Raw genomic sequence first — 72,089 nt, 5'->3', positions numbered from 1 at the left:
GGCTTACACACTTTTTTTGGGAGATTTTTACCAACTACCACATGTAAGAGATAAATGGATCTTCACAAATACAACACCAACTACCAGAAGTCTTTGGCAAGATTATTTTTAAAAATACAGAGAGACATTGAGTTCATTAATATTCTCAACAGAATATTAAACAAACAATGGAGGATATTGCATGTTTAAATGAAATTGTCTTCATAAAACAACATTCTTTTACACCATGAAAAAAAATACAAAATACAACACGATCTTTGAATTCAATCTTTACCTTTATAGTCATTAATACACCTTCTCAAATTTCCTTAAAAATTTCAAATGATGCAACTAAAACAGCTGAACTACATAAAATTATAAAATTAAAACAAACAATGCCCGTTGAATTATGTGTAGAAAATTATGACATAAAAGATGGACTTGTTAATGGAGTTGATGGACACTTTCAAAATGTATCTCAATACAATAACAAAACAATAATATGGATAGAATTTTAAAACAATAGAGTTTGTCAAGAAACATGTATTAAATACAAACATTTGTACACTACCAATATCAAATCGACATGGACGTGTATATTTCTAGTCACAAGAGAATTTCAAATAACAAAAAATACTATTTCAAAAATCTCTAGAACACAATTGCCAACAGAGCAAGCATCATCAAGAGCTGTACATCACTCTCAAGGCCTCACCCTACAAACTATGGCTTTCTCACTAGAAAAAGCTACTACACACATATTAATTTACACAACATGATCTTGAGTCAAAACCAAAGAAGAGCTCTTTTGACTTGAACATCTATCACAACAAAATTTCATACTTGATCATTGTGTACAATTTAAAGATCTCAGAATATCTACACATGCACAATGGATTTTACATAACCCTTTGACAAATTCTTTTACACTTAATGATATTATAATAACAACATTGAATACTAGGTCATTGCTTACTTACATTAAAGATATTAAATAGCGTACGCTCTTTACTTTAAGAAACATACTTTGCTTACAAGAAGTTAATATTTCAACGAACGTAATAAATGAAATAGACATAAAATATATATCTATATTAACTCAAACACATAGAAATACAATGTTTTATATAACTCAAAATACACAAATTTAAATACAAAAATCTACACAATTGTTGATTACAAATTCATCCAGATTACTAACATACGGACAAATATCTCATAACAAACAAACCACAAAAAATAATTTTTCAATATACTCATCAGACCACGATGCAGTTTTCCTATCCATACAATTTAAAAATGACAAAACAATCCATGATTAAAAAAACCACAAACTCACACAATAGGTACAATTCTCTACTTCTTTTTACTTTATACAAATAAATAACATACCAATATTACAAACAATTTTTTGTATGCTACCAGGACCTTGTACGACATTCAACAAAAGGAGGCTACTCTTCTAAACAAAAAAAAACTCTACAAGTTTCACCAATGCAAAGCCAACTTAAGACAAAGAGATATCTGCACCACTAATAGAATTCGAAACCCATCTTCCTTTTATATAACACTCTCCCAATCATACAAAAGACACAATTCTCATGAGATTGACATCATTAGAAGGGCTTCATTAAATTTTACCCTTCTATAAACAACAAAATAATTTCATCTCATACATTGCTAACTATATATAAATGGACATGTGAAAAGCACTTTTAGTGTTATAAAGACTTGTAAATAGTGATTCTATGTAAATCCACTTCTTACATTGTTTACCACACATACCATTGACACTCAAGGTGTACTTTTGTACTATTTCCCCATAGAGCAAAGTGACTTCTTGTCTTTTGAAAAAATAAAACACTCACACATGTAGACATACTTCCCTTTAGGCTTGGTGCTTACCCTCACAATAATTTCAAATTCTTTGAGCAAGCTTGCACAAGAGTTCAATTGGGAATCTTTGACATCACTAGTTGGATAGCTGCAAAGGGTGAACGAGATGGCACTCTATTGAGGTAAAGTTCAAGATGGCAATCACGGCCAGAGAGTTTTTTTGATGCAAATCAATGGTGACGATCTAGTGTCCAACATGGTATGAAGATTACATGAAATGGTGAAAAATAACGGGAATCCTTACCATCTGACATGCTCACTTCTTGTGGTTTGCATGAAAATTTTCACACAATAGGTTCTACAATCTTCCATTCACACAAGTAGTTTGGCTTTTGTTCCAAATCTGTTCATCTCTAATGCCTCTACGTAAGATAACTTGTGCCTTCTTGTCATGCAATGGTGAGAAAGCACAAAAAACTTTAAGCGGCAAGCACATACGATGTTACACCTTTTGATTATGGGCCCTTGTACAATGCAGTGCATGCCACCAAGAGGCTTTGTCTGTTGATGACTTGCTCTCTTCACCTTTTCTTGAGGTACTATAATATTTGTGGAAACTTTTGCATTGTGCCCTCCCCCCCGGATGGAGTTAAATCTCGAGCACTTCCTCCATGTTGGCATTAGAGGAAGCACTTAGTTCCCATGCCAAGTTGGAATTTACCTTAAGCCTTTCCACGTTGGTGGCAAGCAAAGATAGTCTAGACTCCATGTTAGGGTGTTGGCCTAGGTTGCAATGCTCGAAAAACAGTTGCCTATTTTTAGCTTCAGTTATTTCCTTTCCACACTGGCAAGCGAAACCGGTCCATAGCACAACGCTGGCCTAGGCTATAGTGCTTGGGAAAAAATTGCCTATTTTCAAATTTAGAGTAAAAAGGAAACGACCAAACATTTAAATATTCTCCTTTTTAGATGAAAACTTACACTACAAACTGGATATTTGATCCATGTAACCAAAAAAAATGTTTTTGCAATTGTAACTTGTATGCAAAACTCCTATTTGTGATTTCTCCAAAACAAATTTCAAAAAATTGATCTTTTTTTCCTTATTTAGGCACTATACTTCTCAAAATCTAAGTGAGGGTTTCCTTTTCCACTTGCTCTTAATCCAAGATCATCTAAAGTTCACAAGTTCGAACTCCTATTGTCAATAGATGATATATTGCAAAAAAAACACCTAGTATACTCATATGCACTAAGAGAGGCACCGAATGCACTAAGATCACCACTACCTTGTTGTGTTGTTCCCGCAATAGTTGTTGAATATTCATCAATAAGAAATCAAAAAGCAGGTAAAAGAAACAATGGATCGTTAGAGTCATTGGGACACCATGCAATTGCCCATTGTATGCTCATCAAACATGCATCTCCACAATAGTTGTTGAATCATCAATAAGAAATAAAAAAGTAGGTCAAAGAGACAATGTATCATTAGAATAATTGGAACACCATGCATCACCCATTGTATGCTCATCAAACATGTATATCCACCCTACCATTACTAAGCTACCCATTGTGTAACAACGGGATTGGTGGCATTAATCTAGCAAAAGGTAGACCTAAAAGGGAAGGACAAATAACTCCACTACAATAAATTAGTTGATGATGTCCATTACTACTATATTAGTCTCACAAGACCAAGACAAAGATGCAAGCAAGTAAATGCTACAAAGCCATAGGAGCAAGATGCATTTCCAATCTTGAAGCCAACATCAAATTTGACTCAAATCTCATGCATTCAAAAGGCACTCAAGGCTATATGATCACAATGGATCCTACTTCTCTCTTGGCATAGAATTCTCTATGATTAGATTAGCAACTTTGGGCCCCCACCTTCAAATACCTTGTTGATATATGCAATTTGTACCACTGATCTTGGTAGTATTTCTAGCCCAAGGTAGACCAAGGAGAGGAAAACCTATCTGCAATATATAAAGTGATATTTAACAATGCTTCCATGTGTTGCTCCCAAGAAATAAGTAGAGTTGTAAGCAAGCAAAATAATGCTACAGATGTAACATTTAATGCACTAGTAACTTGTATGTAGCGGAAATTGATAACATAGTGAAGTTCCTAATGAGCATAGAGAGAGTATTTAATTTGAGAAAGCAACATAGCAATTTACACTTAGCTAGTTTGTCATAGACAATACTTGAAAAGAGAGATAAATATTAAAATTGATAACAGTTGAGCACCGGATTTACATGGAGCCGGTCCCCCTCCATAAAGGCGTTGTATTATAACTTCTCCCATCAAAGGAGACTTTTGTACAATACAATTCTTGTGTTCCTTGACAAAACTCGTTGGTGCAATGAAGATGGAAGATTCATGCACAAAATTATGCTTGAAAAACGCACCTAGTGTCCCTAGCCTTAGTCCCAAGACCTCACACACCTTCAAAAATGGTGAGAGCTAGCAGGGAATGAGGAAAGATTGGGAGGAAGAAGATGTATCTTACGAGAAAGAAGTATTCTCCTCACATAGTCACTCTTAGAGCATAGCTTAGCTTAGTAATTAGCATGGTAGAGGAGATGAGCATGTCATTGAAGCTTGGATCTTGGTTGGATTTGCATTCCATAGCCAAGAGTTGTTGGTGTAGGCCTCAACTTTTTAATGCTTGGAGAAGGAGATGAAGTTATTCTTGCACACATGAGTTGTGTGTGTGTGTAGGTTGTGCTAGACAAAAATGCAGCACTCTCTCTCTTCTTGGTCGACCAACCCCTCTTGCCAATTACTCTTCCTAGCTTCCCATTGGTCCCTGTAGTGCTTAGCCAATCACTAATTAGATGCATAATTGATAGCCTTGTGACATGTGTCCCCCTTTCCCCTTTTGTGAGAGCTTTAGGTAAGTAAATAATTTATTAAAACTCTCATTTGACCTTTTAGTCTTCTAGCCAATAGAAATCAAGAAAGCCATTGGGCTGTTGGATGCTCATTGGACCCCTTGGTAGACTATCCACTAGTCTTCTAGGGAGCTTAATTTCTATTGGTTCTTTTATCAAGCATTTTTAAATTTATTAGACTAATTTTACTCTAGCCTAATTCTCGTTGCTCCACCTCTATGGCCATCCGATAGGATTTGAGGGGAGATTGGGGGAAACTAGGCTAGGAGCCTGCCATGTGTCCAATATTCCCTTTGTGTAAATAGGGAGCTTTGGAGTGTGTGTGTGTGTGTATCTCTCCTCTCCTACAGGCTTGCCCCCTCCTTCATAGGGATGTGGGAAGACTTTTTGTTCTTCCCATGACCATCCAATATTTCTCAACTTTTGGCCATTGAATTATTTAATTAAATTTTGGAACAACCTATGGAAGTCTTAATGAAGCTAAACCTTAGGTATTTAAATCTCCATTAATGCATGTTTCTCTTTTGCAGACTGTCCCCCTTTGGATACCTATTTTCCCTCCTTTGGATCCCTGCTAAGACCAGTCTGGCAACCTTACCATATTCTAGCTTTTACTCCCCTTGTACCTCCCCATATTAAATGATCAACTTAACATGAGAAAATCATTTGGGAGAAATAGATATTAGTTTTTATGACATTACCTCTCTCTTGAAATCATAGTCGTCCTCGACTATGAGGTAGAGAAGATAAAGCCTAGTCATTAGTCCATTTGCTAGCAGGTAGAGGATCCCTGTTTTACCCTACGACACCGTTCTAGAATGGATGACTAGTCCATTTGGTGCTTGAGAGCCTTAGCTGCCACAAGCATGTCTGCACATTAGTCCGTATCAATCTTCCATAGTAGAGTGACAAACTCTACTTGGTGTTCGGGAGACGTCGTCTCCACACACATGATCCTAAGCATGCATATTTATCAACATTTGCCCACAATAAAGAAAAAGAGAGTCTTACAAGACAAAAAAAAAATTCATTTAAACATTATTACATTTGCTTACTCAAGAGAATCATTGTAAGCATTGACAAGGTTTAGGTTATTCTTTACTTGTATGCCTTGCATCCATCTAAAGGATAATTTTTAAACTTGATAAGATATTGTCGGATAGTATTATCGCCTCTCAATACCTTGTCTTCATGTCAGAGAATGGACTCGGGCTGCAACACCTCTTCTTGGTCCTCGATCTCCGGTGGGTCTTCAATGGTTGCTTCTTGAGGTGGCTCTCTTTGTAAGGCTTTAGTAGGCTCACGTGGAAAGCATTGTGTATGAGCGAATGGTTGGGAAACTTGAGTTGATAGGTCATCTCATTGATTGTCCTAAGAATGTGAAAGAGACCAGTATCTTTCTACTAACTTAGCATAGTACTTTTGATGTCCCATAGGATTCTTGCTCGTCGTGTGCCTTAATCGAGCCTTGGGAAACTTAAGCAAGACCCAATCATGTTGTTTAAAGGCTAGGGGTCTTTTATGCTTATTAGTAGTAGCCTTTTGTCTTTGTTGAGAGATGGATATAGCATCTTTAATATTTTGGAAAGATTCTTGTAGATCTCATCTATATTCATCTGCACAACGAAGATCTTCCCATGTACCTTGAGTAGCAAGGTTTCCCTCTATCACCTCTAAAGGTGCTTTTCTCGTGGACGTATGTACAATGCTATTGTAAGCATACTCCACTAAAGGTAAGTACTTCTCCCATTGGGACTTTCGATCTATTTCTGTGACATAAGCGTTTAGTAGATCAAGAATTGTTAGGTTAGCTATTTCACTTTGGCCATCCATTTGCGGGTGATAGGCCAAAGAGAAGTTTAGCCTTGTACCTAAATTCTCAAAGAGACCCTTCCAAAAATTACTGGTCATTCTAGGGTCTCTATCCGACACTATGGACATTGGCAAGCTGTGGTACTTGAAGATTTGTGATATAAAAGAGGTTTGCCATTTGATGGGCCTTAATAGTCTTTATGACAGGTATGAAATGTGCTTGTTTGCTAAACTTGTCTACTATCATCTATATTCATGTATTCCCATGGAAAGACTTGGGTAATCCATGGATATGCTCTCCCATGGTGAATTAGGAATTGGAAAAGATTGAAGCAACCCAAGTTGCTTCCCTCTATCAAACTTTGTCTTTTGGCATACCACACATTTTGAAACATACTCTTGTATCTTTGCTTTCATGGCAGGCCAATAGAAGTATGTTTCTATCCCTTTTAGGGTAGATTGAATCCCTCTATGCCCCGCATAAAGAGGAGCATGAGATTCATACATTAATTTCTCACGTAGTGAGTTAGTAACAAATAGTCTATTGCCATAGAGAAGATAACCATCTTGTAGGGTAAATGGTTCTTCCTTCTTCCCTCGTGCAAGGGCTGAAATCACATATCTAAAATTGGGATTGATAGCGTACTCATCTATCATATAGAAGATAGATCATTGTGAGTTGCTATGGATATCGCATTCACTCTCAATCGTCTTAAGAGTGCATCGGTCACTTGATTATGCTTGCTAGCAATGTGAGCAATATGAAAATGAAATTGATAAAGGAAATTTTTCCACTTATTTGTTTGTCGGAGCGCTTGGCAGATCTGCGTCATGAAGTACTTAAGGCTTTGGTGATCCATTCGCAGAATGAAAGGAGTCCCCAATAAATAGTGCTTCCATGAGTCTAGAGCATGTAGAACTGCTAAGATTTCCTTCTCATATATCCCTAGAGATTGCTCAATAGGGTCAAGCCTTCGACTTTCGTAGGCTATGGCGTGCCCTTCTTGCTGCAAAACAGCTCCAAGACAATCACCACAGGCGTTGCATTGGACTTCAAATGGCTTTGAGAGATCCGGTAATGTAGGCACATGTTGAGAGATAAGCTTCTCTTTAAGCTTTTGGAATGCATCGTTCTCCTTGGTGGACCATATATACCTAGCGTTTTTCTTTGTTAGGTCATGTAATGGTCCCGCGATTTGTGAGAATTTTTCTATGAAGCGTCTATAGTATGCACACATACCTATAAAGCTTCTTAGCTCATGCAGATTCCTTGGATTATGCCATTCTTTTATTACCTCTAACTTTGATGGATCCATCATCTTGAGAGATAATGTGAACTAAATACTGAATCTCTTGTAAGAAAAATTCACTTTTCTTTCGATTAATATAAAGTCTATTCTCTCGTAAAACTTGAAATATTACCTGGAGGTGTTGCTTGTGTTCGTCTAGGAATTAGAGTAGATGATTATATCATCAAAGAACACTCCAGTAAAGGTTTGGTGAGGCATGAATATCTTCTCCATCAGGTGGTTAAATGTGGCTGGTTCATTGGTCAAGCAAAAAGGCATGACAATGTACTTGTAAAGACCAAACGTAGTGCGAAATGCAGTCTTTACAATGTCTTGATCAACTATCCTTATTTGATGGTAGCCACTTTTTAGGTCAATCCTATTGAAGTAGGTCGACCCCTGTAGCTTATCAAATAGGTCTTCTACCCGTGGAACAGGAGACCTATTCTTGATAGTGATCCTATTTAGTGCTCTATGGTCGACACACATACAATATGTGCCATCTTTCTTTTGCACTAATAACATTGGTGAACAAAATGGAGATGAGCTAGGCCTAACCATGCCTTTCTCAACCAACTCATGCACTTGCCACATAATCTCCTCTTGTTGAGCTTGGGAAACTTGATAAGGAGGTTTATTAGGCGGTGAGCTTCCTGGAAGAAGTTCAATTGCATGGTCATCATCCCCTCGTTTGGGAGGTAGTTCACAAGGGATGTATTCAATAAAAACATCTTGGAACCCCTTGAGGAAATTGGATAACTCTAATTCCTTTTGATTGTTTATATCTTTTTTTGCTAAAACATTAGGTACATTTTGAAAATCTTTAACAAAAATCATGTACACAGAAATAGAGCTCTTTGTTGACTTATTGCAAGCTTTCTTATGTACAATGAGTATGGCACTACCCAACTCCTTAGCATCTATGTACATTTCTTTTTCCCTGAACCTAAAGTAGATTTGTCTTTCAAGGAATTTAACATTGGCAGCCATGCGATCAAACCATGGTGCCCCTAGGATTACATCCTCATGCTTGAGAGGAGAGATGAAGAAATCCTCCTTGTCTACATATCTTTGGACATGGAGCCTCAATTTACCAATTAAGGGAGTGATTGAGGCTTCTTTCCCCTTGAAAGCACCATCGACAGGTAGGACATCTCCCATCTCATAGGCTTGGATGCCTAGCTTGGTGGCCAACTATGTGGATATGACATTGTGAGTAGAACCAGGGTCAAAGGGAATGAAAGCATCATGTTCTCTTACCTTTCCCCAAGAATGACATAGAGGAGATCCTTTATGATGAGCATCCTCTTCTTGAATTTTGACCAAAATAGCTCTAGGAGGCTCATTACGTGTATTCTTGTGGAGGCAAGCATGATAGGCATGCCCTTGCTCCCCGCACTTGAAACAACGGTTATCTTTTCGATAATGCTCTAGCTCTTCAGGAGAGAGTTTATTTTTGCCTTTATAAACTCCCTTCTCCTTAGCTTTGTTGTTGTTGGCGTTACCTTTGGGAGACTTTTGGACGTTTTCCTTCCCCTTAGACTCATTGCGGTCCTTGTTTTCCATGGGCTTAGAATTTCTCTTATCCCCTTGTTGGAAGCTGATTCCTGAAGTCACCATGGTATGGTGTATGACTGCAGATATGGTGCGTGGCCTTTGGGAGTTAACATACTCCGCGATATCCTCAGATAAACCCGCACAAAATTATTGTTTTTGCTCTCCAAAATCCATAATTTTGTAAACAGTGGCTTTGAGATGTAAATCTCAAAACTTGTCTACATATTTTTGAATAGATTCATAGGGAGAGATCTTCAAGCTTTTCCATTCGGTGAGTACTTTGTCTTTGGCATCGGTAGCCAAAAACTGCTTCATGATGGAAGCTCTTAAAGCTTTCCATGTTCGTGGAGCTTCACCATTTTCTCGTAGGCTAGAACACCATTTCCTAGTAGACTTTTGAAAATGCATAGCTACATGACGTAACTTAGAAGACTCCATGAATCCCTCATCTCCAAACGCCGCATCAAATTGTTGGATAAAGGCCAAGACTTTGTCCATAGCACCAAAGGTGACATCGTAGGTAAGGAAAAAGATGTTCTTTCCTCCCTCTTTGAACTTTTTGAGCTTGGAAAACCTTTTCCAGGTGGCATAGGATTTCCTATGGCCTCTTCATTTGGGTGGTTTGAGAGTTGCACCATCACTTTCTTCAGAAGAGGAAGAGGATGGAGAAGAGGGTGATCTCTTTCTCACTTTTTTCTTCTCTTGTTTTATCTCTTCCCTCTTTGAATTATGGTAAAGAGGAGTATGCGATGATCTTCTCCATTTAGGGGGTGTTGGAGAGCATTTTGCCTGCTGTCTTCGTGGAGCCATCTCCGCCAAGGTGACGGGAGATTCGCTTCTTTCTTGTTCTTTCGATGGGGGCTCTATCGTTGAAACTTGGGTTCTCCTTTGGGAGGGATATGCCTCATCGAGTAGTAAGTTTTTGAGCCCTTCGTATGGATCCTCCTCTTCTTCCCTTATCGAAGAGAGTCCTCTTTTGGAAGTCTCACCACAAGATTTCCTAGGTACTCTCTCTTCTTCGTGGGGAGTTTGGAGAATACCATGGGTCCGCAATTGTTGTAGCACTTCACCTTGGAGGGATGGATTGCCCAGGGCTTGCTGAAGCTTAGAAACAAGATAGTTGACAAGAAGCAAGCCATTGGGTTGTTGGATGTGCATTGGACCCCTTGGTAGACTGTCCAATAGTCTTCTAGGGAGCTTAATTTCTATTGGTTCTTTTATCAAGATTTTTTAAATTTATTAGACTAATTTTACTCTAGCCCAATTCTCATTGGTCCACCTCTATGACCATCCAATAGGATTTGAGGGGAGATTGGGGGAAAAGGGGCTAGGAGCATGCCATGTGTCCAGTATTCCCTTAGGGCTCGTCCCCCTCTTGCATAGGGATGTGGGAATACTTTTTGGTCTTCCCATGACCATCCAATATTTCTCAACTTTTGGCCATTGAATTATTTAATTAAATTTTGGAATAGCCTATGGAAGTCTTAATGAAGCTAAACCTTAGATATTTAAAGCTCTGTTAATGCACATTGCTCTTTTGTAGACTATCCCCCTTTGGATCCCTGCTGAGACTGGTGTGGCAGCCTTACCAATATTCTAGCTTTTACTCTCCTTGTACCTCCCCAAATTAAATGATCAATTTAACATGAGAGAATCATTTGGAAGAATTAGATATTAGTTTTTATGACAACAGAGATGTTGTGGCCAATTGCACTTCTAATGTCGAGGTCGATCGCATAGCATCTTTGCTCTCAAGCAAGTTTCTGATGGTAACATTGACAATGACAAGACATTATCTCTTCATACCATGCTAGCTTACCTAGTATAACTCTGATAATGTTTATTGATACAATATTTTTCTTGCAAGATAGAGGTAGAGATGTAAGCAAGTAAGCTAGAGCAACAAAGGTGTTAAGGAAAATTGTATTTCTAATGTTGAAGCCAATGATCGAAGCCAAAAATAGAGTTTGGAATATATGTTTGAAGAGGGATAAATAGATGTGTGTGTGTGTGTGTGTGTGTGAGAGAGAGAGAGAGAGAGAGAGAGAGAGAGAGAGAGAGAGGAAGGGATTTATACAATCTTTGTCAGTGGTGCTTATATAGCGAACTTGATGTATACAATCTTTTTCAGGGTGCACATGAGTGCGTCTAATGGTTTGTAGGTCCTTCTTCCTCGCCATGTTGATCTTTTTGTCATTGGCTAGATGGAGACACTTATTGATGTATATGACATATATTGTCTTTGATAATGGAATATACATTGCATAATTGGCATAACAACAAGGGAACACAAAGAAAGCAATTTTTGTTTTCAAGTTAGAGCCATATAGATTAGAAGAATGAAAGCCATGTCTTTTCCTCCGCAACAACATGCGGGTCATGTACTAGTAGCCAATTAAGGGAACATGACAATGGGATAGGAATAATTTGATTTCATAATACAGAGATTAAGGGCAAGGTAGATAATGTTAGACACTCTAGCAATATAAAGCTAACAACACAACAAGGTAGTGGTGATCTTAGTGCATTCGGTGCCTCTCTTAGTGCAACTGAGTATACAAGGTGCTGTTTTTTCAACATATCATCTATTGACAAGTAGCAGTACAAACTTGTAAACTATAGATGATCTTGTGGAAAAGGAAACACCCACGTAGATTTTGAGAAGTATAGTGGATATATGGGAAAAAAAATAGCTCAATTTTTTCAAATTTTTTTTTGGAGAAATCATAAATAGGAGTTGCATACAAGTTAAATTGCGAAAACATTTTTTGCGGTTACACGGATCAAATATCCAATTTTTGGTGTAAGTTTTTCATCTAAAGATGAGAATATTTAAAAGTTTGGTTATTTCTTTTTTACTCTAAATTTGAAAATAGGCAACAACTGAAGCTAAAAATAGGCAGCTGTTTCTCAAGCACTATACCCTAGGCCAGTGTCGTGCCATGGACCGACTTCGTTTGCCAGCGTGGAAAGGCAAAAATCGAAGCTAAAAATAGGTAGTTGTTTTTTGAGCATTGCAGCCTAGGCCAACACCCTAACATGGAGTCTAGACTGGCTTCGCTTGTCAGTGTGGAAAGGTTTAAGGTAAATGCCAACTTGGCATGGGCACTAAGTGCTTCCTCCAATGCCAACGTGGAGGAAGCGTTGGAGATATAACTCCAACTTGGGGGGGGGGGGGCACAATGCAGAAGTTTCCATAAATATTAAAGGTACCTCAAGAAAAGGTTGAAGAGAGCAAGTCATCAACAGACAATGCCTCTTGATGACATGCACTACATTGTACAAGGGCCCATCTTTGCAAGCCCAATTCAAATAATCAAAAGGTGTAACATCGTATGTGCTTGTCGATTGATTTTTTTCCCAATAGCCCTAGATCTCATCATTGAAAGGGATTCCCTCTGCATTCAGTTAATACAACCCAGAGTTTCCTTGACAAAACCATGTTGGGCATTTCCTACAATCAATGCGTTTGAAAGATGATACACAGAGTAGAAAGCTCATCAAGGACTTTATGTGCTTTCCTAAGGTACTACATTTGACATGCATATTGACCAAAGCATTGCCAAGCACATCATGATTCTCCAAGAGCCCCTGATCTCATTGCAAATTATCTCACCGATGTGAAGGTCTTGCATAAGGCCACATGCCTTCAAGGTGCAAGCACAAGTGATTGCATTTGGCAATAGGCCTTTCCTTGCAATCCATTAAAACATCACATAGCTTCCTTGCCACAACCGTTCCATGCATTCTAAGAGATGGAATTTTTGACAAAAAAAACTAAAAATTTTATGTGCTTTTGTAAGGGTACCACATTGATGTGTTGATGCCAAAATATCTCCCATGGTGTGTCCATTGGCTAGTGCCAACACAAAGATGCCCCTGCAAGCATAGGACCACATTCCATGCTTGCGATGTAGAACTGATGATACGTGGGGTGAGGGAAATAAGGCATGACATGTCTGACAAGTCTCACTGCCACTATGCATCAATAGAGTTTTTCTATAGTAATGAGGACAATACACCTGTGTCTAGCTTGATAATTGCACCCTAATTCACCCTCTCTAATGCTTCCACCTTATCATCCCTATTTATGGCAATGGTTGATTGGATGCAATGGCCTCATGGTCTGCCCATTTCCACATTGAGTAGCTATGACACGGACCCAAACTTGAGAAATCCCCCTCAATGGTAGGAATATCTATGCCTTTGCAAAGGCTAATGTGGGCTCCTCAATAGATTGTTTCAAAGCATCAAACAAATATTGGTGGTGCTCATAGACATCATTGGTCCTAGGTTGGTCAACCACATCTATGTGCCTTTAGGAGTCTGATGGGGGGCCCTCATTGCAGGGATAGCTCACACTCCATCGCCATCTCCCTTGTTATTTGACGATAGGGAGGAGAGGGAGATGGATAACGGGTTTTCCTCCTCCCTGTTGACTTGCTTTTTAGCTGGGGAAGTTGCTTGGCCACCAGCGTTGCCCACCCCTACAACCATCGATGAGTAGGCTTCATGATTGCGTGGTAAGGTTTTGGCCCCCACTACTTTCACACACATAGTGAAGTTTTACAATTTCAAAAGAATGAAGCTTTGATTCAATTCTAAAAAAATATTCAAGTGATTATGTTTCCTCACCTAGCTACCAAGAATCCCACCCCCTTGCTCTACCAACCCCAAAAATAGGTAGCTAGTGTACCAAACATCCCACCCCCTTGAACAAGGAAGAAAAACCGATAAAAATAACAAGGAAATAGTTCCAAAATCTTGCAAATTTGTAAATTCTAGCCAATAAGGGCAAGGTTGATAACTATAGAAAATTTAGTTAAATAAAGGGAACAACTTAAAGGGTGGTGGATAATTTTCTAAAACATAGCCCATAAGGGCAAGATATCTATTCTAGTTCTTTATGAAACTTGAAAAATCTCAAGCAATGAGGGTTTCCATGCGTCATAAAGCTACTTCCCCCTCAAAGAGCTTGACAAAATGTTGAGCTTTGGAATTCGGGAAAGGTTCTCAAATGTTTGCAAGGTAGATATTGTGTGGCAAATCCGAACCCTTCCTGCTTCTACTCAAGGTTGTGTGCAAAGGAGCCCGTTGTTGCTAGCCCAATCGAGCTATGTGTATGTACTTTGAGAGCAATCACGGGATTGTGTGTGTGTGTGTGTGTGTGTGTGTGTGTGTGAGAGAGAGAGAGAGAGAGAGAGAGAGAGGCCTATCACCAAATGAAATTTCCTATGCTTACACCTTGAACGCATGTGGCATTATGCAAGACCTTCACATGGGCGATAGGTCTAACTCACGATGAGACCAAGGGTTGTTCGAGAAACATGTTGTGCTTGGCAATGCTTTGGTTGATATGTACCTAAGCATGAAAAAGTGCCAACCTGGGAACCATAAGACATTGATGCTCTCTCTCTCTCTCTCTCTCTCTCTCTCTCTCTCTCTCTCTCTCTCTCTCTCTCTCTCTCTCTCTCTCTCTCTCTCGCATGTGATGTGTCGTGCATCTGTGGGTGGTGTTTTGTCTTACACGCCAAATGTCCTTGGTGGGTTGTGCTTGTCTAACATATCATGCCAAGTTTTCATTACCAAAGGCTCAAGTTGCTTAAGCTTGTAGTCAATATTATTTTCACATTTTTATGGATCTATGCACCATGCCCTTGATTTAACACCTTTTTACACGCTAAAATGTATGTTCATGCACCTATAATTTGCATTTGTATTTTTTTGGTGACACCTTACACTATATCTAGGAGTCCTTTTGATGCCTAAGGCCAAAATTTAACAATCATTTGATATCCAAAATTGTCAAAATCTCAAAATGGGAGTCAAAATGGAAGGCAAAGTTCAAGCCTCTCTCTCTCTCTCTCTCTCTCTCTCTCTCTCTCTCTCTCTCTCACACACACACACACACACACACACACACACACACACACACACACACACACTCATGCATTTGTCTCTTGTGCTTTGTCTTACATGTTAAGTTCATTGCAAAGTGTCTCCAAATAAGACAAGTGTCACCAAACAAATGACCTTGAAAAAACTGCATACAATTTATAGAAATAAACCCAAGCAAACAATTTTTGTAATATTTTCTCCTTTCTTTACTGACTTTTCCTTTTTTTATGATGATCTTCCACCTGTTGCTTTTTTATTATTTTCCATTTGTTGTTGTTTTTTGTTTTCCATCTATTCCTTTTTTTCCCACTTGTTTTTGTTGATTTGTCTCTTTCTGTTTTTCTGATTTCAACTTCTGTTTATACGGTTTAACTAAAATTTTAGCAACATCCTTTGGATGCATATCCTTCTATGTGGATCTCTCTACAAAAAATTCCTCATGTGCGGATCTTTCTCGGTGGAAATTCATCTTGAACAGAATGTTTGCCAAAACTTCCTCCTCATAAAGCTAATTTGAAAGAATTTCTCCTTATTTGATTCTTTATTCTGATTTTTCTACACATCATCCATGGAGCCTAGAAACAAATCAATCACATCCTCCTCTTTATTCATCTCACTATCTGCCTCTTCAAATGGGCTATGGTTACCATGAAAAACATCATTTACTTCTCCTCACAAAAAAGGTTACTTTCCCCCCTTTCTCTTCTTTTTACCCCCCATCACATATACTTCAATTAAAATACCAAAACCATGTTTAACCCTCAAGATTAGTGTACCACATCAATCCGAGACCGATTAAACTTGCTAAACAGAGAGCCACGGATATAGTAATGGGATCTGGAAAGTCCATTTAATTGGCTGCTTAAACTAATTTGTGTATTTTAAACTAGTGAAGGATTTGATATTTTTTAAAGATAAAAAAATAGATACCACTTTCAATTTCACTCGCTTGTGGATAATCAAATTCAGAAAGATGTGATACTTTCATCGTAAACACAATTGACCATAAATTACTTGAAACTTGTAGAAATTAGCAATTTCAAATTGTAAATCATTTTTGCTTATTGTTTTCAATCAGACTACTATTGCAGATCCACTGGTTGCTATAAATCCGCATGTTGTGCTGATAGTCAGACTGTTGTTGCAAATCCACCTGTTGTGCGAATAGTGTACTTCAGATTAGCCTGTTGTGCTGATCGTCAGACTACAACTATAGATCCGTCTGCTATGCTAATAGTCAGACTACTGCTGTGGATCCACCTATTGTGATTTCACCATTGGCTCCTCTTTGTGTGTGTGTGTGTGTGTGTGTGTGTGTGTGTGTGTGTGTGTGTGTGTGTGTGTGTGTGTGTGTGTGTGTGTGTGTGTGTGTGTGTGTGTGTGTGTGTGTGTGTGTGTGTGAGAGAGAGAGAGAGAGAGAGAGAGAGATGTAGCATTGTAGCCCACTGGCTACTTCATCATTTTCTTCCCTAGAGATGCAAGGTCCACTCCAACTCCTCCATTAGCAAGGAAACAACAGCATGATCACGAGTGTTTACAAAGAGAAATGAGAGAGAAAGAAAGATCAAGAAGAGAGGCACAAACTAACTTCCCATTCTCCTTGTGGCATGCTCGACGTAATACAAAAGACTCCTTTTTTAAAGAGTTCCAAGATCAACGGCTCAATGTCCTATGACTCTCAGCTCCCAATTCCCATGACCTTTCATATCCCTAGGATTTAAGCCCACTTTTCCATGTGAATATACTTTCAGATAGTTAGCCCCTAACATCATATATATTGATGTATATAGAGTAACTTTTGATAAATTTTCTATATACTATCAGATGTAGACCTACGATTGTAGACTTAATAAAAAAGATGATACTAGGAACCCCATGGATTAGAACATACAGGAAATTCCATATCGAGATGGCAATACACTCACAATATAGGCTTTAGAAGGACCCCAAACAATATGTTTTGTTCCTAGTGGTTTCTCTTTTAACCAATGATTTCCAAAATTTCCTCAACAGAGCACAAACTTACAAGAATCTAGGCAAGTTTGGGTACCAAATAAGGTTTTATAGAATAATCCAAAAGATATTTGAATATCCAAACCTAAATTGCAATAAAAACCTTGATCTAGCCCCCATGAATCCAATTGTCATCATCATTGGTATGTTGTAATGTGAGAAAAAGTACAATCGACTCTATTATGAACTTTACGGCTAGTTCATAAGCCTTTAGAAGGTTCCTGGACTACCACTATTTGTCATGTAGTGTATCTACCATATAGATGGAGTAGTATGGCAAATAAATAGAGGTGGTGCAAGTGGATTGACGATGTCAAAGAATGTAGTAGGATGGTAGCATTGATTGATTGTGGGTAGATTCTAGGGTTACTACCCATGTTAGCATGTTAGCTAGACTCGGTAGTGAGTGGTAGCTACCTTTGTGAGCTTGGGAGCTACTAGTCTAATAGTGTATTTCACTCCTTAGATGGTAGCTATCATATTGATAGCCATCACTATAGATGTAGCTACCACTCTCAATCCATTATCCACTAGGCTTGTAGTAGTAGCTACCATGCTTTGGTTGGTACTAGGATGATAATACTAACTCTCAATGGCATATTGTTACCTACCCTTATTAGCAAGAGAGATACCACTATCCAACATAGGTATCATGTATGATAATTAGTTAGCATTGTAGCTAGCAATGTCGACTTTAGCTACGACTCAGGCTTGGTAACTACCACTAGTACAAGTAGCTTACGGTGCTAGGTGGATAGCTACTAGGACTAGCTAGCTTGGGACTTATTAGGTTTTTCTTGAAAGCTATTACTATAGATTGCAAGCTACTAGTGCTAATGATGCGATTTGTACACATAACAATAATAAATAGCAATTAAACATTGGTAGGTACCAACTACCAATTAAACATTGGTAGCTACCAACTACTACACAATCACTTTGATATCTCGATGTCTAGAAAAGGCAGTTACCAAGCCTAGCACTGGTTGTTTCAAGGCTAGCACTTGTAACTACTAGTCTCGTTGTGGTAGCTACCAATGCTAGGCTGGTAGCTATTAATATTGGCTTTGGTATCTCTCAACACTACATGGTCACTGTCAATGCTAAATTGGTAATATTCCCAGCAAAATATGGTAGGCAAGCTTCATGATGCTTCTTATAATTGCAAATGCAAAGGCTACAAAAGACAAGGCATCTCAATCAATTGTGATATTAATAGTTCATTTTGTCTCCTTAATTTTGTAATTTGGATGATTCCATGTGTGCATTGGGAATCTTTTTGAAGACCAATTCTTGAATGACATTGAGGCATGATCTTGTATCTACCAATGTTTATTTGCAGACCTCTTTATCAAAATTCACCATTTTTTTGGGCCCCATGCTATCTAAACGAGGTAAGAGAGCTTGAATGGCATCAATACTTGGATGTTTGCCATGTTGTCTAGAGTCTCCTTTATGTAGGCTTTGGTGGTCAAACTATGCTTTAGCTTTGGAATTAGAGGATATTTAAGCTAAGTTAGGATATCCTTGGTGCTCTAAGTCCATCATCATGGTGGCTAAGAGAACGTCTGATGTTTCTTGATTTTCTTTCGTGCACTTATAAAATGTATCTCCCATCTTGGGTGTTTTTATCAAAGGGTAGGGTAGTCCTTGCTTGTGCAAACCCGCATATTGATGGTTCTAGTGTAGGTAATGCTAGAAGTTCCCATGCTTATAAGTTTAATTTTTCGAGAAGATGAGATTTTGTACTTCAGCTTTTAGAGAATTCATTTCTCCTTGCATCTCATCTTTTTGCTTTAAGAAGCCCATGACTAACACTTTTGTTCGTAGTTGCTCTACTCTCAGCTCAAATTCCACCTGCTCACACCTAGTCTCAAATTCCTTGTAGGTAACAATAGCAAAAGAGACTCCTCCACCTGCTCACACCTAGTCTCTAATTCCTTGAAGGTAACAATAGCAGAAGAGACTCCTCCACAATTGGGTTCTCCCTTATTTCTTGGAGCACATCTAGTTATTGTTGTAGCCTTTCTTTTGCTTGTACAAGTTGAGTGTTGCCTTGTAATGTAGTTTTTTTGTAAAGATTCTTATATTACTTTAGCTTTATATCCTATTTTTTTCAACCAATCATAATCATACCAATGACATTTTGCATGTCCCGACTCTCATGATCATGTCTCTCAATGCAAGTATGTCTACTTTGAACCTCACTAGTGAGATTCTCCACTCCTTTTTGTTGCTTCTCTATTTTTGTGGTCTTTGTTTGAACCATATTTTCTCGTTCATAACTCCGAAAAATTTCATTCAAGAGTTCCTATTCAATGGCACTTATATGTGTGTCAATGGTAGAAATCCTATCTTGCTTGTGGTAGACATCCCATTCAAACTTATGTACAAAAGTCTTTTCATTAGCAACATTTCTCCAGATATTACTTTGTGGAGGAGCACCGAGCTATAGCTACCGATGACACTAAGTGTATATGGTGGGAGAAATCCTCTTCTTGCTCTTCTCTTACTTTTTTTTGTTTTATGGAGTCTCCTCAATTTGGGTGTTTTGATTCTCTTGATGGACTTTACATGGATACAAAAATGGTGGTAATGGAAAGTTTTGAGTTCTTTCTATAGGTCGATCCTCACCTTGATTTTGGAGCTGAGGTTGTGGAGGTGATGGGAGCACATCTATCCTTTGATCATCTTCTACTCTTTTTTTGTCTTCTTTCTTTCTTCTCTCTTCCTCTGTCTCCTTTTGGTGCCTTCTTGTTTCTTTTAAGAGTGCTTGTGCTAATATTACCACTATCTTCTCTTGCTACTAGATGTTCTTTTCCATCTTGCAAGTTTGCTAATGAGCTCTTGTTTAGGCTTCTTCAACTACTAACCTATCTTGCACAAATCTAGCTCGTAGTTTTGACTTCAACTTTCCTCTTCCTTTCTAACGTGACTTGCTAGAGCTCCTGTTCCATCTTCTACGTTTGCTCATGATTCTTTGTTCAAGATTCTTCAACTACTAGTCTGTATTGCTCAGATCTAGCTCATAGTTCTTATTCTCTTCTTAAAGCTTGAGCCACAGCTTTGGCTTTCCTCTTTCTTTCTAACCCGAATTTCTTTTGTACTTTTGACCCTTGAGTATTTGGTTTTCTTTTCTTCTTAGAAGATTGGGTTTGTGCTTTGTCTATCTTCTTCTTTGTCATTCTCTTCATCTCCCTTCCTGTCTTCTCCTTTGGAATTGGATTCTGTGTGTTCATCTCTTTCTTTCTCTTTATCAGAGTCTTCATTAGAAGAAATCATCACGATGAATCTTCTTGTCAACTTGGTCCTAGCTGAAAGTGCTTTCCTATGCCGATCTTCATCCTCTAGTGTCAACCACTCCCTTCGCTCAAGGGCAGGAGATACGTTATTGGCCATGCCTAAAGCATGATGGGCTATTCTTGTCAAATCTCTCCTCCATCAAATTTGCCTTGTATCTCTTCAAGGTAGGCATTTTTGTAACACTCTCATGAATATATTTGGCAGTTCACCTACTTCCTTGACCTTGTTTCCATCATGTGCCTAAAGGTGTTTGCAATAGCATGCTTAGGTGTAGTCTATCTAGTTGGTGTGGTTTTGGCCCATTGTAGATGTTGATGGTATAGACTTAGCAGCAGCTCAATATTTGGCCTTTCTGGATCACTAAAAGTTGCAGCTGCTCAAGCTTTTGTGAAGGCCTCAACATTGGACTTCTTCCTTGTCCTCATAACTTCTTCTGAGTTGGCAGCTTCAAAGCTTCTACAATGCCTTCTTTTATGATACTTCTTTCTTTTCTAAGTTAGAATCTAACAGTTATGTTGTAACCTCTTCTATTATGGTAGATCATAAGCCCTCTTGAAATCCACCTCACAGGGAGGTAGCTCAAAGTAATGTTGCAAAGCCGCCCATGGGAATTATCCTCAACTCTATTCTACCAAAAGAACTTTGAAACTCACATTTTGGTCTCATTTATGGCATGATGACTAAAACTTGACTTTGGAAAAATTTCTTGCCTGACACCAGCTAGTCGATTGGCTTTTTCTCCAACTTTATTCACCTTATATCCATTTTGGCACTTCAATGCATCTTTTAGGCTTTCTCTTAGTAATGGTGACATCCAAATCGGTAATTTGATTTATATACCCCAATACTCAATGGCCTTGTGGTCCTATCAATGGATTTGGTTGGGTTTAGATGAGTTTGTCACCCAAGCACAAACTGAATCTTTGTACACTGTTAAATCAAAACTAGTGTTTTGGTGTCAAAAAATGACCCACATCATTGAGCCAAATATACATTTTTAATCCCTTTGACCATGTAAAGTTTTTGGTGAGATCAGGGTCTCATTCTGACTAGATGATGACGAGAAGCCCTCCCTTCAACCCGGTTTGTCAAATCTTCCCTAGCAAGCACAATATACCTCATTTTCCATAATCCTATAGGCATTGTAATCAAATCAACTACCCATTTGAAATGCATACACACTAGATATTTTGGATGTAAACCATCTTGGTGCTTTTCATTTGAGTACATTTGACATACATTACAAGTTTCAACAAAGTGTACCACATCTTTATATAGTCCCTTCCACCAATATCAATCTTTGTTTTAGCAAAAGTGGCCTAAACTCCCCTATGACCTGCCCATAACGACTTATGGAATTCTTTAAATACTTGGAGTTGCGTTACCCTATCACAAACCACCCATTGAGGGGTTCCCCTTCGCTTCTTTGGATGTTTCCATTAAAGCCCATCCTGTAAAAAATATCTATAAGCCTTCTTACGGATTCACTTAAACTCTTGCTCGGTCCATTTTTATGCTATTAGAGTGTTTTTAAAATAGCAGAAAGTAGATAAAATTTTGTCATTATGTACATACTTAGAGAATTATATTTGTCATTAATCCCATATCTCTATAATGAAGTCACTCTTATTGGCACATATGAAAAATAAAAAAGATACCCAAGGAGGAGGATGCACTCGAGAGTTCAAGGGCAAGAGCCTGCGCAGCAACGTGAACACCAGTTGAGCACAAGATGTTCCTCTAGAGGAGACCCACCGAGGGATTTGAACCCACAACCGGTAGAGTGAGAAGCAAAAGGCTTACCATTAGGCCAACTCTAGGGACGAATCAACACCATTTTATTGTCATTTGAAACAGAGTTTGTACTTTCAATTATTACATTTACCACTTGAGCTCACTCTCTCTACCTTTCCTTTGATGGAGAGTGTTGGCCGATACGCCGCGACGGACGTCAGCACAGCGAGAAATCACCTAAAAAGATTTGCCAGCTAAGGAAGAAGCTCGGCCCGCAGGCACGTGGAAGCAAGCATAGGGTATCAACCCACACTCGACCGACTATTGACTACTTCCTACAGAGGTCTCTACCCAATGTCTAAGTTACAGCCTTCAAGAGTACACAAGAGGAGATTTCTTACAATGCTTTCAAGAGCCAAATACCCATCAAACGTTCTCGAAACGCTACGAAACTTAAAGGAAACCCTATTAACACCAATAGGTCTCTCTCCCTAACATCCGTGACCCAAAACCCCAACCCTAAACACCCGGTGTAGAATCATGTAGGATGTCTGACAGGTTTTTGCAAGTTGTCGTTTCTAAAAACTAAAGTGCCTAATGTGTAGCTCTACTCATTGCGAATGCGTGGATATGCTGAAATGAAAAAACAGACAAAGTATGATCACCAAATCACCAGATATAGCTCGTGGGTTGATCTCGCAAAACCGGGCCGTACACCTGCAATGTAGGTGTTGGCGCGTAGCTCTCTTCGAGGGCAGCACACTGCACTTCTCTGCACTTGATTCTGACCACTAGTGCGCGCCTAGCATCAAGATAAACTCTCACTCTCTCTCTTTCTCTCGTACACCTCTAAAGTACGCTCAACTCACACATACAAAACTTATAAAAATGACAAAGGGTTTTTGGCATTAAGGTCAAAAGTGGTATAAATACCTTACAATCTCAAACCCTAATGTTCCAATTTAACCATCTACTCAGTCTAAATGTCAAAAATGGGATACAATTTGGAAGCTTCTGCAAGCCCCACTATTTACAAAGGTGAAATGGCGGTTTCTTCTCAATTAAGGAATGATTACAAAGGAAATTAGTATCCCGCCGGGCAATCATCCTCCGTTGGGTGTGTCTAGCCGCTAACACTCCCCCCCTCCTAGATCATGTTGTCCTCGACATGACAGTAGAGTTGGTTCTTCAGTGGAGGCTTTCGTGCATCTTCAAAACAGACTCATACCGTGCATGTTGGGCCAGTAATGTAGGGCCGAATATATCTGTATCGATGGTGAAGAAACCGATGTAGAAGGATTCTTCAAAGGCCTGGAGATGGTACAAGGGCAAAAACATTATTCGCTGGTAGAGGGCATGTATCACCTCATGGGAAGGTTGAGCAGACAGTTCATATGCACATCTATATGTGTCTTCGAAGAAGAATATGCTGTCTGTTGCCTGTCCAAGTTTAAAGATCTCAAAAACTGCCATTAGGGTTTTACATATTTTCCTGAGCATAATGCAAGAGAGGCCAGGCGAGCCAGTGAACAATTTAATGGCGCTCGTTAGGGTTTTCACCATGTATTTCTCACTCATTCTCTCACCTGCCTTTGAGCCTGGCAGCTTTGGGTAGTTGAGCCATGTGGGGTGGCTTTTCTTCAGCAGTTCTTGTTCTTTCCAGATCCGCATCCTTGGTAGAGGGCAAAAGCTAAGGTTGTCTCTAATTATGTTAGGCGCCTCTACCAGATGTACTAAATAATGTGGGTTTTTAGTTAGCCATGATTTTCTCCATTTTGGCTGAGAGTCCACAATAAGCTTAACACCTTTTGGTTTGGTGATATCTTCTTCGTATAGTGACACTATCGGCTCCTTTTTAATCCTCTTGTTTATTATAGCAGCTTCATAGTTGAGAAGAGGATATGGGAGAGAGGGTTGTAGCCATTCATGTCGAACGACATTTGCATCTAATTTCTGAATGGTCATAGACTTCAATACCCTCTACTCCCACTCCATTGCTTCTTTGGCGGTGTCTTTTATGGCTGCTTCTATTGCCTTTTGTAGATTGTCTTTTATGGCTGCTTCTATTGCCTTTTGTAGATTGTCTTCTTCTTCTTGTGTCAGATCCCGGGGCTCTTGGGATGGTCCCACAAGGATATCCTCTTGCATTGTTGTGTCCACTGGATCTGACACATTGTCTATATCAATTCCTTCCATAGCTAATGGCCCTGTGCTCAAGTGTGGCTCTTTAGTCTGATGTTGGCTTTTTAGCTCATCAATCTGCTTTTGATATGCTTTCTTTTCCTGTTCAGCTTGATCCCCCATGGTCACTAAAAGATCGTTCAATTCAGCATTGGCTTTCTCAGCCTCTTCTAGCTTCTTCTTGGTGTCTTCATTTTCAGTTCGCATCTTCTTGAGATCCTCTTCCATCTTCTTTTTCAAGGCTGCTAGCTCGTCTTTCATGGCCTTGTTCTCATCCTCCAAACGGCTTTGCATCACTAGGGAGCCCTCGGCCAGCATCAATCTTTGTCTCTTCTCTAGTGTCAACTCCTTTTGGAGTTCCTTCATCTTTTCTTCATACATATCCTTCTCTAAAGCAGTGCTAGTTGAGGTTGCGGCTCTGACTCTGCTCGGAGATGCCCTTAGCCTCTGGATTGTCTAATATTTCACTTTTATTTGATCTTTTAGCTCTATAATTTCATCGTGGCTGGCCTCATGTTCTAGCTCAGCTTTTTCCTTATCATTCCTCAAAGTCTCCACTTCTTTGGGCTCATCAGCAAGCTGGAGTGTCAAGTTGTCTCTTTCTTTCTCCGCATCCGATTTGCTGATTTTCTTATACTCCTCATCTGCTCTTTGAAGCTTTTGGTCTGCTGCCTGACTTTGACTTTCCAGCTCTTGGCATCTTTTTAGTGCCACGTCCAGATCAGCTTGCAGCTTGGCTTGCTTCTGTGTGTTCTCTTGGTCATGCTTTTGGAGCGAGTCCACCTCGGCTTTGATTTGAACTTCATTTGCTTTGAGATTATCACACTCAATCTCAGTGGCCATAGACCTTGCTCTGAGCCCAGTGAGTCTTTGCATCACTTCATCCCAATCATTGGCTTGTGGCTGTAAATCCATTGTATCTGTGGCCATTTCCTTCAACTCCACCAATCGAGGGCTCATCATATATTCTTTGGGCCTAGTGCTAGACAATTGAAAAGCTGCATTAGCTGCCTCTTCTCGAGAGTATCCAGCAGCTAGTAGATCAAGGAATATTCTATAGTTTTTTTCTTCTGAATCTGGCTTCTCATCTTTTGGTTCAATTTCTGCCTTCTGCTCTTCCTCTTTGTTCTCCTCTTCCTTGGAGTCTTGTTGCCCATCAGATTTGTTCAACTCCTCAGTTTGTCGGGGTTGAGGAGGACTAGGAGGAGGTGGTGATGGTAGAGGGCTGGATTCTCGGCTTGATGGTGGGGTTGGTTGCTTCTTCTTGAAGTCCCGACAACCTTTGTTTTCCTCTCTCTTTCTTGCCCTTCCTGCTCTTCTAGCAGTTGTCGTCTCACATCATCAACTTCTTCTTCGGTAAAAGGTATGTTTGGGATATTCTCAGTTGTAGCATCTAAGATCTCAAAATTCTTTATATAATCTTCAAAGCGATCCCTTTGAGTTCTTTGAGAAGATCCAGACATAGCCTCACATGAGGACTTCCAATATTCGCTCAGATCCCCTTTTAGCATCCTCTCACCTCTGAAACTCTCCATTAGTCTTTCTAGCCTTGCTACTTTCTGTGACTTTGTTTCCTTGACTGGCACCTGTAGAGTTTCTTTCTTCCCCTTCTTGGGCTGTGGCGGCTCTTCTGACACTGTCTCTAAACGGTGCTTCAACCTTGTGGCTACCCTTGGAGACTTAGGAGGCTCTTCTTCTTTGTCTTCCTTCAGCTTGAGCCAATCATTTTGGGAGGGAGGTAGAGGCCAATTTCCCTTGGCATGCAATGCTCCATAGATGACTTTGGTTATCAACTCACCAAGCACAATATAAGTGGGATTTTTGGTCCCCATTTTCACAAGGTTGTCGTGAATGTAAGCGGCATACTGTATCTCCCTCGGGTGGCTCTTCTGCATCGCCCAAGTGAAAGTGGTGGCAATAGCTCCAAGTGGCATCCTGTATTTCTATGGCCGCTTGGTACACATGTGGAAGTACTGATTGTATAATTGGCTCATGATGGCCACCTTCGGGTTTGCAATATCTTCAAATGTATAGTTATTTTTCTTCTCTGAGTAGACCTTGATGTCATCCCGCCTCTTAGTCACACTGTCTTCTTTGTTAGAGAGGTCAAGTGCTGCTGCCACCACCTTCTTTGTGATGACAATCATCGTATTAGGCTTGCCTTGCAGATCTGCAACTCTGGCTATGCCGTCCTCTTTGATTGTGGTGACAAATTCCCACACTCTTTTAACATCAACCCCTGCTGGCAAGGCTTCAAAGTAATTGTGGAGATCCAGTTTCTCCAAGTAGTCCCCCATCTTGCTCTTGAAAAATTCATTGAGCTCTTGAGGGATCATGGGTAGCTCCATTGCATTTCCCTCCGGATCTTTAAACACTCCTTGGTAGATTCTCAAATCATTGGTTTCTAGTAGGTCATCTTGAATCCAAGTGCTTGTGGGCTTCAGGGTTCCCTCTGGGATAACAAAAGGCTCCACTTCTTCTAAGTAGTCCTTGATAGTCATCCTCTTCTTCTTTGCAGCGACTTTGTGGCTGCCATGGATCAGTTGCACTCAGTAGTCCAAAGTTAGCGTTTTTTACAAATTAGCTGATAAACTGAGTTCTGACTACCCAAATGACTTGAAAATTGAAATAAAAACTCAAAAGGGACTAGGGAAACCATGCATGTGCCCACATTAGGTTTTTGGATGAAAAATAAGCATGTAGACATCCTACACGTAGGATGTCTACTTCCTCTGATTTTGATGAAACTTGACATGCTTGTGGCCCTTGACCTGTGGAACATGGCTATGTACTTGGAATTTGGTTTGGACATCAAAAAGTGCAATTTTGAGCAAATTTAGGCTTTTGGTTCACAAAATGGGTAGGATGTCCTTTATGGATGGGCAAATGATATCCAATTGGATTGAAATTTGATATATAGGCTTCTTATACCATGTAAAAGACTCCCATGATGTCGATTCTACACAGAAGGTCAATATGAACTTGGAGACATCCTACGTGTAGGATGTCTACTTTCTTTGAATGATATTGCATGGTTTATTTACCAGATACAAAAGAGCTTGATGATCTGTGAAGAACACAAATTTGTTTGCGAGCAAATAATGCCAAAATTTCTTGACAGCATAAATCATTTCTAACCCCTCTCTTTTGGTGGTTGTGTAGTTCTTTTCCACACTGTTTAACTGTCGGCTTGCATAACAAACTGGGAAATCCATTGTTCCGTCTCCAGGTTGAGCCAGAATACTCTCGATTGCATATGCAGAAGCATCAATGTGAACGTGGAATATCTTTTCCCAATCTGGTGCTTTAAGTACCGGTGCTGATACAAGTTTTTCCTTAAGCTTTTGGAATAAAGTTTCACACTCCTCAGTCCAGTCGAAACTGACTAACAATCGATACAAAGGTTGTGCAATGACTGCATACATATATATGAATCTTCGATAATATCCGCAATGTCCCATGAAGGATTGCACTTGTTTCGCATTAGTAGGCCCGGGCAGGTCTACTATGACTTTGATTTTGTCTAGGTCGGTGGTTATACCATTTCTTGAGACAATGTGTCCTAAGATGCGGCCCTGCCTAACCATAAAAATGCACTTTTCCCGGTTAAGACAGATTCGATATGTTCTGCACTTTTCAAATACCTTTTGTAAATGATCAATATGTTCCTCACGTAGAAGAGAGTGTACACAAAGATCATCCATGTATATTTCTAAAAATATTCTCAAGTATTCTTTGAACGCATTCATCATTAACCTTTAAAAGGTAGTTGGGGTATTAGTTAAGCCAAAAGGCATAACTCGATACGCATAAATTCCCCATTCTGTGGCAAACACTCTTTTGTGTTGATCCTCTATTGCAATTTCCAGTTGGTTATACCCTGAAAATCCATCTAGAAAGGAATAAGCCCCTTTCCCGGCCACCCTCTCAAGTACATGTTCTATGATCGGCAAGGGATAATTATCCCTTATGGTGGCTGCATTTACCTCTTTGAGGTTCATACACACTCGCAGCTTTCCGTTCTTTTTGGGGACAACCACAATGGGTGACACCCAATCTGCATGCTTGATTTCATAGATGAACTCAGCATCCATCAGCTTGTCAATCTCCTCTTTGATTCGTTTAGCAAATGTGTCATTATATGTATAAGGACGTTGTTTGCTAGGTTTGGCATCTGATTTCAAAGGAATTGTCTGTTGGCATATCGATGGATCAACTCCTTTGAGGTCTTTGTAGGACCATGCACATCTTTATACTTCTTGAGAAGTTGTGTTAATTGTTCTTCTTCTTCATGCTCTAAATCAGTTGCTATATAGACCAGCTGAGGCTTCTCACCTGGTTCAGCGAGGTCTATTTGTTTTGCATTTTCCGGCCCATCGTAAGATTCCTAGTTTATTCTTTCCCTGATTGGTGGTGTCATTATGATTTCTGTCTTGGATGGTGAATTTCCAATAGTGTGATGGTACATTCATGTTTCCTTTCTCTGACTCCTCCTTACCATCACTTTCTCCCTCAGTAGTCCATACTTCTCGTAATGACCGTTTCAGTTGTTGGTATTTCTTTTTACGCTCCAGGTTGGTCCACTCTGGGTCTTTTGTTGTTTCTTGTTTTGATTTTTGTGATTTTTGTTTCTGTTTTTATCCCTTCACGCCCTCGAGAATCTTCCTGATATTTGGTTTTTTACACAATCCTCTGCTTTGACAAGCATTAGATAGTGAGTTTTATCCTTTACCCTGGGCATCAGGTTCTCTCTCATTTTGTTTTCTGCTCGTTTTCTCCTATAGCGTTCCTGGCGTCTAGAGTGCTGATTGGCAAAGTCATAAAACTTGATATTCTTTGTTTTCTCCCCATGCTCGCTTGAACTGTCTGAACACTCATTATCTACATCGTTATTCATCTCCAAATGCTCAGAGGACTTATAAAACTCTTCTTGTTTTGGTGGTTCTACAATCTCATCTCCTCCTCGTATAATGTTTACCATGTAGTAGGGTAGCACATCATAGCCATCCTTATCGCAAAATTTTGTCGTTGGGCTATCTGTAATGGTACAGACATCCAATGTTGCTAGTATGTGTTCCCATTCCAAAGGTTCCAAGGCATCTTCAGAAAAAGGTTCCGGAATATAATCCTTGTCCTCAATCGCTCTTTCTAAGACGCATTCTTCTCTTTTTAAGCTCCCACGATGTGAAGCTCCGCACATCCATAGCTCTTTTTGTTGCCCTAACCATGATGGGAATTCTGACCCTGCCAATGTAGCTGAATCAAACTCTTCTATTGGTGTTTGGTTCACATCCTTGTAACTATGGTCTTTCAAGTGAATTTTGGTTGTAGTCTCCCCATGTCTGAGGTATATGTGGGCGTAACCCCAATCCTGGACCATCTTTAATTGTCTTATGAATGGTCTTCCCAAGATGATCTCGTAATTGTTCTTTTGTCGAAATCGACTATTGCAAATGTGTGCTCATACTCGATTCCGCACGAAGTGACAAATTACTTTTTCTAAGAGTCCTAGAGGCTTTTCCATGAACCCATCTGCCAATTGCAATTTCATTCTGGTAGCTCTCAAAGACGATTTTCTCCATTTTTTCCATTTTTCTTAGTGGCAATAGCGACTCCTGCTCCACTGTCTAGAATAGCTTTGGAAACTACTCCTTGGAATTCTATTGGTAGCGTGGTGTTTCCATCTTCTCCCTCGCAATATTCTCCAACCTTGTTTAAAGGTATTGACCTAGTGTTTAGTTGAGGCCTGTCCAATTCTCTGATCCCTTCTTGAAGCTTCGAGGTGGGGTCTTTCACTCCAAATTTTTCTAAGCATTTGCCTACTGTGGTCCACATGTTTGGTCGTAACCTTAGGAGTCCGGCTAATGTGATTGTACATGCCACCGGGGTGGACAATAACTCAATCAACCCTTGTGAATCCATCACTCTGTTAGAAGACAGTCTTTGAGATGGGATCGCTCTCACCTCAGACTTGGCTTCATACTCTCCTAGGTAAGAGGGTAGAGTTTTTAGTGAGTATGGTTGGCTGTGCCCCGAACTAATTGATCCCTAGTCTCCCCCTTGCGAATGTATATCCAAGTTCATTTGTGATCTTGCCTCAAATTCTTCAATAGGAGGTAAGATCTAATTTTTCTCTTTTCTCGCGCTATTCATGTGGTAACTTACCCTGTTAGCTTCATTTGCATCAAGGATTTGCTTCCACAGATCATCTAGACCGTTACAATCCTTATCCATTTCTACCAATGCTTTAAGTTGGAACCCCTCACTTGCCTCATCTGTTGTATTTGGCACTATGATAGGCTCTCCCCTAGACTTAGAGGCATTCGTGAGTCTCTCCTTCGTGTCTACTTGTTTCTCCAAAGTTGGTTTGATAGGGGTTGGAGCTAATACTTCATGCCAACTTGCAGGTTTACCAACCGGGTTTTCTATCAAGGATTGAGATGTTTCAATCATCTTTCTACACATTTCCAACCTTTGTTTTTCTATTTCAGCATATGGATAAGTCATCCATCTTTGCTCTTGGGTTTGGTTCTTTTTGAGTCTGGCTTCGTAAGCTTTTAAAAGTGCGTCTAACTGCTCATTTAACTTTTTTGCCAATACTGATCCTCCTGATCTTGCACTTTTGGGTTATGCTATTTCCTTGGGTACTATGGTTGTCGCAGTGTGTGAGCTTAGGCTAGCTAGATCCTCTAACCTCTCTAATCTATCCTTTGTGTGTTTTAACTCCTCGGATAGAGCCGTTTGCTCTCATTCTCTCCTGGCTTTCATACGCGCCTTTCTAGCTTTCCAAGTGCTTCTCTGATTTTTCGCTTCTGAACTTGGGGCATCGGTTTTTGGCTCTTTAATTATGGATTCGTTCATCGTTCTTTGAGCTTAGGCTCATGTCACTGCCTGAATAGGTATTATTGTCTCGTTTTCTGACCCTCCACTGGAAGGCACTGCTTCCAATATATTCAAGGTAGTTTTTGCTCCTTTGCTCGGGTTCTTAGGTCAATCCGGAATCAAATGAGTAACTCCACACTCGGTACAATACGCGTTGACTCTAATGATTTCATCATGAGGACAGTCTCTTAGCCATTGGTCTCCACCGCACTTGTAGCAGGGTCCCTTAAGCTGTTGAGGTGCTCCTTGAGCTCCTCGTTGTTGGTATGCATGTCTATGCTCGCCCATGCCTCCGTTAGCTATGAACAACAATGTTCGTTCATCCAAGCTATATCTTCCTTCTCCTGCTGCCTGTGCAGCTGTTGGTGGTCCTATACTTCCTATCATGCTCCATGGTTCTGGCGTTGAGGATTCTTCTGGTGGATAATAGACTGGATTTTCAGCATATCCATTGGGATCTTCGTAATATTCATGCATAGGCACCAAAGCCTTCTCTTCTAATTCGGTTACTGTTGGTGTGTATCTTATGCCAACTGGTCGTAATCCTGGTAGGGGTGGTTGTTGCCCCAACACTGGTTGTGGTTTTTCTACACCTACAGGTCCTGGTAGGTTTCCTGCTTGATACCTAGGCATCGATGGAATTTGAGGAGATGCTACCTGAGCTTGGGGAGCGTAAGATCTCTCTCTCACATATCCCTTGTTATAATAACATTCCTCCGTCCCATGGTTTGTCCATTTTTGTTCAATAGTGTGCCACTTGGGCTGTTTAGCATGTGGTTTGGCATACAGGTTAATCTTTTTTAGCACTTCCTCTACAAGTTGTTCCTCGCTTACAGCTACTTCCCCTTTCTGTGTTGTCTTAGTGGACTTGCTTCCACTTTGTTGCGAGGATGAATCATCGTTGAGATCCTTGAACTCACCCTCTTTGTAGACCGCACAATTGTCTACAAGGTAAAGAGCCTCCTTAGTTAACTCATTTAATGTCGTGCTCCTCTTCATATGCAAGTCCTTCTAGAGATCTGCATTCCTTAGTCCTTGGATAAATATAAGCATAAGTCTGGACTGAGTTGGCAGTTCTTCCACAGGACAGAACTTATCTTTTTAGTCGTAGGGCTGCCTTTCGCACAGATTCCCCGTCTTTCTGTTTGAATTTATGGATTTGTGAGACCGTATTATGAGATATCCCCCTTTGTGAGAATTCCTCGATAAACTCGTCAAACACCTCCTCCATAGACTCAAAGTCTCTACACTCCATAGAGTCAAACCAAGTAGCAACATCATCCTCTAGGGTTAGTCCAAACCCTGCAAATTGTGTAGGGAAGTCTAACACCTCTTCAGCTCTAATTACACGCACAAAGGCTGCTACATGATCTCTAGGATCTCTATTTCCCATATATTTCTTGTTAACCCATTTGTGCACTTGAGAAGGTCTAATTCTACGATGGTCTACAAATCTCATCATTGGATCTCCACGTCCTAATCGATATACTTCCTCTGGCCTTCGGTAGTAAGCGGGTTCCTCTCCTAGTGGTGCTCCTAAGCCATAATTTCTGACAGTTCTTGCAAGAGATGGTTCATCTCTTCGAACTCGCTCTATGGGTGGTCTTCCAGGCTCTGTTGACCCTTGAGTTTTTGGCTTACTCTAGCCTTGATACCTTGAATAGAGTGGTGGTTCTTGTAAATTCCTTAGCCCTTGTGCGGCTTGATAACCATCTCGGTTTCGGTCTTGTTCTAATGTTGCACTCTGTCGAAGCCATGCCTGCAATGATGGCTGGGTTGCTCGTTTGCTCTGGTTGTTGAATGTCTGCTGTCGGGTAGAATGTGAGGTCGCGTCATACTCCTCTGAAAAGGGATTTGTCGACTTGCTAGGGGTGTAGGTGGCTCTTGGCACTTCATCGGGGGCATATGTTGATGCTCCTGGAACTGTTGCCTTTTCTACCTCCTCTGGGAGGATACTTATGTATTCACGCCTGTACCTATCAACAAAAACAATATCCTTTCCCATAGCAATTTCATAAGAGAATAAGTAAAGAACCTTGTCTTTGCTTAATTCGTTTGGGTAGGGTTCTTTGCATCGAAAGTAAGAGACTATTCCCTCGCTCTCATGCTTGTAAATTCTCACATTCTCATTATAGGTTGAGACCCTGGTTGTTTTCTTATCATATATAAAAAGCGCTCCAGGTCGATCAATGTTTGGAGGTGGTTCTTGAGTTTCTGAAACCGTTTTTCCTTTTGCCACATTATCTCCATATCTGTTGTAATCCTCAGGGTTACTAACTGTCAGATAGTGGTTCCCCTTTGCATCTCGGAATCTATCTCCATCATCAGAGACTCGCTTATCTCTAGTCTCTGAGTCGGCCTTTCCTCAATACAAATACACTTGCGTCCTCGATAGTCAGAATAAACTAGGGCTCCCCTCGAGTTTGTTCCTTCTAAGAAGATCGTAGTGAACTTGGAATTGTTCAAAGGGTTTAGGGAGGTGCTTCCCCTTGGCATTGGTCCATCATAGATGAAACCTCCTGGCTCTTGACTACCCATCATGAAGAAGGATTTGTCTGATGAAGTGTCAGTATCACTATCCTCCTCAATAATCGATGTTAGTGGATCTAGCCTTGCCTGAGTTACACTCTCCTCGGTGGACACTAAGCTACCTTGGTCACCTGCCACCTTTTGGTCTCTAAAAATGTATCTTCCTGATCTTAAATTCATCAAACTTAGCAATGCAATTTATCACAAATCCAACCACTTACCTGGCAAAGGGTCAGTTTTTGCACAACTTCTTGCTTTGCCGCTGAATATACCTATACACAAGCGTTTAATTTCGGCAATTGAATCAAAGCATCTAACCGCTAGAGGTGATTTTAGTAATGATTGGTATAATTGGAGAGTTAACCTCAACCACTACTATATTTTATATACTTCTGATGTTCTAGATTAGGTCTACTAATTTGGAACTGTACTTCCCTCGGATGTTGGTCAATTTACATGAAAAGTCTGAATTCAGTCTTTGTTCCGTCAAAAGGTCAAACAAGGTCCAAATTCACTTCTGAAAGAAGTTCTGGAACCCTTAATTCAAATGGAACATCACTGTATAACCTCAGTCAAATTTTCACTTCACTAAGCTCCAGTAGACATCCTACACGTAGGATGTCTCCTACTCTGTTTTGCCTAGATTTTTGCACTATGGATTCCCCTTGACGTGCTGAGTCCACAGCTGTTTTTACTTTTTGATTTGGACACCTATAAGCTGGTCAATTGGTTAGAAATCTATTCAGACAGCCTGATGTTGGTATGAACAGTCAAATCAACTCCAATTTGGACCAAAATTGACTAGGAGGCTTGCCTTAGGCTATACAACACCCTGCTATGCCCACAGTGAGTTTCTGGCTTAAATTTCATGCATTAGACATTCTACGCGTAGCATGTCTTTTTGCTCAAAATGGCTTTAATTGCAAAGCACAGACTCTCCTTAAGGTGTTGATCACTTTGGTATGCTCAAATATGGGTTTGGAGTGCAAAATCACACAGATGACATCCTACGTGTAGGATGTCTTTTTGGCCTATTTGACCCCAGACTTGATCCACGGCTTCCCCTTGATGTCAGCAACCCAGTGGTATGCTTAGATTTTGGTTTGGATTTCAAAAGACCCCAATTTTAGCTGTTCGAGCCCTTTTCAGTCAAAGATGTTAAAGTCTGCTTAGGACCCAATTTTTCTCACCCAATTGAGATGAAACCCTTCTCAGTCACTCAATATATCATGCAGATCATGCTCATGCAGCCATCCTATGGTTTTGGTCTTAAAATAATGCTTGGGCACAATTTGGGTAGGATGTCTGTCAATTTCTGTCTATCTGGCCTTATCCTGTCAAGATATGGTCAAATTTTCACTTTCCATGTGAAAATAGGGTAAAACCTACCTTCTAAACACATTGGTCAACTCAAAATTCCAGAATTTCCACCAGATTAGCCTGTAGACATCCTACGTGTAGGATGTCTCTTGGCTTAAAATTTATTTTTTTCCTAACAGAAATGCTCCTGATGCTCTGCAGCTCTATCAGAAACACTCACAGCAACTTTTGGACTTCACTTCAGCTTTCAAACATACTTTTACGTCTTTTACAACCTTGTGATGAATCTAACAAGCAAGTATACATGCATGAAGTGCTCTAGATCCTGAATCATGATGTCCTACTTACTCTACTCCTGCTCATCATGTGAAATGGTGATAATGGTGTTTTGGTTGCTTCTTGGCCTCTCCGGACTCTCAAGTTCTCCTCTCACCGCTTCTACCACTCCAACTCCTACTCTCTACACCACAACTCAACTAAAAACTACCTAAGTCGAAGGATCTATGCCATACACGCGCTCCTTAGACTCCCTCTAAGACCTAGAGAGTCCACCCTCTGATCCTATCTAAATGTAAAACGAGACTCTTGGTAAGCCAAAGAATCCCTATCTTCAAGGACTAGTCTCAGTCACCTACCTAGGGTTTTCGTCCCCGGCAGCGGCGCCAATGTTGGACGGATACGCCGCGACGGACGTCAGCACAGCGAGAACTCACCTAACAAGATTTGTCAGCTAAGGACAAAGCTCGACCCGCAGGTGCGTGGAAGAAAGTATAGGGTGTCAATCTACTCGACCGACTCCTAACTAATTCCTACAGAGGTCTCTACCCAATGTCTAAGCTACAGCCTTCAGGAGTGCATAAGAGGAAACTTCCTACAACGCTTTCTAGAGCCGAATACCCATCAAACAATCTCAAAACGCCGCAGAACTTGAAGGAGACCCTACTAACACCAATAGGTCGCTCTCCCTAAGGTCTATGAACCAAACCCCAACCCAAAACACCCGGTGCAAAATCACGTAGGATATCTGGCCAAAATTTACAGGTCATCATTTTCAAAAACTAAAGTGCCTAATGTGTAGCTCTACTCAATACGAACACGTGGATATGCTGCAATGCAAAAACGGACAACGTATGCTCACTGAATCACCATATGAAGCTCGTAGATGGAGCTCGCAAAACCGGACCGTACACACACAATGTGGGTATTGGCGTGTAGCTCTCGTCGGGGGCAACACGCTGCACTTCTCTGAACTCGATTTCAACCACCGATGCGTGCGTAGCGTCAAGATGAAGCTCTCACTCTCTCCCGTACACAGTACGCTCACTCACAGACTTCAAACTTTTTTTAAATGACAAAAGGTTTTTTTCATTAAGGTCAAAAAATGGTATAAATGTTCCAATCTCAAACCCTAATGTTCCAATTTAACCATTTACTCAATCTAAATGTCAAAACTGGGATACAATCTGGAAACTTCTGTAAGCCCCAATATTTACCAAGGTGAAATGTCGGGTTTTCTAACAATTGTAAACACTCTAGAACACTACAATCTAAATTTGGAACATGATGCAATCTGTTATTCAGCTCATGTTTAGTATCAAAAAAGTATAATTGGGCAAAGCGTGGGACCTCATTGCAACCTTCAACTGGTGCCAAAGAACCAATACTATGATAAATTGAGCCGTACACCTTAAAAATGTATATACCTCTCCCACCATAATTAATAGTGTCATCAATATGGGCACCAAGAGATGCAAATGCCAATACATTATTATATCCCCGAATATTCTGTAAAAACTGTCTACTTCTTGTTGAGGTTGAACTCATCAAATCTCTCAATTCACTTGGTGGTTCATTCAATGGAAGTAGCCTAACTCTTCCATCAGAGCAACAATATTTTCCAACAAATGTTTGGATACTCTTTCCTTCAGCCTTCCAAGCCTTTGCTCCACATTTTGTGTTAAACAAAATCTAAGCTTCCCACATTGTGCAACAGACACTTTTTGAAAAGAACAGATTCTAAAGAATTGTGATGTAGAAGAGGCGAAGTAGGGTAATCAAAGCAGGTTGATAAACAATACTTTGTTACTTTAGAATAGTTTCCCTCTTCAAATATAACAATAGGATTTATGGTCTCCTCATTACATCGAACTGTTATGTTCTCGGTCATATCAATATCAATGGATTTAGAGTTTCTTCCATGTACATTAGGTAAGCATTGTCCTTCAGTGCACCCTAGTAAAGTACCAATAGTATTTTGAAGTGAATGCTTCATTCTCTCTCATACTATTTGGCGTCTTGCCCTTCGAGATTCATCACATAATCAACTACCCCGTGCATGACCAGCTGATAATATACGTGGTCCAGATACTATCTAAGAATTTACATGAAAATAGATACGTCACATAATCTACTTTGCTTAATAATAATCTATATGTATTCTTATACATAAATCAGCAACAAGAAACATGGCAAAAAATAAATAAACATTGGAATATCAAAGTCTCTCTTCTACATAGAATTGAATACAATAGACGCATTGCTAGCGTACAAATAAAACAAAGTTATGAGGATACAACATAACATTATATATTTGTGGCATTGTGTGGATTAGGACGTTGAGAAATTTGATGCGGCTTATATCGACACAATCTAGCTAAAGCACTTGATTGATTTGAAGTAGCTCGGATTTTTGAAAGTCTTGAACCTTGGACCTTTGTCAAGGCACCCAACTTGTTGACAATACTCCCGAATCCTGGCATAATGTGTCGCAAAGTATTATCTTGATTTCTACCTTTTGGTCCACATTGACTTCTTGACACCTCTTTGTGCAGATTCTCAATAGATGCTAATATCATCTTTTGAGTTTCTTCAACTTTAGAAAGTTTCTCTCACATGTATGTCTCACTCTCCAATCTCTGCATATTCGTTGCTTTTGCCTCTTTTCTCAATTTCCACAAAATTCCGGTTTCAATATCCAACATAGAGCCAAGCGTTTCAATCATGCCAAAGACATTCGTTTGCATTGTCTCAACTCTAGTGCAGGAGGCGTTGATCTCCTCAAGGGCGTCGATAATCTGCCTTTTCAAAATCCTTTCGATATTTCGGGCTGCTCTTTTTGCCGCACGTACATTACAAATAGGAGGAGACGATAATATATCCTCTTCATCATTAGGTAATGTAGATACTGACAGTATTTGAGAAGTTGGCACTCCATTGGTTGCAATAACATAAGGTATAGCATGAGCAATCTCCATTTCAATGTCTACAAAAAAGTATAGTGGTTGGGCAGATAAAGCCTTACAATTAAATAGAAAAGGTTTAATGCTCTTTTATTTGAAGCCATGTAGATTAGAAGTACTCTTGATTGAAAAAAACAATGAAAATAGACAATCTCTTTCTAACTTACTATCTACAACCATACTGGAGAGACAATAAGCTATGAAGTATAGCGAGAAATTACATGGAAATTTGTCATCAACTCAAGTTACTCTTCACATAGCTACAATCAAATGAATTTTTTTTTTAATCATTACATGATCACCCCCATCTACATTTGAAAATTGGGAAAGAGCGTTTCGCACTCAGACGCTTGAAAGTAGGCTCTTTGTGATTCTCTATCTTTTCAGAGTGTACAATGCTCTTTAAAGCATTGATTTTACTATAAGCTTCACAAATAGAGCAACAACCTAACTTGGAATCAAGGTAGAGAGCATCCGAGTACCCCAACTTTACTTGTAACTGTAATAGGCGTAGGTTACAGAATCATTGACTGGAATCATTTTGAATTCTGACAAAAACCTGATGAAAGGGTATGCCATCTCGAGTCATAGATGTATGATCATAGGTTCTCCAAGCTTCCTCTATAGTAATGCCTGGAAAGAAACCTTGAACAATGCTTTGGTAAAATCAGCTTTCTTCTCTGGAGAGTAATGGATCATTTTATGATCAACTCCTATCTCCGTTGCTTCAAATCCATGACTAAAGCATTCAACAGACACTTTAGCTGCCATAATGTCTCTGCTTTACAAAGAAAGGAGACAATATAAGTTTAATTGCTCTAGGATCCTTCCCACTAAGGTATTCTTTTTTAAAGCAAAACTTGACGTTAAAATTTGTCTCTTTAGTAAATGCTAAAAGCTTTAGAAAACTCTCTCTCTCTCTCTCTCTCTCTCTCTCTCTCTCTCTCTCTCTCTCTCTCTCTCTCTCTCTCTCTCTCTCTGTGTGTGTCTATCGATCTCTCTATCTATCTATCTATGTATCTTTTTCTATATTCATATCTTGTTTTTTATTTTCCATTGTGTGGGACTAATCATTCGGGAGACCTTTGAGATTTGTAGGGTGTGAAAGTAAGCACAGTTAACTGGCATACCCTCCCACTCATTGTAACCAAAGGATGGTAGCATAATTTTTCTATCACCCAAGAGAGGTATTTTAAAAATGAGAGAGAGACACACAGAGAGAGAGAGAGAGAGAGAGAGAGAGAGAGAGAGAGAGAGAGAGAGAGAGAGAGGCATAGTTTCAATAAGTAGCAACCCTACATTAACAATAACATCTCCTTTTTTTAAGTGCATACATGGTATCAGATTTGCCAGTATGTAACGATTATGCTTCATTGGGCACCCATACAGTAGGTTATCACACATACCCCACACAACTATACATGGTATCAGATTTACCATAGTGTATTCGGGCTGCTCTCTCTTCGGTTTTTGATAATCTCTCTTTTTTAAATCTAGATTCATTTTAGGGTCTCTTTTTGTTATACGCAAACATGGTATCAGATTCACCAAATTGTAATGGTTTGGTCTTGATTATATTGTAAAGGACACACATTGTACCAGTGATGACATACACCCCACATAGTTCCAATAAGTAGCAACCCTATATTAAATATAGCAGCATCTCCTTTTTTTAAGCATAGACATGGTATCAAATTTACGAGTATGTAACGGTTATGTTGCAATGGGCACCCAAAAAATAGGTGATCACACATAACCCACACAGCTATACATGGTATCCGATTCACCATAGTGTACTCGGGCTACTCTCTCTTTGGTTTTTTATAATCTCTCTTTTTTTAATCTAGATTCATTTTAGGGTCTCTTTTTGTTATATGCAAACATGGTATCAGATTCACCAAATTGTAACAGTTTGGCCTCGATTATATTGTAAAGGACACACATTGTACCAATCATGACACACAATAAGTAGCAACCCTACATTAAATATAGCATCTCCTTTTTTTAAGCGTAGACATGGTATCAGATTTACCAGTATGTAATGCTTATGTTGCATTGGGCACCCATACAGTAGGTGATCACACATACCCCACATAGCTATACATGGTATCAAATTAACCATAGTGTACTCAAGCTGCTCTCTCTTCGGTTTTTGATAATCTCTCTTTTTTTAATCTAGATTCATTTTAGGGTATGTTTTTGTTATACGCAAACATGGTATCAGATTCACCAAATTGTAACGGTTTGGTCTCAATTATATTGTAAAGGACACACATTGTACCAGTGATGACACACACCCTAGGTAGTTCTAGTAAGTAGCAACCCTATATTAAATACAACATCTTCTTTTTTTAAGTGCAGACATGGTATCAAATTTACCAGTATGTAACAGTTATGTTGCATTGGACACCCATACAGTAGGTGATCACACATACCCCACACAACTATACATGGTATCAGATTCATTATAGTGTCCTCGGGCTGCTCTCTCTTTGGTTTTTTATAATGTAGATTCATTTTAGGGTCTCTTTTTTGTTATACGCAGACATGGTATCGGATTTCTCTCTCTCTCTCTCTCTCTCTCTCTCTCTCTCTCTCTCTCTCTCTCTCTCTCTCTCTCTCTCTCTCTCTCTCTCTCTCTCTCTCTCTCTCTCTCTCTGTGTGTGTGTGTGTGTGTGTGTGTGTGTGTGTGTGTGTGTGTGTGTGTGTGTGTGTGTGTGTGTGTGTGTGTGAATGAAAAAAACCCAAACATGGAATCATATTCAAAATTTTGTAACAGTTTGGTCTCATAGGTCATTTTAGCTTTTTGAAGACATTAATATAACATTTCATTTCATTTTCTCTCTCTCTCTCTCTCTCTCTCTCTCTCTCTCTCTCTCTCTCTCTCTCTCTCTCTCTCTCTCTCTCTCTCTCTCTCTCTCTCTCTCTCTCTCTCTCTCTCTCTCTCTCTCTCTCTCTCTCTCTCTCTCGTCGAAGTGACGATAAGGTTGGGGAGGCGAAGCTGGAACAGTTTATCAAAGCTGGAGGTGAAGGTTTCAAATTTGTGGGCTCCAATCATTAAACATTGGAGAATTGTGGGTTCCAATCATTAAACATTGGAGAATGCTCTGGCAATGGTGGCTAATTCTCATCTGGACTGTAGCCTTCAACTCGCATTTTCCTACACGTGTAAAGGTAGCCTAGGCTGCTGTTATAGAATACATATAGATATCAATGCTCAATGCGCGCACAAAAACACACACACACACACACACACACATAGAGTTAACAACATTATATGCGCTGCACTATGGAATGCTAAGTTTTTGTTAGCGATAATTGCACTCGGCCACCGAATTGTGGTTATTCATGTTGTTGGAACGTTGTTGTGCGTTCAAATCCACACCATCAGCATTTGTCCTGCTTCGGAAGCAGCTGCTGAAGAGCAACAATGTAGTATACTGTTGTTGCTAATCTCAACTGCGCCCGCATTGGCTGTCTTCGCACATTGTTGTGCGTTCAAATCCACACCATCAGCATTCGTCCTTGCTTTGGAAGCAACTGCTGAAGAGCAACGAAGCATTATACTATTGTTGCTAATCTCAACTGCACTTGCATTGGCTGTCTTCGCACACCGTTGTGCGTTCAAATCCACACCATCAGCATTCGGCCCTGCACAAGGGGCTTTGGATAGCTTACCACATAGTAAAAATATATGATTGCTAGATGATTCACTAGTTTCAATACACACATCTAGTACGAGTGCAAACTAGTAAAAAGGAGACAACTCCTAGATGCTACATATAGTAATTTTGTTACTATATGGAGAGTTGAATAGCCATATGGCAATTCAAGTCTCAATATGGTAAAAAAAATTACTAGTTCAATGTAGGAGTTGACTCAATTACTAGTTTGACCTTACATATCGGTGTTTTCAAACTAGTAAGTCAACTAGCAATTTTTGTTTACGACCTAGCAAGTCATCTAATAATATATAAGGATGGTTGCTTGCAAACTAGTAGTTCATCTAGTAACTTTTCTATAAACAACCTAGTAGTTTACCTAATAATTCATTAAGGAAGATGTAGACACAAACTAGTAATTCATCTAGAAATTTTCCCATGAGCAAACAATTTAGGAGAGATTGCTTCAACATTAGGAGACTAAAGTAGGCTTAATTCATAAAGATAGCTATGAGTACAACAAATGAAAGCTTACATAACGTGTGTTACATGCTACAAATCTTAAATCATGTGGTTGGATTATAAAACTACTTGTCATTTGTTACAATGATATCCTTCATGGATAAAGAGCCAACTTTATCAAAATCAAAAATTATCAGGCCTTCTAACAAAAGCCATGTAACTAAATCTTCACACATAGTGGAAGTATTAGTATCCTCATTTGCTCTCTTCTTGAGGAAACTATTCGATTTCTGCATAGCAACATACGTTGGCTTGATCAAGTGGTACAAGTCTTGTACTTTCTTGAGATTTAGCCACTTCATAAATATAGTTTCTTTGTCATCCCTGGACAATTTTGGGCCTACATAATTGTCATAACAAAATAACATGGTTTAAAAAGTGACACGTATTATTTCTATGAACATAAGTAAGGCAATGTTTTTAGCTTTTATTGCAAACCTGAGATTCCAACACACATTGATTTTGATTCATTGAACATCCCCCGTCAGATTTGTGCTCCTAAAACAATTAAAGTCCACTCTTTTATTTTATAGCCACATGCAAAAATATTTAAAGAATCTTATTATTGTGAAGAAAAATACCTTTTTCTTTTTAAGCTTCAAAACTTTGAAGCTTGATCTTTCTCCTTTAGTAGCTCTTCAATCTTAGGAGTAGCCTATAAAAGTGGGAAAACATGGCTTTTTTATAACATTAAAATTAAGTAGGGTAAGTATTTCATTAAATAAATATTCCATGTGAAGCATCTTTGAATAGTACCTTGCGCTTTCGTGTGCTTTTTCTTTTTTGTTCTTGGTTTGCACCACTTATAATTTATGTCCTTCCATTGATTTTTTCCTCCACAAATTATTCAAGAAAAGAGTGCAATATTGATTGACACAACAAAAAGTTTTGGAGTGAAAAAAGTACATGAATTAGAATTGTACCAGTTTTGTGATATGGTCTTCACACTCATCTAATTCATTGTTTACTTTCATATCCTTTTCTTGATAGAATTGGTCAAACTCTTCATCTTGCATGTAGTTTCTATATGCATGCGCATTAAGGGATTGAATTTGTATATCTCACACACACATACACACATGCACACAAAACTAGCTAAATTTACCTCAATTATTTCAATTGATATCTTTGTGTGTATGTGCGCGCTTGTGTGTGTATGTGTGTGTGTGTGTGTGTGTGTGTGTGTGTGTGTGTGTGTGTGTGTGTGTGTGAGAGAGAGAGAGAGAGAGGAGTAAACCACACATACCTCATAAGGATCACTTTGTAAATCATGATTTTCCCATGGCATCTTAGGAATGTATGCTTCCGTCTCTCTCTAAACACATAATAACAAATTTTATCATCATAGGTCATACATTATTGTTATTTTAAGATAGAAGTGCTTACATGAGTAGCTTGTGGTTGCTCTTCTTCTTCTTCAATAGATATACAAGTGGTTTCTTGTGCACAAGCATCCTTTAGCTATTCAATAACAACAAAAGCATTACTTTCTTCATCATTAGTTTTCATATAAATTTCCAATACCTTAGAGGATTACTCACAAGTTTTGTGAGTGAACCATATTCTCCTAGCTCACTTTCTCCTTGTAGTTCACTTTCTCCTCCATCATTCTCATGAAATTCTTGGTTATCATCATCATCATCTTTTTCTTTTCTATCTAATTTCATGAAAACATTTTGATTATACTTTGACATAATAGAAGTTCATTACTTAGAGAAAATCCTACAAAATGACACATACATTGGCATGCTAGAAGATAATTCGTTGTTTGGTTTCTTTTTTCTCCATTTTTGTTTTTCCGCAAGAGACTTGATGGCCCATGTATAAACGTCCTCTTCTTTCCAATGATAATTTTGTCCATCTACTCTTACAAGCTTAAGCTCACCTTTATTTTTTCTTATTACATCCAACACGGTATTCTTTCTCTCCATGTTATTTCTAAGGTCTCCAAATGGGTTGTGTTCGCAAACCATCCTCTAACAAACCCATAGTTTGAATAAAGAACTCTAGGTTGGTTATTACCCTCTTCTAAGAGGAAATCCCTCCATCTCTAGGAGGTGGAGGCTTAAACACCTGTTCATATATGGTTGGGTCATATTTCTTGTTGCTAGTAGTGTCAACACCTATTGAGATGCTAAATGGAGAAGAAACAACTCTCTTATTTCCAAGATGACTGGCCCTCCAAGAATCTAAAAATTTGAGGGCCTCTTCATTAGAGAAAGACAGTAGTTGCTCCACAAAGGACTGTGGATAACTCATATCTGAAAAGACAAAGCATTGAACACACACATGAGCAGTAAAACATTTAAATAACAAAGTTTATCTCAAAAATTATACACACACTTGTCATTATTTTATGAGGAATGTTTTAGAAAGACATGTAAAGAAAACCGTGACAATGAATACAACAATTTTCATGAATAAAATAATATGCATTTAAAACTACTTCCACAAGTATACTAGCCATGCTTGCATACTCTATGAGTGTAATTATGCAAAAGATATATAAATAATACCATAACAATAAGTACAATAATTTCCATCCATAAAGTAGGTCTCCCACAAGTTCTAGCATACTCTATGATGAGGTTCTAAAAAAGATATGAAAAGAACATCGTAACAATGAAGCTAGCAATTGTCATCCATAAAGCAATAGTCATTCTAAACTACTTCCATAGGTATACTACTTGCATAACAATGAATACAAAAATTGTCATCCATGAAGTAATAGTCATTCTAAACTAATTCCACAAGTATACTAGCTAGCATTCTAAACTACTTCCACAAATGTACTAGCCATGCTTGCATACCATATGAGTGAAGTTATACAAAAGATGTGTAAACAACACCATAACGATGAATACAACAATTGTCATCCATGAAGCAATAGTCTTTCTAAAATATTTCCACAAGATTACTAGCAGTGATTGAATAAAAGGGGCTACCACAATTATATGTCTATGGAGAATGCCAAACAATAGGTATCCATCTAGCCGCATGTCCAGGCTTTATAACCTTCTTTTGTTTTGTGACTGTCCAATATTTAATTTGAATGGAACATGTATCCCAACTTCTCCATTGATGCTCCTCTCTGCAAACTTTATAAGTGTTTTGTTGATATGCATCACGCTCTAATAAAGCAACCTTTGCCCTTTTCCTTTTGTAATCAGTCTCTCTAACAATAGCATGTTGAATCTATATTGCATTCTCGCTATTCAAGCACACTTGAACTATATCATGGACCTCCACCCATAATGGAACATTTCCACAACCTCCTTCCATGAACAAGCTATCACGCTGCCTCAAATCCTTCACCTCATAAGCAATGAGCCTCTGCCTCCTTGGTATTGGCAATGGAATAAATTTGTGAAGTATAGAGTAGATGGGCCGAACACAATCCCATGTGAAAGGCAAAGGGGCCTTCTCAAGCACATTCATTTGAGTAATTGGATCCATTAACAATTGTTCTGAGTCCCCATTTCCCACAATTCATTGTTTGTAATACCGTCCACCAAAGAAAAGCATACACTTTCCATCAAACTGTGTTGAGAACAAGGATGTTATACAAGCCTTCCAGTGACCTCTGTGTTCCACCGTTGCATCATCGATATCCACCTTCACTATGACATTGGTGCCCACATTAAATATATCCCCTATAAAGAGGACCTTTTGGTATGTCTTTACTTCCAAACATTGGAAGTACTGCTCTGGAATGTTCCAAAACTTCTTTAGATAAGTTTTCTCTTCACTATTAGGATCTCTATAAGTACATCTCTTCTTTGCTATTGCAATCCCCTTGAGAAGAAGATTTCTAGTGCATGGTGAATTGCTTCCATATTTTAATAGATCACTCCACATAGATTTAGCCTTTTCAATTGAAGACGCAACCAATAGCCCATCCATATGTGACGAAGAGCAATCATGTGATGGAGCATCTGCTAATAGCGAGCTGCTTTGAGAAAGAATCAATGCACAATGTACGTCCTTCAAAACCTTTCAGAAGGTAAGAGATTTTCACTATCACCACAGATAGCTTGAAAAGCTCTTGTGAAGAACCTTCTCAAATAGAACTTTGCAAATGAAGCTTCATCCTCCATGTTATTTGTTTTGATGGAGCTGTATGCCTTTACAAGATGCTCAAATATGTAACACCAAAAGCGGTTATGCAACCCATGGCGCAAGACATCATCAAGCATCTCACCATTACCTATAAACAAGTTATCGAGAGATTACTCTCCTAAACAAATATATCAAACTTGTTGTTAACTAATCAAGATATACATGCCAGCTACATGTTCTAGAGGTGATGAGTTCGCATCAAAGATTTATTCATTTTGAACTCTCCATGATTGTAGCAATGTCTTCACAACTTCTATGTCTTTCACAGGCCATCCATGATCTCTACTATGGTTGTAGAAGCTGTGTGCAATATCAATCAGCAAAAATCCCAAAACATGCATTTCAGGAGGAATGCCACTAACAACTCTCAAAACATATGGTAGACACCATTGGAGGAACTTTTGGTTCTCCTCTGCCTTGAAGCTTGCAAAGTAGATGCTTGGGGAGTTAGGCCAACGTCCATATCGAATGGAGGAAGGTGTTTCCTTTTTAACAACACACACAGTAGCATCGATTTCTTTCTTCAGAGGAACCTCAACACTTTCAAATAAATGTGAGATATATTTCTTGAATACATTCAATGATAAGATATGCATTGGGTCGTAGACTAAATCTAGAGAGAGATCAAATCCATATAGATCATATAATCTCCAGAGTATGGACTCTCCTGAGAGACCAGCTTCTTTCCATGATGCTTCCTTTTCTTTGTCTGTGCGACACCGTTTAGGTTCATCAAGAGCTTTTGTTATCTCCTCAATGGTCCTCTTTAAAGGTGGATATCTAGCTTGTCGACGATTTTCATTATAAATGTATCACCCCTCTTTTGATCCTATATTAGGTCATACTAGAGTTTCTTGAGGTTTATCACGCCTACAAAACTCTTATCCTCCTTTCTTGAAGAGGCCTATTTTGCACTGTGTCGGATGGTCTCCTGTAACCATCATGACCATAGCGCGTATCGTACATAGCTTTGAAAGACCTTGTTGATTGGCACCAAATATCTTCTCTATGGGATTGTCATACAACCTCCACACCATTTAGGTATAGGCGTTCCAGCTCATCTAGCAAAGGTTCCAAAAATGCCCCAAAAACTTCACCAGAAACCTTCATAAATTTCTTGCAACTTTGAGGGATAAACAAAACTAGCAAGATATAAATGGAAGACTTGATTCCTGGATTCAACACCATGACCTATACTACCCCACAACTCTTTTGGGTTTTTTGTGATGTCTGAAATCCATCCCAATGTAGTAGCAATGCTACATTTCGAGGATCACCCTATTCACATGGCCACCCAAAAATAAAGTTTGGTTTGAAATCATGAGATCTTTCAAAAAAAACAACAATGTGATGGTTCTATGTACCTTTCGTAGGCTCTTTTACACACAATGTCCTCTTTACACTCAATGCAGACAAAGTTGTACTCTTCTCCCACAACATTTTGAAGAGCTTTATAACGTCTACTGGTAGGAAAAGTAGTGTAAGACTTCTTGCAAAGAGGATTAGAGCAGACAATCGGTAGCTCATAAGATGCTAATGGATCCCAAAAGTCCTTGACTTCTTGGAATTTTTGTCCATCCCAAAAATCAACAATGCTTCTTTGGTTGCTAATTGCATCCCCCTTGAGCCATTTCTCTTTGTGCCTCCATAAACATAGTTGCTCGTGGCAATAAGTGCTACTCTTTGTTAATAGCTTTAGTTGAGGCCCGATGGGAATGTAGTCAAAGGAAAGCATTGATTTCCTTGCTTTGGCACAAACTGGACACTTCTCGCAACATTCCAAGCAATCACGTTTAAGCCTCGATGACAATGATCCACCTTCACATGTGCACTTAAGAACCTCTCCTGTCAAGTTGTCCTCATTGCTTGGTTGAAGAAGCTTGGGTGGATGCTTGGCTACGTCACTACCTGTGCAGATGCGATAGCGCAAGGAAGAAACCATGCCAAGATCTTTAAGCATGGTTTTCAATTGATCCCAACAAGCCGGAATTTGAATCCCTCCAAGGTCACCTTCCCATGTAGGAGGAAGTTGAACTAATAGCCTAGCCATGCTTCTCTTGGAAGCATTTTAAATCACTCTAGCCCCCCCCCCCCCCCCCCCCCCAAGTCTCCAAATAGGATGCGAAGCATTCTATCTTGCACACCTATTGGTAGTTTATGTTCATCCCATAAATTTTGGAGCTCTAGTATCCTCTCAACTAGCTCCAAGTATAGAGGAGAAGATTGATTTTCTTCATTCTCACTAATAGACATTGGCTCATCAATGATGTCATTGCCTTCACCATCAACCTCAAAGACTTGAGCCTGATGTTCATCATTCTCTTCCATATTTTCTTCTGAATCTAGTGGAGAAGATAAACCAAAACTATTTTTGAAGCTTTCAAAGTTATGTGCCAAAGATTGATGGCAATAATAGGTTGATGTATGAACTTGTCAACCACCTGCACAATACATGTTACATGTGCACCATGTATTTCTTTGAGAATTGTTGGTCTTCTTGCCTTGTCCCATGGCTCGGGTAGGTGTTTCATTATGGGGTCCATCAATGTGTTCAGTTAGATGGTTAATTGCTCTACTATCACTCAGGTCATTGGCAAGATCTAGTCTTTGTTCTGAATCCATTTTTTGTTTTTTGCTAATGGAAGGATGGAGATTTCCTAGAACATCTTGTTGTTTGTGGTGATAAAAGGTACGCTTGGTTACAAGGCACCAACCATTGTTGGAATGCTTCCAAAGATAATTGCAATCACACTTCCAAAACTGTGTTCTCTCCGTAACCATCAAAGAAAAATAACTAGCCATTGTTTGTAATATTCATTAAGCTACGACACAACATGCTCTAAGAGAAATAAACTATGGCTTTCCAAGAGGTACTAGCCCATTCATCAAACACAAATTCTCTCTCCATTACAAAGTTAAGCACTTCAATGCTTTGAGAAATAAACAAACATGAAAATACCGAAATTACTTTAACTTCACAAGAAGTAAATGATCTCATAAAAGCATTCTTCTATGTAACTTATTTTGAATCTACCAGGGCTTTTCATAAGTACAAAGTCGTTTTGCCGGAATGAGACGGATTATCGTACTCATTCTATAGTGCATCAATGATAAAGGCATGTTTCCACCTCCATAGTGGGTCATTTTGTGATATTTGATTAGGCCTAACTTTTCTTTTGCCAACACTAAGTTTAAATTTCCATCCCAATCAACCAAATCGTCAAGAAAAATCTTTTATATATTCCAAAAAAATTTCCCCTTAGAAAATAAGTTATATCTTATTTCTGGCCATAACACTTTTATCTCCGAGTGTTGCAAAAGATCTTGCCAATATTGTGATGCTAGATCTTCTCGCAGCTCACAAGAAAATGTTCGTAAAAAGAAAGCTCGTTCTCCATCTTTTTGAAGCCCAGTGGACAAGTGATTTTGAAGAGACATTTTGAACTAGCAACCAAAGAAGAATCAAAAGAATAGTACTGATTTAAAATATTAGCATCTTTAACAATAAAAATATTAGCATCTTTAACACATGGCAAACAATTACCGCAACGTAACCAAGTCTGCAGATTTGATATGTCCCGACATGGGGAAGGAATTGTTTGTTTATGGGGACCAAAGTTTCTCTCTCTCTCTCTCTCTCTCTCTCTCTCTCTCTCACACACACACACACACACACACACACAAAGTTTATCATACACACATTCATAAACCATTATCTCTTCATAACATCAATCCATAATGAGTCCATGACTACAAGATGCGTAAATTCCTTCTTGATAAGAATGATTTTTATCTATGTCAACAAAATTTAGTGTAGAAACCTTCAAAGTCAATCATAATCGAAAAAAGCCATTTAGTGTAATCCCACTTACAAATTTTGAGATTTACCTCTAATGTTCTTATAACTAGGTTTTGCAAAGACACGTTTTTGTCGAACGCTGACATTGTCATTGCCAAGCTATTAAAAAAAGGAATTTTTTCTTTTTTGGAGGAAGAAAAGGGGGGGGGGGGGGAGGGGATTTATAGGATCAGTTTTTGAAGAATGATTAAAAGAAGAAGACCACGGACTTGAGGCCAACAAAATTTAGTGTAAAAACCAAAAGCCAATTTAGTTTAGCATCTTTAACACAAAGCTAAGGAGTGTTCCGGAAAAATTATTTTTCCAAGCATACAAAATTCCTTTTCTTGAATTTTTCAAAGAGAAAATTTTAAGACATTAGGTTTACTTTTGGGGTTTTGACACTCTTTTTGCCCTCAAGCAGGAAAAAGGCACGACATTAAGCTAAGACACATTTTTGCCGAACACTTGGGAGCTTTTAAAGAATGATAAAAAGAAGGTTTTGTCTTGTTTTGTTTTTTTGAGCGCCTTGGGGGTAGTGTTCGGGAAAAGTGTGCCTCAGCTTAGCCTAGAGCCGGTTGCAAAATCAAAGTAGCCGGTTGAGGGGAGGGCAAGAAGGAGAAAATTCCGCTTAAAATACATGGAAAATAGTGTAATTTGCAAAAATATTGGCTAGTACTGTAAAAATTTCTGGTTCAGATTTTTCTTGGAAGGATTTTTAAATGTTTGTGAAAATCATTTTTCCTGAAGTTACCCAAACACTGCTTTGGGGGGGGGGGGGGGCTTTTAAAGAAGGATTAAAAGATTTGAGCTTTTTAAAAAGGTTACAAGATTTACCTGAGGTCCTGAGGTAGGTGCGCAAGCGGGCAGCAGTCGACGTGTGCAACAGCTGGCAGCACAAGACGACTAAGAGCAACCGAAGCGTGCAACAGTAGGACAACGACGATTTGCAGAGCGCAAGACAGGACGATGATCTCCTGTAGAGCTGAAGACAGGACGGTGGCGCTCTCTCTCTCTCTCTCTCTCTCTCTCTCTCTCTCTCTCTCTCTCTCTCTCTCTCTCTCTCTCTCTCTCTCGCATGCGCGTGCGTGCGCGATCTAATTCGTTCGTGTAGGTGATGCTAAGCACTCTCTTTTTGGGTGGCGGGAGGCTCATATTGAAGCTTTTCTTTCTTGGCCTTTCCCGATCAGCTCCAAAAATTTGAATTGCACTCATTTATGCCTTAGGCCCCTATCACAGTAGGACACACGCCCAAGCTGACATGGCAATGCCTGGCCTCATCATGGACGGGGTGCCCACTTTTAGGTGGCAGCCTTCTTGTCACACTGGGCTGGCCACATTTTTTAAAACTCCACTTTTCAAAAGTAATAGAAGAGACGACTACGCCAACCCTAAAGCCCCTATGCTCCAACGCCTCCCAATTCTACGAGGTTGCCGCGAGTAGTCATCCATGTCTGCACCATCCCACCTTGATCCCATCATCTGCCCATCTCTTCCCCCTTTTGCTACTGCGCTCCTATCTCAAGATGTTTTGTGCATGATTGAAGCTACGTGATGCCATAAAAACCAACAAATGCCTTCCTCAAGCTAGGTACTCCATCACAAGATCACAGAAATTCGAATGCTTTTGAAATGGATTGAACCTGTCCATAAAGTATAGCACAAACAAGCTGATATGCCATAAACATATTGAACATGTACGCCACTATACCAAATACATGTGTTTAATTGCACCACTCAACCATTGCATGATGTAAAACATCCCGACCTCTCGACACCAATCATCGTTTTGAAAAAGAGCAGCACAAGCTTGCGTTTCACAATCCTTATAAAAAATACAACCATCAATGAGCCAAGAAGTGCAAATTCAAATTGCAAATGAACCATCCCTACCACTCTACACACACAGAAAATCTTCAAATAGCGATTGCAAAAGCTTTCAACATACCAAAAGCCCTCTCTACTGCCATGCGAGTTGAAGATTGTATTAAATTCCAATAGTACTTGTCATCAAGCAAACCACCCTTTGAAAGGGACAAGGATATAGGGTCGCGTGGAATTGTGACGCCCCAGAATCTGGGCACGTCGGGGAGGGGACGTTTTGGGCCCGGCTCGGGTCGGGGTGTTTCTTCAAGGGGTCCTGACGCGGACGGCACCGGCTCAGGAGGGCCCGGCTCGGACGGGACCGGCTCGGGTCAAGTTGCCTTCACGGGGGCCCGGCTCAGACGGGACCGGCTCGGCCGTGGTTGCGTTCCATGGGTCGACGGCCGTTTGCGTTTCGCGGGTCTTCGCGGGTCTTTCCGGGTCCCTAGCCCCACGTAACCTCAGGCTCCGCCGCACTGACGGAGGGTCATAGCGTGCCCCGGGGAACCTTGCGTGGAGTCCCCACGGTGCGCGAGTGCGTGGAGTGAGGCTACAGTGTCTAGGTGGGGGGTCCCCTCCCGTGGCCGTTCTCGGGAGGCTCATACCCCTTATAGGAATATGCGCAATCACCCACCAGGTAAAATTCATTGAGCAAGCCTTTCTCGCACCGCTTTCCAAGCTCACTCCTTGAGAATTTGACAGAGTCATGGCCAAGTATATAGAGGTCGCGTAAACCACTACTACAAACGGCCTTGCAAAAATTCAATATAATCCATGTTGCTGTACTCCTAGCACAACCATAGAGGTCTGCAAGCACCTCTACATTTGCCGCACTTGCAAGTCTATGGAAGGAGAGTGCGACCCTGTTCTCTACACTCATTTCTCGACGCATGCATGTGTCGTCTCGCTTCATTGCTGGAGCCAATATTGCACAAATGTACTCAAATGTAGCCTTACTGATTCGCAGGCATTTTTTGAACATTTTCTCGTCCCAAGAACCTAGTAGAAAGCCTTGGAGGAAACCTTGCGGGCGAGGACCATGTTCATCACTTCAAGTAAATAAGTGCAACACATTAAGAATGAAAATCACACAACAAGCTACGATTATAATCCTTGCAGGCTCAATTATTCATTTCAAAATTGATAGCAGATTCTTGTCCCAACACTCTATTACAATATGAAAATGAGACATAAATTGAAAATGACATTTTGTTATCTGATAACATACCTTACATGTTGAATATGTCATGCAAGCTACAAATTTTTTTCCTTAAAACTACAAAAGGTGGAATTTCTGCTACATAGCCAAAATCTCAATCTTTCTTGACATGTTCCAAGAACGATGCCATGAAAGATTGCATCGCCTCAAAGGTGTTTTGTCGCCTTTCCTCCATTGCCGCTCGACGTGCTGATTCTTCCTTCATATGAGAGACCAATTGTTATAAGGCATCATCCTTTGCATTCACTTTAGAGCTTGTTTTCTTCTCTTCCTTCTCTTTGATAGGCATGGAGATACCCACCTCAACTGCCTCATCATCCTCCCCGAAAGAAGAGGCGTGACTTTTGCAAACCACATTAGCCATGTCATGCATATATTCATCAACAATGTCGTACCATTTGCATGATCGCTTTCGATCATTGCCTGAAATTGCATTATGTGCCTTGTCATCTCTATATTGCTTATTAACCCTTGCCCACTTCTTTCTACATGCAAGTCCATCCTTGTCGCAATCTACAAACATGAAAGCAAGCTTTGTCGTCACCTTTCCCCAAAGGTCCACTCCTTGTTTTGGCATTTTGTTGAAGTCGTCATTCATCCCTCCTCTAATGTGTATCAAGTGCTCAACCCAAAATTCCTTCCACATCACTTTGTCTCCACTATCATCCCTCCTCTAATGTGTATCAAGTGCTCAACCCAAAATTCCTTCCACATCACTTTGTCTCCACTATCATCATCCTCTTCTTTCACAGTGGCTTTTACCTTGCTAGTCTTTCCTCTTTTAGGAGCACTACCATCCATGTCCACCTTGCCCTCCTTTGTGGACTGCTTACGAGAGTTCTTGTGTGGATTTGAAGAGCTTGCTTGCACATCCTCCCCGAACAAAAGCTTGCCATTTGCTTGCCCTTTGGAAGTGATTATGAACTTGAATTCTATATGAAACCATCCCACCTATAAACGGACTTGAGAGAGAATGGATCTCTTCTTGGTGTCTTAAAATGTTGAATTTGATGTCATAATACGGCAAAGCTAATGACACACGTGCATGGAAAAGGTCTAATAGGTCTCTCTCTCTCTCTCTCTCTCTCTCTCTCTCTCTCTCTCTCTCTCTCTCTCTCACACACACACACACACACACACACACACACACACACACACAAGATGTGCTTTAGGGTTGCAAAGATGGCTCTATGGTGCTTGTCGTTGCAGTCATGGAGCACAGGGAATGTAGATGGTCTAAATCTCAAGGTTGGGGCTACAATTTGAAGGCTTTCCATGGGTGGAGTCAATATAGTAGAGAGATTCTATGTTGTTTAGAGTTGGCACAATCCTCCATATTGTCCATTATACTGTGATACAAAGAAACAAATATGGAATCAAATACATCTTATCCATTTTGATCAATCACAAGGTGCCTCAAGGTCCCCCCCTCCTTTATTCATTTAGTAGCACATTCTAGGGACTCTCGAAGCCAAAAAGGGATGAACAACCCCATGCAAAAGTTTAAGTAAAACATGAATAATACAATGACACAATGTTGTCTTTATAGCTACCATCGATTATGCTACTTGAGCTCCTTGCCCTTTCACCCCTTCTCAACACCAAACGTTACGTCTCAAGGCCCTTGGACCCTTTCAAGGATCCTAGAAGGGAAATCTCTTTTGTCATTGCAACTATGGACTCACATTGCCTACAAGTGAATAATAACAAACCACACTCACTACAGAGGCCACACACTACTAAGCAGGGCACAACTAAAACTTCTAAAGGACAAGAATGGAGGAGCGAGAGCCAAATCCATGTTACAACAATTTGTAGTGAAGATAAATGAGAGAAGATGCACAAAATTTGCATCCATGGGCATTTTAAGTCAATGTGTGTGTGTGTGTGTGTGTGTGTGTGTGTATGTGTGTGTGTTTTTTTCGTGGGGGGGGGACGTCGTGAGGATGAAGAGCTTACAATAAGGTTTGGGAGGGCATATCAAATTAAGAGTGTAATATAAGATATAAGAATGGTTTTTACCAGAGAAACGTGGAGAGAGAGAGAGAGAGAGAGAGAGAGAGAGAGAGAGAGAGAGAGATGTCTACAATTGCACGTATCAAATTAAGAGTGCGAGATAAGCTATCATAATGGTTTTTTGAGGAACATGGAGAGAGAGAGAGAGAGAGAGAGAGAGAGAGAGAGAGAGAGATCTACGATTGCACATTGTAGCATACACCTCCCCAAGGCTTTCATTGACATTAATTGGTATGTGCTCAAGAGCTAGAAAGCTGCAAGTATTAAACTCCAAGCCTAGCCTCTTTTTTACTAGACTTTTACCACAATAATGCTACAAAGCTACGAGTTTGAAATTCGACACTCCTCTCGAGAGTCTTTTCTATTTTTTAAAGAAAAAACACTTTCAATTTTTTTAACTTATCGAGAATCTTTGAAGATATCAAAGATATTAAGTGCCCTAGTCCTAGTCGTAAGGGATATACTGCTACATGCTTAGGTTTTGTTACGAATGTATATTGAATGTGGAAAACCAAAATTTCTATATAGTAACTATATTGGAATTTCAAATTGCTACTTCCAAGTAGCAACTACACAACGTTACTATCTAGCAATTGCATAGCTCCTATGATATTGCTACTTCCATCTAGCAAACAATATACTACTATATAACAAATTCATAAGAACCTTCACTTTGCTAGTTGCATCTAGTAATTAAACTACAAAACCTCACATTTGCTACCTCCATGAGTTGTTTTTCCAACTTCTATCTAGCAAAAGCCCTAACATGCCAAAAGTATCCATATGGTAAGTCGTTCAAAGTTCCTTGTGCTGCTTCATAAGAAGCTGCTGAAGAGCAACGATGCAGTATACTATTATTGCTAATCTCAACTGCACCCACATTGGCTATCGCCTGCACGTGGTTTAGCAAGAAAAGTTCCTTAAAACGCTAGGTGATGTGAGCCGCATTGGCTATCACCTGCACGTAGTTTAGCAAGAAAAGGTCTTTACAACCCTGGGTGATGTGAGATACTGGCGAATGCGTGCACACAAACACACACACACACACACACACACACACACAGAATGGGGATATTAACATCAATATATGCACTGCGCTATGGAATGCTAATTCTTTGTTAGTGATAATTGCAATATGCCTATTTGGCATACTATAGCTGCTATATGGAGTTTCTACCTTGATCGCCTGCAAAAAGACCTTTGAGAAGATGTGAATAGATTTTCATTGCCCGCCCAGAAGTAGCTTTCCTCCAAGGGAAAATGAGGGTTTGTCTTGGCTACGATACCAAACTCATGAACTTGCAACAATATAAACTTGATCCGATAGCTACTGCGTACATGGACCTTTGTTCATAGTATCTGCCACTGAATCGTGGTTATTCACAACAAGATGCGTTCAAATCCACACCACCAGCATTCCCTTATTCATAAGCTGCTAAAGAGAAATGATGCATTATACAGTTGTTGATAATCTCAACCGCACCCGCATTGGCTATCGCCTACATGCGGTTTAGCGATAAAAGCTCTTCTCATTCTCTTTCACCTTAGAGAGAGAGAGAGAGAGAGAGAGAGAGAGAGAGAGAGAGTGAGAGAGAGAGAGAGAGAGAGAGAGAATAGGGATAGCAGTGTGCGTTGCGCTATGGAATGCTAAATCGCTATTGGCGATAATTGCACTCGGCCTGTTTGACATACTATAGCTGCTATATGGCAAATGAGCACATACAATAGAGGTTGGGAGATGCAAATAGAGGTCAAATGAAGACGACAAGATGCAGGATGAGGAGGTATGCTGCAAGGGATGGGATATGTTTGATTATGCACATGCAAGCTGCAATGAGGGCGTAGTAGCAAGTATGTCTATTGAGAGAATCATCATAGTTCCATTAATCAATGTGGGTAGATTGCTTATTTTACCTTCACACCGAAGTTAGAAGAGGCTTGAGAACAAAATAGTCTTCAAGGTTGGAAACAACAAGATCTAATATAGCTCTCATGGTTTCCCATGTCAAACTACCAACATGAGGAGTCAGAACGACACTATCTAGAGGCATCAGGTCTTGGGGGACTTGAGGCTCATTCTCAAACACATCTAGGACACCTCCTTTGATATGGCCCTCCACCAATGCCTTCAAAAGTTTTGCTTCATCCACTATCGCACCTCGAGCTATCAAACCTCAAGCTATGTTTATGAGAATCCACCTGGACACAATGCATCGAGGACTTCCGGGTTAATGTTGCCCTTTGTCCCCTCCATCAAGGGGCAAGTGATCATCAAAACTACCTTTATATGCCATTGGGTACCCAAAAGCGTCAGCCGCTCACTTTGCTATGGCAATGCCAATCCTTACAAGCCCCACAATTCCCACTCGCTTTCCACTTGCCTGCAATGCACTAAGACAATCATTGTTAACCAAACTACATCCATTTTCACATTAACTGCGGCCATGCGGGCTCTTCAGGAGCATTTTTGAATCCAAGGTAGTTTGCAAATATGATTTAAAAATTTTGAACGGCATACATTAAAAATGATTTTTATCTGCATCATTCCTAATACCCACTCCATGATTGCTCAGAAGGTGAATCCCTAGATGAGGATAACTTGCATGGCCTGATCTAGATGCATATACCTCCTGCTTGCTAAGGCGCCCTCCAAAATTTGCTTGCCCATCTTGATGATTGCATGGTACTACAACGAGGGCAACCACATTGTAGATAAGAAATGGTACCAAGTATGTCCAATGAGAGAATCGTCATAGTTCCATTAACCAATGTGGGTAGATTGCTTAGTTTACCTAAAGGCCGAAGTTAGAAGAGGGTTGCCAGCAAAATAGGCTTCAAGGTTGGAAACAACAAGATCTGCTATTACCCTCCTGATTTCCCATGTCAAACTACCCACTTGAGGAGTCAGAACAACACTATCCAGAGACATCAGCTCTTGGGGGACTTGAGGCTCATTCTCAAACACATCTAGGACACCTCCTTTGATATGGCCCTCCACCAATGCCTTCAAAAGTTTTGCTTCATCCACTATCGCACCTCGAGCTATCAAACCTCAAGCTATGTTTATGAGAATCCACCTGGACCCAATGCATCGAGGACTTTCGGGATAATGTTGCCCTTTGTCCCCTCCATCAAGGGGCAAGTGATCATCAAAACTACCTTTATATGCCATTGGGCACCCAAAAGCTTCAGCCGCTCACTTTGCTATGGCCATGCCAATCCTTACAAGCCCCACAATTCCCACTCGCTTTCCACTTGCCTGCAATGCACTAAGGCAGTCTGTGTTAGTCAAACTATATCCATTTTCACATTAGCTGCATCCATGCGGGCTCTTCAGGAGCATTTTTGAATCCAAGGTAGTTTGCAAATATGATTTAAAAATTTTGGCATACATAAAAAAATGAATTTTATCTGCATCATTCCTAACACCCACTCCATGATTGCTCAGAAGGTATTCGAATCCCTAGATGAGGATAACTTGCATGGCCCGATCTAGATGCATATACCTCCTGCTAGCTAAGGCACCCTCCAAAATTTGCTTGCCCATCTTGACGATTGCATGGTACTACAACGAGGGCAACCACATTGTAGATAAGAAATGGTAGCAAGTATGTCCAATGAGAGAATCATCATAGTTCCATTAACCAATGTGGGTAGATTGCTTAGTTTACCTTCAGGTCGAAGTTAGAAGAGGCTTGCCAACAAAATAGGCTTCAAGGTTGGAAACAACAAGATCTGCTATAACCCTCCTGATTTCCCATGTCAAACTACCCACATGAGGAGTCAGAACAACACTATCCAGAGACATCAACTCTTGGAGGACTTGAGGCTCATTCTCAAACACATCCAAGACATCTCCTCCGATACGGCCCTCCACCAATGCCTTCAAAAGCTTTGCTTCATCCACTATCGGACCTCGAGCTATCAAACCTCAAGCTATGTTTATGAGAATCCACCTGGACCCAATGCATCGAGGACTTCCGGGTTAATGTTGCCCTTTGTCCCCTCCATCAAGGGGCAAGTGATCATCAAAACATTTAAATTAGCTGCCAACTTAGTTTCATTGGAATAGTAAGAATAAGGTATTCCTAACTTTGTTGAACTACCTTTATATGCCATTGGACACCCCAAAATTTTTAGTCACTTGCTTTGCTATGGCCATGCCAATCCTTACAAGCCCCACAATTCCCACTCGCTTTCCACTTGCCTGCAATGCACTAAGAAACTCTGTGTTAGCCAACCTTAGGAAGGGTGGAATGATAATGGTGGCAAAGAGCCCATATTATTGCATGCAACAATTGAGATATGGGACCACATTGACAGGTTCCGCCACTGGCTATCGAGGATGCCACCCGCACTTATGACACAGCCACTCTGGAATGGGAGAAAGATTTTGTGTGCATGTGTGGGGTAGAGAGAAGGGGCCTCGATCAGGGAGAAAGAGATATAAGGGAGGGGGATAGATACCCAAGCTTCCCAATAACTTGCCAAAGAGAACATAGTGGACATGGACAACAAGCCATTGGTTTTGCAAAGTGAGGGCAACTCTTCAAACACAATCATCTACAATTGCATCTTGAAAGAATGTGGTAATAAGCAAAACGCCAATCTGGGAAAAAAAAATTGAATTTGTGGAATGGGCACTGAAACCCTAACATCTACATCACAAGGAGGCATGTACAACTTGCAAGAGTTATAGCTTGCAAGGAAGGTGAGAAACCACACAAAGATGGAGTGAGCAAGAGTCATGGAGCAGAAAGAGGACCGATTTTTAATGTTGGAGATGGCTTTGTGAGGGGATGGCTTGCAACTTGACCAAGTTCTTGCGCCAGCCTTCAGTCTTACTACAACTACCTCAAGCAACCATGGCCTTCGACAGGTCTGAAAGAAGGGAACTATTGGTATACGACAAACATGTGGCCATGAAGGTTGTATGCAAATACTTTTCTCAACAGTACGCAAGCCACAATATATAGCTAAGTGATCGACTGTAGGTAAGAGGCATGATGGGATGCCATGGGGAGATGAGGCATCCATGGAAGATGCAGAGGAGATGGAGATGAAAAGAAATGGTGGCGAAGAGCCTAAATTATTGCATGCAACAATTGAGATATGGGACTGCATTGGCAGGTGCTTCCACTGGCTATCGAGGATGCCGCCCGCGCTTATGACACAGCCACTTTGGAATGGGAGAAAGATTGTGTGTGCGTGTGTGGGGTAGAGAGAAGAGGCTCGAGCAGGGAGAAAGAGATATAAGGGAGGGGGAGAGATACCCAAGCTTCCCAACAATAACTTGCCAAAGAGAATAGAGTGGACATGGCCAACAAGCCATGGGTTTTGCAAAGCAAGGGCAACTCTTCAAACACAATCATCTACAATTGCATCTTGAAAGAATGTGGTAATAGGCAAAATGCTGATCTGGGAAAAATAATTCAAATTTTGACCAAGGAGCACTAGCGCCCAAAGGGTAAGAGAACTCATTGTTCATGGCACATGCATGCATCATGATGGGTGTAGTAGAATGAAGAGGGTGATAAGGCAACCTATCTGCTGCACTTGAGTTTGAGACATCAGAAACAAATGGAGGCCTGATTCCCATGATGCTTACTTGACATTACAACATCATCATTTTCTTGCAGCACTAGTCCGCAAAATATGTTTAACTTAAGAAAGTTATTCAAATCATAGAAGTTCAAGCCATTATTGTGAGAAAAAGGGCTATGTTTGATAGTTTATGTGGTGTGTGCGCGAATGTTTTTGGAGATTGGACAAATTTGCCATGTCAAAGAAGAGTGTTAGGTTAATATTGTTGACAAGCACAATAAGAATGGTTAAGAATAACTTGCTGAAAAATCAAACACATTTTCAATGACCCGATTACAAAACATTTTTCCTTCAAAACCCTACCTAAGATTTTCCTACAAATATTCGAGACTTAATTTACTTGCTCAATTCATCATATTGCAACCTTTTACATATTATGATGGCATCTAAAGTTTTGTGAGCTGAAGTTGAAAGTAATTCTTTGAAGATTCTTGGAGAGACAAAGGAGATTAAAGACAATGTTAAAAGTAAAATATCATATGGGCACATCCCAAAATCCTTATGATAGCATCATTTTGCAGATCTCAACAATGAGATAATGAGAAAGAATCTCGAAAAGATGAAGGCACAAACATATTATTTAGATAGGGAAATCATCAATTTCAAATCAAACTTAAACGAGCTAAATGCTATATGCCTTAGAATGACGCCATCAAAAACTAGCAACATGAAGAATAAAACTATTGTTTTAGACTAAACATAAGATCATTCATTGTTTACTTTATATCTCTATCATCCCTCCCTCTCTCTCTCTCTCTCTCTCTCTCTCTCTCTCTCTCTCTCTCTCTCTCTCTCTCTCTCTCTGTGTGTGTGTGTTGTTGTGTGTGTGTGTGTGTGTGTGTGTGTGTGTGTGTGTGTGTGTCTTCACACACACACACACACACACACATTACCGTAATAAAAGGACATTTTACATCAATATTTGTTTAATGGATTTAGGGAGATCATACATATTTCCGAGTAGATTCTCAATTTCAAATCAAACTTAAACTCAAACTTTTGGCTTATGCATCTACTAGAGCGAATATTGACGACATGCTCACAAAAAAAAGAGTTTATGATTTTAGAATACATGGATCCATATATTACAAAACAAGTAATTAATTATCGAATGAAAAAGATGGAATTCAAAAGCTGAACTATGCTCAATTGTATGTTTACGACACAGAACATGAGCTAGAAAATTGAGCAAAGGGAATGAACAAAATAGATGCAGCAATTGTTCTTAGTTTACAAAAAATGATGCATATTTGGAATCTGTATGCAAAATGTTTCAAAGCATTCGGAGATTATCTGAATGAAAATGCTAACAGTGATGTCAAGTTAGTAATTTCTGAGTCCAACAAAGTAGCAAAGTAATATGGAGTATCTTTAGGAAGTGAAGTTGCATCTATAATGCCAAGTCATGGAGATGATGAGCATATTGGACATCGCGATATTCAACTTTTGAATATTAATGGCAGTATCAAGAGAATCAAAAATCTAAACAACTCTTATATGCCATTAACCTATGTTTTGCTTTTCCCTAAAGGACAAGAAGGTTGGCATTTGAATATGCCAAAGCATATTCAAGATACCTCCAAACACAAGAAGAAGAAAGAAAAACAGTTTATTACTCAAAGAGAGTATTATGCGTACAGGTTGCAAATCAGAGAAGACACAAATGCATGTCTGTTAAGAGGAGGTAGGCTTCTTCAACAATATTTAGTTGACGCTTATATTATAATTGAAGAATTTAGGTTATTTTGGTTAAGGAATAATCAATCAAATCTACGAAGTGAAGTATATCAAGATTCGATATCGAAACAAGATGAGAATACAAACCTTATCACAACTGAGTATCTAAATAGCTTAAATCTTGGAGGAGGATATCCACCTCATAAACTACATTTGAAAAAGAATGCGCCTATAATATTATTGAGAAATATAAATCCCCGAAGAGGTTTATGCAATGGAACGCACATGATCTATAAAAATTTCTTCAAAAGAGTTTTTGAAGTTGAAATCATTAAAGGAACTCACACTGGAGACAAAGTTTTTACCAAGAATAACGTTCATTCCAAATTCAATGACATTATCATTTGAAATGAGAAGAAGCAATTTCCTATATAGCTGGCTTTTGCAATGACGCTAAAGAAATCCCAAGGACAAAGTATATTGAAGTTGGGGATATATTTATCAACACCAGTATTTATCCATGGAAACCTATATGTTGCATTATCAAGAGCAAATTCTTCAAAATCCATAAGAATTTTCTTGGGAGTTGACAAAGAATATACCAAAAAAGACACAACCAATGTTGTCTATGAAGAAATATTGGAATTAACAAATAAACGCAACTAAAAGAGTTATAATTCTTTTTTGATGTCCATTTAAAACTAAAAATATCAAACAACAAAATAGCAAAATAAAAACTGAACGTAAATAGCATTAAAATAACTTTCATGAATTGCATGCTATTTTCAATCAATGTTAATAGGGAAATGAACTACAGATTGTCAAGCGTAGATTTCAAAGAATTGTGAATTGAGATGAAAGCATAAACCAATCATTTGTCTCAAGAAAAAATCAACTATACTTGCAAGTAGAAGGCATGGAATTATGTAGAAATTGAATATAAAAGAGAAATTCATCTTGATACATATGCTTGAAAGTTGTTCTTTATTTATTTAGTTTTGTAGTGCTGCATGTATGTCAAATTTTCCTACTTTTGAAAGCACAACATAACTCATTATTTAACAAACATTGCATACATTCTCTCTTGTTAATGTTTCTTCTACCATCCCCGTCTGGAAGACGGGTTTACACGCTAGTATTCTATTAAAAAGAGAGGACCGAAGGTCCACGTGGCTGCAAATCCTTCCAGCCACGGCATCTCTCCTCCTTTCCTTCTCTACTTTCTCCCACCCACTTGGCTCGAATCACGTTCACATCAATGCATCATGCGCCTCATGGACTGCCTTGAGATGCGGGAGTATATCCACTATCAGGATTTGAGGTTTGCCATATTTCCCTCAAGCTGCAAACAAGGCACATTCCAGTCTTCATGGCCTCTAGCTGGTGCAAGACTCGAGAGGGGACTAGGCTACTTGAACCCACCAAGCTTGCCTTTGGCTTCACATTCAATATGCTACTCTCGAAGTGCTATTGCCTTGCCCCAATACTCCATCATCATTATCCAAGAAAAGCATCCATGCTTCAATAGACAAGCAGTGGGCCATCACAGTCTGTGGTTTTTTGATGTTCTCAAATCTCATGCACAAAGAACTGTGTGCAAGGAACCGCCATGATACTAAGGGCTTTGATCTCTCTTCTCTCTTCTCTCTCTCTCTCTCTCTCTCTCTCTCTCTCTCTCTCTCTCTCTCTCTCTCTCTCTCTCTCTCTCTCTCTCTCTCTCTCTCTCTCTCTCTCTCTCTCCGATAGTAAGGTGTGACTTAACTACACTTCTGCTTCCCTTATCTGCTACTGCAATCTCCATCACCATCTCCTCTGTGAGTTTCATTTCCGCACTCACTTATGCTTCCCTCTCTCTGCCCTATCATGCAACCCTACTGTCACAAGGAGTTTCCATCTATTTTCTATATAGAAAGTTGGCACTTAGGTAGGATTCTCCTAGGTTGCCCTTCCTTTGACTTTTCTTGATACCTAGAGAACTGGTTTCTCCAGGTACCAAACTCCGAAGGGTGGAAATCTCTCTCTCTCTCTCTCTCTCTCTCTCTCTCTCTCTCTCTCTCTCTCTCTCTCTCTCTCTCTCTCTCTCTCTCTCTCTCTCTCTCTCTCTCTCTCTCTCTCTCTCTCTCTCTCTCTCTCTCTCTCTCTCTCTCTCTCTCTCATTTTTCTTGACCTCTCTACCCTATCCTGTACTTGCCCTAGGTTCTATACTTGCAAGTGAGCTTCGTTCTTGCTAAAATGGTGTTCTTGTAAATCCAGTGTGTGTTGCTGCCATGCGCTCTTCCTCCCTTGCGAGAGTGATCCTCAACTGCATCCTCCTCCTTCGTGCGTGTTGTGTTGCCCTTAGCTCTGATGTCATCATGCTTCATCAGCTATGCGCAGGATTGCAGAAGATGGTCAGTGCACGTGGCGCTTCTCCGATTGCATTTTGCTTCAGTACGTCAGGCACGCTCTACTGCCAAGGCTTGTGCAGGCGTAGTTTCTCCTCGTCTGGTGATTGTAGCTCGATCGTGTGCTTCTAATTAATCAAGCTTATATTAATTACGGTTGGTCTCTTGCAATGATTATTATTCACAATCTTTTGTATATAGCGCTATTTGAGGCATTTGGAGAGAGAGAGAGAGAGAGAGAGAGAGAGAGAGAGAGAGAGAGAGAGAGAGAGAGAGAGAGAGAGAGAGAGAGAGAGAGAGAGAGAGAGAGAGATGAAATGAAATGTTATATAAGACGTCTTCTAAAGGCCAAAATTAGCTGTGAGACCAAATTGATACAATCCTAGTGGATTTAGTACAATGTTTGGGTATAAATAATATAAAGGAAAATGAAAGCTAAAATGAACATGAGTGTCGAAGGATGTCCGACTTCGGGTATTGTCCCATCAGTCCTGGAAGAGCATCGTCAATGTCCGTATCTGTAAATATTTGTATTGAATGTCTCTCATGTTGTGCTAGCTAGAATAGTCTTGATTCTCTAGGTGAGCTCCATCAATGTCATGGTGGCTCTCACAGATGTAAATGTCTAGCTCTCCCAAGGTCAATGGCTTTGTTAGTCAATATACCTTTGGTATAGGTGGATTTAAAGTTAGATATATAGATAGAGAGAGAGAGAGAGAGAGAGAGAGAGTACACCCATCTTCATACAAAAAACATGCTAAAGAGAGAGACAAAAACTTGTTTCATTGATCTGTAGGGTCCTTCACCATAGCTGTACAACCCACAAATTTGTCAAGAAAAACAATAAGTGATTCTTTTAGGGGACATGCACATGGCTCGGCCTATTGAGTCTTTAAAATTCTAAAAACCAAAAAGAATTCTTCGACTCATGAAAACTTTGAGTCAAACCTAATTTGGTCTCCCCGTTATGGGCAAAGCCTTTCCTCCCTTATACGGTCCCTGCAATTGGTAAATCCTTTGTCGCTCCTGTTGGAGGCATCGACACTCTTTGCATCATTTGTTAGTACGTGCATTTGTTGCCTTGCAATAAACATTACAAACATTATTTAGTCGTTATCTATATCTAATGCTACAACTGTATCGATTTTTGCATTACACATGAAACCAAAAATCTACTTGAGTGATCTTTAAAAAACATAAGATGACGGTAGATAGCATATCTTTCATCATTTGGGATAGTGTTGACCTTAGAAAAATAGTTTGGCCTTGGTACATCTTCTAATCTACGGGCGTGTTCAATGGAGTTGGGCAAGGAAGTTGTCCTTGAGCTAACTAATTTTTTAATGGCAACCCAAGACATAGAGAAGCCGTGGGAGGAGAGTTCTTATTATTTGTTTGGTCAATCTAAGCCAAAACCACCTTTTTACATATATGGATTGATGATCATGTTGGGTGGGATGGGAATCTAGAGCTCCTTCTTTTGAAAGAGATTCTGTGTCTTGTTGATAACTACCTAGTCTATTGGTGCAAGGAGTCCAATTTGGTATCTGTAGATGTTATCTTGCAAAGAATGGAGGAAGTTTCATCTATTATTCCTTCTAGAAAACTATTCCTGAGTGACTCCTATTATTCTCTTTTGTGGAGATGAAAAATGGATGTCACAAATTTTATGTACTTTGAAAGATTTGACGTAAAGTCTCATGCTTTACTTTGTGTCAATTATAAAGATTATTATATTTTAATTTGTTAAAAGTTGGTTTTAAGTGAAGAAATATAAGAAATTTGAAATATACTCTACGTTCCACTTTTGTGTCAAATAGATGGAGCCTAGAGACACAAGGCTACATAGGTTCCAATGTAATTATAAGTGCAAGCATAGCTCTCTTGGGTATGAGCTTGTTAGTAGGAGGACATATTATGAGCACCTTCGTCCATGATTGCAATGGGGATCTTCGTCCAAGCATAAGTATTGAAAATTTTGAGCATCCCACCTCCAACTCTCAACCTACTAGTGCGGTTGAGACTGCTCAAACATCATCACATCAAGCACCTAGAAAACAATGGCGTTCATGCAAAGCATATTGCTATGGTGGAAGGTTGGTAGCTCCATCAACCTATAAAAGACATCAAGATGCTGAGGCTAGATATTGAGAAATAAACTCATTATTTGGCATTCAAAGTATACATGATTCACGGTGTGAAGAAACCATTGTACCTACAAGCACAAACAAACTTCAATTGGATTTGAATTATCAAATCCTTGAATATAGTACTTTTGAAGCTATCGTAGATGAAAATCACGATCAAGGCTTTGAAGAGAATGAGCATGCTATCTTCCATAGCTATGAAGCTCCTGCAATTGTTGAAGGTGGTCAAAACCTTGAGAGCGTGAGAATGCAAGGACTCTTGACAATGAAGATCTACTAAACAATGAGCAAGAAGTGACAACAGGAGGAAGATGTGGCCAATAGAGATGATAATATTCTTTAAAAAAATAGTTCAAATGCAAGCCCTATGGGATGAACATCAGGTCTCTATTGATTTTCAAGATCAAATGCTAAAGCTTTTGTTTGGAAAAAGCACAGAGAATGGTGTAGAGAGGTTGAGTTCTCTTTTAGTAAAGCTTCTAGACAACTGTGAAGGCAACCTTGGTGGCATCAATGCTCCATCATGTTGTCCAAAGTTGAACACAATGTACAAAAGCCTTGGTATGGTAGACAAAGAGAGATATCTCATTTGTATGGGTCTAAAGGGTAATACTGAGCATCCTATTTTGTACGACCCAATAAATGAGGATAAGTATGTGGGAAATGTTGTGTTGTGCTTATGTCAACAACCTGAAGGATGCAAGGGTAGGAAATTGAAAAGGGATTGTCCTCGTTGCTGCTGTGAAAGATGCACAAAGTGTGCTTTGCGACGAAAACAAATGATTTTCTTTGACTATCTTCCTATTCAAAAGAAGTTAGAGCTTATATCTTGTTCTTGTACCATGTGCCACAATATCTTGTGTATGTGGCTGGTTGAATCTGTCGACCACAGATTTATCTATAGTTATTGAGGAATTTTGGGATAGTGCCAAGTGTAAGGATCTTCAAGATTTTTGGAGCCCAGCTTCAACCTTTGAGCTTCCTGTCATTTGTGAAAGATGTAGACACTCTTACAAGGCATGGCCACCAATGTATGCTGCTGAGGAGTTATCCTGGAATTGGATTGAGGATCAACAAATGTATGCTTTTACATGCAAGTTGTGTGGTAGATTGATCAAAATCCCAAAGAAGATCATCAAGGTATCTCCCTTCTCTCAAAGCATTAGCTTCTTATTCTTTTTGAAATTTTATTTATATTTTTGTATCTTGATTAAATCCTTTTCTATTATGATTGTTAGGGAGATCCTCGAAACTTTGCACTATTGCTCCATTGGGGCAGTTTTCAATCAGAAAAAACGACCAAAAAAAAAACTGCGAGGTTGTGGAAAATAGAGTTTTGAACTCTGAAAAGAACTCTATTTTATAGCCTATACCAATTTTATTTATCCCTTTCATTTGTTGGAATCTTTGGAGATATTTTTCATGTATTTTTGGAGCCACTAGTGAGGGAGTTAGAGAAATTATATGTAGATGGACTTAAAGTTAATTTCAACTATCCTTCTCACTTGATTGATGCGATATTGGCCTCCTCAATGGACATCAGATTGCGTGCAATGGGAATGATGGTCACTGGAGACCACCCTGATTAATGCAAGATTGGGCTATTTAAGGATGGTGGACAACACTTTTGTTGTAGGGATAAGGCATCTTCCACTTTGGATTCATCAAGCTCAAGCTTTCAAGGGAGATATCTCTATGACAAAAATCGCTTCCAATATCCTTATACACCTCCCATGAGAAGTATAGTTGAAATGCATGCTGCCATTTCTCGATCCATTAGAGTAACTTCTCAAAGTCAATGCAAAGAGATACTAAAGAGTGTGGGGTTGAGTGGAAAATCAAGCTTATGGATATTATATGAGCTTTATGGCTTTGACTTGTCATTGGATCTTGTCTATGACACAATGCACATTCTCTCATTGAATGTTTTTCAGAACTATTTATCATTGCTTATGAAGAACTCAACCAATGACATGAAGCGCAAGATTGATGATGTATCATCAAGGGTCCTAAGTTGTGCTCCATCAACAATACGCCATGGACGTTGGCCTAGAAACCCAAGCAAGTATCATGAAAGCTACAAGGCATAAAAATAATACAATGATGTCTTCCATTTGTCTTGCTTGAGATAGAGGGTTTTCCAAAAATAGTGGAAGACTTGGGACTCTTGTTGATTGATGTTGCCCACATCTTTTTTAACTATACCAGAGACCATGAGTTGTCTAAGGAGGCTATAAAAGTAGCACAAACCCTTCTTGCATCTTGGAGAGTAACGAGTGAAGAGTCGTTGGGTGAAAACTCTTCACAACTCGAGCATGTGGCAAGTATGACTTCTTTGTAGTCTCTACAAACCAGCTTATCTAAGCCATGTGCTCTCTGAGGTAATTCTAACATAAGATGTATTTTATTGTAAAGATAGTGGAGAGATTCTAGATGATGTCATTCACCATGGAAATCACAAATTTTTTTGGTGCTTTATAAATGAACTCCTTGTCTCTACATATGTCAACATCAAGTTGAACAACAGAGAGAGTGAAATCTCCTTTACGAACTTCCATAAGAGAAAGCTTCTTACATGGGTCTTGTCCCAAATTCAAAATGATAAGGATAAACTTTTTCCTTATCAAAGATTATATGGAGAGCTCCACTTTGCAATCATGGCACCCCAAAGACATATGATAGATGAGTGCAATATTCTTCATTGTCAACAATGGCACAAAAATGGAATCTTGAGAGTATCATCCATCATAAAGGCAAAGGAGTTGTGGAATGCTCACTTAGCATACGGATGTGACTATCCATGTGGGAGATCCATTCATGATCGAGAAAGGAATCACCATCGATCCACGAGGAAAAACTGAAGACTGCCACCATCAAGTGAGGAGCAACAATTTTTGAGTTAGTATGGATTCAATGTTGCTAAAGTGTTACAACACAAGAAGGTTCTATTCAAAGGAGAAGTATTTAGTGTAGGAGATACAATTGTGGTGAGATCTTATAATTATCAAGAGAATGCAGCTTCTGTAGGTGAGTGGAAACCACGAATCAGATCCTTCTTTACTTTGCAATCCCAGAAAGAAATTCTACTATTTTTTGGTGCAGGTTATTATAGACAGTCAATCATTGTTGAAGAAGACGTTGAAAAGTTGAATGTGGATCCAATTACAGGAATGAGCGTACTTGAAGTCACCCCTATGCCTCTCTCTTGGGATTGTATAAGAAAAGTCAATTCACTACTTACTACATAAGTTTATTCCATGGAGTTTTCAAAATTGTATTATTACCTATGAAATCGCATTTCATACAATGTTTGGTCTTTATGAATATCTATCTAGTCATGCCTTTTGGCTTGACAAATGCTCCGGCCACATTCATAATTGTTTGATGGAGAAAATTTTTAGACCCCACTGCAAGTTTATTGACGATATTATCATCTACTCCAAATCCCTTGAGGAGCACAACCAACATCTCCAGGTAATTTTTCAAGCTTTGAGGGAGAATAAACCTTTATTAATCAACAGAAAAGTGAATATTTCCTTCAAGAGATTCAATAATTAGGTCATATTATCTCTCAAGATGGTATCCGTATGGATCCAACAAAGTTAGAGATAATAAAAGGATGGCCTAATCCAAGGAATCTACATGAGCTATGAAGCTTTATTGGAATGTGCACATACTATAGCCACTTCATAGAAGAATTATCTCAAATATCAAGACCATTACATGACTTAACAAAGAAGAACGTTAAGTATTTATGGATGAATGTTGCCTTCCAAGTCTTCTTAATGACATTCAAGTAATCCAACGGCCCCTTAACTAACCTAGAGGTGCACTAATTTGCCATATATTTGCGACTTTCAAACTCATTTTAACTAATTTATGATTATGTGTTCGCAGTTTAGTTAACCTCCTAAACTTTCGTAGTGCAACTTCCTACACACTATAAAAACCAATATATATCTTGAAATTTACTAAAACTAAGTGCAAGAGACACCATAATGTTCTAGAATTTCCATTTTTGCAGACTTTTTTTTTTTACATAGACCAATAAAAATAATATGAGTTTATGTTTCTATTTTAATAATGTCTCTTACTCAAAATTTCTAAAAGCCGTTGACAATCAAGCAATATTTAAGATCGAAAAAATAATTCAGATGTTATTTTCACATTCAAAATTTCACTCTGACTTGCTCATACACTTACTTTTGGCACCATACATAGGTGAAAACTAAAATTTATTTATTCAAATGATTTGATCTTTGAAAGATGTTCACTTTTCCCAATCTGAATGCTTCTAATATGGAACATTTTCTAACATACATTTATTCAAGAACACACACATAGTCATAATCAGTTATTTTCAATACTATTCTCCCTATTTCTAATTTCTTTTCACTCAAACAGTGATATACCATCCACGTGATTCAATTTAACAGTAATCAGTTTCCAATTTTTTATGCTTTCAATAAACGACATTTAGATAAGGATTCTTTCTCTAAATTATGTTTCTAACTCACTGTAGCATGCACAATAATAACAAATTGCAATTTAGCGTACCTTTTCAAT

General features: G+C 39.5%; 6 pseudogenes; 1 reads left to right on the top strand and 5 right to left on the bottom strand.

The window, feature by feature from the left end:
* Window positions 1–43,567: 43,567 nt before the first annotated feature.
* Window positions 43,568–44,915, bottom strand: LOC147440229 (uncharacterized; annotated as a pseudogene).
* Window positions 44,916–46,191: 1,276 nt separating this feature from the next.
* Window positions 46,192–46,753, bottom strand: LOC147440228 (uncharacterized; annotated as a pseudogene).
* Window positions 46,754–47,792: 1,039 nt separating this feature from the next.
* Window positions 47,793–49,103, bottom strand: LOC147440227 (uncharacterized; annotated as a pseudogene).
* Window positions 49,104–53,789: 4,686 nt separating this feature from the next.
* On the bottom strand, window positions 53,790–58,883 carry LOC147440226 (uncharacterized; annotated as a pseudogene).
* Window positions 58,884–59,384: 501 nt separating this feature from the next.
* LOC147440225 (hydroxyphenylpyruvate reductase pseudogene) lies at window positions 59,385–64,817 on the bottom strand (annotated as a pseudogene).
* Window positions 64,818–67,293: 2,476 nt separating this feature from the next.
* On the top strand, window positions 67,294–67,847 carry LOC147440224 (uncharacterized; annotated as a pseudogene).
* Window positions 67,848–72,089: the final 4,242 nt, after the last annotated feature.

Source organism: Adiantum capillus-veneris, chromosome 15 (genome assembly GCF_014529385.1).
Source record: "Adiantum capillus-veneris isolate H3 chromosome 15, ASM1452938v2, whole genome shotgun sequence".
Classification (NCBI taxonomy): domain Eukaryota; kingdom Viridiplantae; phylum Streptophyta; class Polypodiopsida; order Polypodiales; family Pteridaceae; genus Adiantum; species Adiantum capillus-veneris.
The sequence above is the reverse complement of the archived record's forward strand: the minus strand, read 5'-3'. Positions and strand labels throughout refer to the sequence as shown.